This window comes from Schistocerca piceifrons, chromosome 1 (genome assembly GCF_021461385.2).
Source record: "Schistocerca piceifrons isolate TAMUIC-IGC-003096 chromosome 1, iqSchPice1.1, whole genome shotgun sequence".
Classification (NCBI taxonomy): Eukaryota; Metazoa; Arthropoda; class Insecta; order Orthoptera; family Acrididae; genus Schistocerca; species Schistocerca piceifrons.
The window spans coordinates 949,893,005-949,965,093 of NC_060138.1; positions in this window are offsets into that span (position 1 = coordinate 949,893,005).

Genomic DNA, 72,089 nt, shown 5'->3' on the forward strand with positions numbered 1-72,089 from the left:
TCAGAGAAAAAGGTACGTTGCATTAGTTATTGAACGCCCCTCGAATAAATACGCCAAGTGAAAGTGACAGTAAGCATTGTAGGAAAATGATGTACCACAAAACATCCTTGTCTTGTAACTGATAATAGAAAAAATATTGTTTAATGCAATACAAATGCCAATAGAATTCATAGCCTTCAGTAACATTCGTGTTAATATTAGGAGGGCTGTCTATAAGTTTCATAGATGTTAATATCACACTGTCACTCATAATATTCTTTTTCAGTTTCTGAAAATCGTAGCTAGTTCAAAATTGGGTCCTCCACGAACGATCGAATTCGTATCATGCCATCACAACTTCACGACTAGAAGAGGCGCGGGACCGCAACCGAACGTACTGGCCCAAATGCTTAGTAGCAGTCTTTGGTGTTTTCCGCATGTCCGTTTTGGTTGACTGTGATCGCACGTATCTCGGCTCGTCTGAGACACTGTGCAACTGCACACTGCACATACTGCCGCCATCCTAGTACTCGATGTACTCGTATCATCTGAAATTGGATGAATATTCTTGAAACACCCAGTCATTTCTTCACTGTTATAGTTCATAAAGAGATCACAGTCTTGCATTTCTCTCCCAAACTTTTTCATCTGCTCTCGCTACTACGTTACTGAAAGAAATCAGCGTCGCCCAGTCCTAGCATGATAAGTGAGACGCAACAGGGCGAAGTTTTTCTGATGGAGTCAGTACCATCAGATAATGCTTGCTGCCTCGTGAAAATCCCCCCAAAGGTACTGTTTTTTACAAGTGATAATTCTTGCTGGTCGACCCGTGCGCCAAACTTTAAGATTTTATGCAGGACGTAGTAGTTTGTAGCGGCCACCTGGGCGAAAGGGTGAGAGGGTTGCCAGAGGCGTACAAGTGCAAGATCCGTTTACAGGACGTTTCACAGTTAGCAGCGAAAACTGGCACGGAAGAAAGCGCACTAGGTAAAAGGAGGAAGGAAGAGGGCGCCAAACAACACACCGCTTGAGTGGGAAAACGTACTCGCACTCCCCCCGCTGAAGAAAAATTTACACTAGGTGAAACCATTAGACTCGTTTTACATTATTTTATTATTTTCTGTATGAGAGAATAATTGTAATATTAACACTCCATCGTAGCATATAAAGTGAACAAGGACTGAAAACAGTGATTAATTTAGCAGTATTGGTGCATGTGGCAGAATGATTTGGAAAAGCTATGGAAAATTCCTGTCGTCACTGTTGAACCTGGTAACAACCGTAGCAAGAATAATATTTCGTAAACTCCATTAATTTTGCCTAGAGGACATTGAGCGAGTTAACTAGCTACCTAGCTACCAGCCATACAGAACCTTCCAATCGCTCAGTTGCCAATTAGGAGGCGAGATATTTTTATTTAATTTGCTAAACTTTGTTGGGTGTATTAGAGTTAAAATCAGGTGAAAGATAAATAATATTGCGGGATTTCTTACCGTCTGCTAGCAGTGCTCTTTGGTAGCTATACTACTATAAAAAGACAAGTCGTTGTTAATACTATATACTACATGTTATACAGAGTGACTCACTAACTACTGCCACCTAAAATAACTCCGAAGGGATGATAGATGCTGAACAGTTTGTGGGACAAAAGTTGCAACGGGGGCCATAATGTGGCGTTGGTTTTTTGTTGCTAGGTAGGGTCGCTTCAGAGATATGAAGGTCAACTTTTTTTTAATTGAATGCTGTAGTTTGGTACTTTTTTTCTAACAGCCGCTATCGAGATGAATCCAGTGATGTGTAACAGTAAGGTTTTGAAGATCAACGAAGGTCAAGAAGGGGGCACGAACGTCCATTTACAGAAGGTGTTCGATGTGATGACCTATGGTATCAATGCAGTGGTGCAATCTTCTTATCATGGACTGAGTAGTATTCTGTATCACATAGGCACTTATCGAAGCACATGCTCTGAGAATTCTTTCTCGCATATCTTCAGGTATAGTTGAAATGTCTTTGTAAACAATGTCTTTTTACAAATCTCCACAAGAAAAAACCCAGAGGCGTCAAGTCTGGCGAACGAGCCGGCCACGACACATCTCCTCCGCGTCCAATGCAACGATTTGGGAATTGTCTCTGCAACTCATTTGTAGCCATCAGCGAAAAATGTGCAGGACACACATCGTGTGGATACCACATGCTGCTCCTTGTTCCTAAAGGTATTTCTTCCAATAACAGACCTAATGTTTCTTGTAGGATTGTGGTCTACTTCCTACCATTAGGATTTCCTTCGATGAAATAGGGGCCTATAATTCTGTCCTCTAGAACCCCACACCATACATTCACCGACCACGGTTCTTGGTGTGCAACTTGCTGTGCAGCCAACATGGATTTTCAGTTGCCCAATAATGCATGTTATGCAGATAGACATTTGAGATGGTTCGTGAATGTAGCCTCGTCATAAAATAAAAACAAATTAATAAATGTGTAATTCCTCTGAATCTGAAGTTGAGCCCATCTTCAGAATTCAATGCGACGCGTACAATCCATACCAGATAATTCTTGGTGGAGACTGATATGGTACGGATGGTATTTATGGCGATGCAGAACACGAACAGCACTACTCTGGCTCATGCCAGATTCTCTTGCGTTTTGAGGTGAACTAACACAAGGATCTCGAACCACAGTGACAAGAGTACCAATTCCCGATTCCTCGTTAGTAACTTTCCTTTGCTGGATATGTTTCGGACGTGTTAAAGATCCAGTTGTTCTCAATTTATCATAGACATATTTAAATGTACGACGTTCATGGTGAGTACGTTGAGGATATCTTTCAGCGTATAAGTTTCTGGCTCTCACTAAATTTCGTTGGCATTGTCTGTAAATGAGAAGCATATCGACTTGTTCTTCGAATAAACACATCATTCACATTCTCTTGACTCGACGATACTAGTCTTACCGTTCCTGTTGGTGTTGTATTGCGAAATGTGGAATGGTGTTTACATGTCAATGGCACGTTAGAGGGATACACCGTATTCGGCGAATATTTACTATTTGCAAATTATACGAGAGAGAATTGTCAGAGCATGTGCTTCGATAAGCACCGCAATGATAAGGACTACCACTCAATCCGTGATAAGAAGATTTGAAGCACTGTACTGATACCAATGGTCATCACTTCGAAGACCTTCTGTAAATGGACGTTCATGCCACCTTTTTGTCCTTCGTTGACCTTCAAAGACCTTTCTGTTACACATAATTGGATTCGTTGTCGATATCAGCAATCAGAAAATAAGTACCAAACTACAGCATCCCATTTAAATAGTCATAGTTCAATGAAGCAAATATTTTGGCAGAGAGTCTGGCTACAAGAAGGAGTAAATCAAATTTTATGAAGAAAATATATTAAGTTAATGTCTATTTATTTGCGGATCATTGTAATTGTGTTATTAATCACACCATTATGCCAAATTTCTCCCTTTGTTAAGGTAGAGGACATTCTTCTGTAAAGAATGTATCAGCACATCTGTAATTATTGTTGCCTAGATTGTTGACAGTCTGCAGAATGTTCACATTTTCTCTCTAGAACCCAGATGTTGTGATCCCAAAGTTTAAATTCTCTCATCTGCTGCTTGTTGTGGTTAGTATCCCGAAGCTGTCTGCAGTAGTCCCTCGGAACCAGTTTTGAAGACTTGCAGCCCAGATGAAATTATTGGTAGTTTCGGGTTTCACTTCAGTTGGTCCTGAAAACACAGTATATTATCTGTATCTCGTTTGACACGCGAAAGACTATAATTAATTTTTTCCACATCACCGAAACTAGTCTTACTCTAAGGTTCCAGAAGATTAAAGGAAAATCGTTGTCTCCAATAACAAAGGCGTATTCTTGCAGCCCGGGATTACTGCTTTCCGTTGCAGTTTTAAGAGTACTATCTAAACCTGTCGCTTTCTCGGTCGTTTCCACCTACTTGGATGTAAGTAAAGCATTACTCTGCATCGACCATAGCAAATAATATGGCACTATAGATTTTTTCTGTAATTGAAGTAGAACGAACCGGAACACGGAGATCTTCAAAAGATATGTTTCCCGTTGATGGCTCCAAAACATTCAGGTAAATTCCAACACTGGAGGAACTTTTCGATTTGTTTCCGTTTTTCAACTCTTTCAGGATCTTGCAAACAATCAAAGTAATTAATTAAACAGTAGTAATATTTTAAATAATAATAAAAACTGTTCGATGCATTATGTTTCTCTCGCCTGTCTGTGCAATATTTTAACTACAGTTTTCTGTTCCTCAGTTCCTGCTTTCTTTCTCTGTTACATGCCTTTTGATAGCATGGGCTAGAATAACGACTCCGGAGAGAACTAGTTCCCTAGTTCTCTAGTAACTTTGTTGACTCATGGCTAATTTACTGGCTAACAAGCCCACAAGCCAGAGGGTACTGACTTAAGTAGCCTTGTTTCCAATTTTTCTCTTAGATTGTTTACAATCTGCTAGGTAGCTAGTGAGTGTGATAATACTGGGCGAGTTTACTAGTATACATTAAATTCACCGGCTACTAGCTAGTAAACTCGCTCATTGTTATAGAAGCTTAACGACATCAACAATAACTGATTTTAGAAATGCTCTCAGAGAATAGGACTCTACGAAGACAAATTATACCAACCTGTTGAAAAATATTAGTAGATGCAGGTAAAAGAATACGATGTTACTAATACCATGACGGTAAAAATATATTTTTTCTATTCAGGAAGTAATATGGTAAAGGGGAAAGTTGACAGAAATGGGATACAATTAGGTAGAACAAAGATAATAGTCGGATGCCTGGTATTTGCAGATAATATGGCAATACTGCCAAATGATATAGTAACGTTCAACGAACAGTGTGAAATGTTCAGAAGATTGTGAAAAGAAGATTACAAATATCATCCGAAGAGGCAAAACTAGTATACAGAAGAAACACAACACAAAAATGCAAAACAAGAACGGAATAATTAACAGTATGGAGAGATTTAAAAACCTAGCAGAATGAATAACATTCATGTAAGGTAATCTGAAGATGGATAACATTTACATACGTGTTTCCATACTCAGTGTTGGAGACCACTGTTTAAATAAAAAACAAATAATGTGATGATGACTAAATAGATACAAGTGAAACGTGTGGACGTGGATAAGTGACATGTGTTGTAAAATATTTAATTACTTAGCCAGTGTACCCATATCACTTTCCCCTTACATTTATCCATTTTTTGACAAAAATATTTAGTTTTTTACACATTTACTTTATATTGGTCATCATGCTAAATATTGGTGCTTCCTGTGTTATGTCCTTGATAAGTAATTGCACTTTAGATTTTAGTCACCTCAGAATCACATAACTCAAGACATCCAACGCGTTTACGTTTGTAAAACACAGGTTATGGTCAAAGACCTTATGTCAAATAAATACACAGATGTCAGACAGGCAAATAACAGATATTACAAATTATAAAAATGAAACTGTTGCATGACTGTGAAACAGCACTCCCATTTATGACATACATAATGATTGCTGGCAAATTGCATAAGGTTAAATAGACATTGTCTTTAAAAAAAATTGCTTGTTATGAGGGGACCATGAATTGTTAGAGTTTTTAATTTTTAAAGCACTTCATTAAAGATGTTTAGAAATGTCATTTACAGGAATGCTCACAGAGTCCAACTGCATCAATTACGGATAAAATAAAGTTTATTTTGTTTAGGTTCTAGTGCCTCGGCGTCAAAGCAGTACCACATACACGTGAAAGTTTGGTTTTGTCATTGTTTGTACAAAGGTGCCTACAAACGTTTTCTCTCGCTGGTTGGTCAATCGTTGTTATAACGCAGTTTATCGCTCTTAATCATCTTTCTTTTCCTAAGATATAAACTGTATTCTGTGCTCCTAACGTTAATTTAATTTATACGCACAATCGTTTAATATTCTAGGAATTTTCCTGGTGTTTTCTCCTTAATATGTCCTTGTGTTGTTGGATGCTACTGTTAGAAAATCAATCTCTAATGCTTCTCATATCGTGAAACTGTTTCAGTAGTGGAACTATGCCAGAGTCGCAGAGCTCTGCACCACAAACTGAGGTTTTTTTTATTGTTTTTTTTTTAGTGTAGGTGTGGCATTTCTATTTCATCTATCCCTTTATCCACTAATACCGTAGGCAGTTGTAGAGACATACGCTAGAGTCCAGTAGACTCCTACACTACATGTTTAAATTCAGGCATACGCCGCCAAAATGACCACTGCACTTTTCTCGGCTGAGCTGATACTCTTAACGAGAACTGCAAAAAGCAACAGATAGTTGGGCGCTTCAGCATTCTTTGCATTGCACTGGCCTTTCGTTTCCGAATGACAGAAACGAGCATCGTGCGTCATCTAGCAGTCATGCAGGCTTTGGCACAAACACGCCGCTGCGGAAGGATTTCGGCAGAACAATACCGCAGCGCCGCGCCTCGGCCGTCCGAATCGGCGAACAAAGCTGGTGCTCGCTGTGCGAGGCACACGCTCCCCTTTGGGCCCGCGTCATACGCCGTTAGCTGCCGCCAGGGACAATCGGGAGGAAGCGGACCCCCGGTCGCTGTCCTTGGGCCCTCGGCGGCTTCCTGTCTTGCTGTCCGTCCTGCGAGATTTACGGGCCGCGGTTCCGCGAAGTCGCCTCCGCCCCCTCAGCGGCTGTCGCAGCTCCTTCGGGAGAGCCTGAAGTGGAGGAAACCATCGCTCAAACCTAATACAACACCGGTCTCTCCATGTCTTCAATCATATGAGGATGATTTGTCCAAAAGATACTGATTGGTCATTGTAGGCCCATTATCGCGAAATATCGGGAGTCGCTAATATCTTTAACCCTAAATGGGTGAATATCAACATTTCTCAATCAGCAGAGAATCTAGAAGTAATAACAGAAGAAAATCTAAATTGAACTAAGCACGTTACTGAAAGTGCAAGAAGGCATCTTTCCATATCCTAGAGAAACACGAAAAGCTCTTCCCTTTTGACCTGAAAATGGAACTTATGCAAACACTTATACTTCCTATTATTGATTACAGTAATGCTATCCTGAAAGGCTTTTCTCAGGAATGCTCACGACTGCTGGAACTAGTTATGAGTGCCTGTGTTCGTCATATCTGTGATGCTCTACTGTTTCATCACATTTCACCATCATATGCACAGCTATCCTGGCTGAGTGCAGACAAGAGCAGAAATTCCCTTACCCCCTGTCTTCTCCACTGCCTTGTCAAAGAACACGGTCCCTCACATCTCTCCTCAAGATGAACTCTCTTGTCCAAACAACACGACAGGAACATCTATTCTCATCAGAACAAAATCCTGTCTGTCGCTCTCCTTGATTCAGGAATTTTCTCGAGGCACTTCCCAGTAGAACGAACCCGACTCTACAACAACTACCGCATTATATCAAAGAACTAAATAACATCTCCAGTTTCAGAAGACAGGTAATGACATACCTGCTAAAGCAACAATAAAGTTCACCATTGTTGGTGTAAACGCTCGTCTCTTTGCACAACCCGTTTTCCAACCTGATCTTCCTTCTTTCCCTGTGTACCTAGCCAATGCAGTCGCCTTAAATTTCTTTACCTCAGAACTCGCTACATCAGGAAACATTTATTTTGTACACCTATAAATCTTACTATACCTGCTACTGTCGTTACTGTTATTAACTTCGTAACTGTCATTATTATTATTTTATTACTGTTGTTACTCTCGTCATTATTAGCGGCGGGCGCTGCAGTAGTACAAATACTGACTGCATAACTTTACTGATACTTAGTCAGTATAATTTACTCACACTGCCACTTCAGACATCCAAATCACTTTAATACTAGTTACCACATAACAAATCGTTATTTTGAGGTAACTATTATATAATAGACACTGCGTGTGTGAAATCCTGGTCCGATATAAGACAGGGCCTGAGAGCCCTAATCACATCAGGTTAAACAAATAAAAAAGCAATAACATCTGTGTCAAACAAGGATTAATATAGGAAAATTTCGGAGCTAGTTCGGGAATATTTTGTAAGTATTTTGATATAAGGGACCTGTGGTCTAGAGCTGCCCGTAGTTTTTAGAGTAAAAATGTAATTACCCCAGTTACCACTGTTTCTGTGAAATGCCTTCACAACGCCTCAAAGCTTGTAATAGGCAAATATCAAAACGTACAGCACAGAACGGAGTTACGTAACAATACTCAGAAGAAAAAGTATTGCTGTCACTGTGGCGACAGTCCAGTCATTGTGCCACACTCTATTGTATTCAGTGAACTTACACTGTAGGTGCCTAGCGACCAATTCCTCATCACTAAACCCATTCACTCTGAGGCATATCATTTTTAAATCTTAACAGTAGTCGTGAGTTCAGTGTATCCATGTTCAATCTGTGAATGTGAGTAAAAAACGTTGCGGGAGGCTCGGCTTCTTCCAGTCCTAGGTGCCTTCCGGCAGTAAGCCGAAGACCTGCTGTGCGATGGATGTGTTCGCTCGGTTCTGTCGTCAGTATCGGCGTACGCGAGGGTCCTCTTGACCGACGACTACAGATATGGCGACTTGTGTGTTTTTTTTATTTCCTCAGTTTTCCCGTTTTATTTCAGGTATTTGTAATGGAAAATCTAAACAGTGTTAATGGATATCGATACGACATTTTAGAGCAATAATTGTACGATAAATTATGCAGATATGAAAATGAGATTTGTGAAACTTCAGTAGTTACACCAGAAAAGAATCGAAGCATTCTCAACTGGAGAGAAATATGGGAAACTTGCTGGAAGACTGAAACTTTGTTCCAGGCTGAGATTCGAACTTGGTTCGAGTCTGGAATACAGGTATATCTGGCATGAAGTTTCATGTCAGCGCATCTCTGCTGCAGAATGAAAAACTCATTGTGGATTCAGGTAGCAAACATATACCAGTCTTAAAACAACTGAGCCACAAAATATACATCAAAACAGTAGTTACTGTCAACCACTAACTCCCATAATACAGGGTGTCCCAAAAGGAATGACCCGATTTTAAATAGAACTATTTATTAAGTAGAAGGGCTTAACACCAGCAAATTGCATATAAAATTACTCAGAAAAGACAGAAGTTTATAAAATTCCATCATAAATGTTCAATATGTCCTCCATTGGCTGCACAGATGACATCTAGCCGATAGCTGAATTTATCCCAAACTGAGCGCAAGGTGTCTTCTGTCGCTGAAGCTACAGCAGCTGATATTTTGGGTTTTAGTTCATCAACGTCACGAGGTAAGGGAGGAACGTAAACACATTGTTTAACATATCCCCACAGGAAGAAATCGCATGGTGTTGAGTCAGCGGACCTAGAAGGACTAGATGGGACATTGTTTAACATATCCCCACAGGAAGAAATCAAATGGTGTTAAGTCAGGGAACCTAGAAGGCCAAGAGTGTAAAGCCTGGTCTCGCCCTCCTGTACGCCCTATCCAACGATGGGGCACGTTGTCATTGAGGAATCTGCACATGTTGTTGTGCCAGTGCGGTTGTGCTCCATCTTGCTGTCAGATGAAACTGTCAAAGTCAAGTTGTGGGACTAACCAGTTCTGTAGCATTGCAAGATATGATTGTCCCGTTACAGTTTCTTCCGCAAAAAGTAGGGTCCATAAACATTGCTTTGCGAAGCAGCGCAAAAAAACATTAACTTTTGGTGAATCACGTTCGTGTTCAATTGTTTCATGAGGATTTTCGAGCCCCTGTATATGCACATTACGCCGGTGAACCTTACCGCTAATATGGTAAGTTCCCTCAAAACTGAATATCAACCGTGATATAAAAGTGTCGTCTTCCATGTCCTCTAGAATAGCATTTCTAAAGTTTAGCCGCTTCACTTTGTCAGATTCTCGAAGAGCTTGTACCAGTTGCAATCGGTATGGTTTGAGGACAACACACGCCACACTGTCATGCACGGTAACGCAAGTTCTCGGCTAGCACCACGCGTAGACTTGCGGGGGCTCTGGTAAAATGCTCGTCGGATTTGTTCCATAGGCATGAAGTCAAATGGCATCCAAGACATTATAAACAAGCAGAGTTCTTTTCCTTTCCATGCAATCACCGACTGTCATAAATACATGAAAATTGATTAACTATTTACTGCCAGTTTTGTTTGTTTGCTAATGACCAGTTCAGTCTAAATTTTCTGCTTCAGTAACTGTTTATTCTTATACTGCATAAAAGAGGCATAACTAAGATGCAGTTTTAGGTATTAACTTCATTCACTTACAGCGACGTAAACTTTCAATGGCTACACTAATAACTAAAGATACGGCACAAATTAAGAGTGCACAGTTTCATTTACTCCGTTTTTAGCTTATCGAGTGGCTTCTCCTGACTTAGTATGTATCTTATTGTTGTTGCACTAAAAGTAAAACCTGTTGCTTACTTGTTTAAAGGGAATTCAATTCAATCTTTCATTAATTGCTTGCCCTCTTCTAAATTTTGCTTTACATTACACTGAGGTTATCGATTCATTTATTTTCTCGTGAACTACTGTGCTATGGAAAAGCGTGACAACCTTTCATTGTCCTTCAGAAGAGTCTGTTGTACACTTTCCTCCAACGAACCGGTGTTATTCTCCTTCGGCAGCGATAGCTTCACTCACTCTAAAATTTCACTGGGAATATGCGATCACGATCAATCATATCGCAATCCAGTAGGTCAATTAGGAAGCGGGATGTTACAAGCAGTTCTTGAGGCAGTCCTAATTGATACATAAGCGTGTAATATTATCGCGCATGTCTACAATACCTGAACTCTGCATTACTATTGAGGCAGGAAAGGGTATTTTTGAGTGCGCTATTGCTCAAATTGTGGAGGAAACCTGTCAGTTTCGGTGTGCGGAAATAGGTTTAAGATTTGGAGAAGGGAAGAGTCCGGATGCTTTTGAAATGATAGTTCCCAACATTCGCCTTAATCGAAGTAAGGAAATCTAACACACACAGATTAGGAGCCTAGTCTTCCCAGTGTGGTTGTCACTCCGCCATCTCGATTGTCACGTCTTTTGGGGAAGTACGAGGAGAGATATGTCATCAACATCTCGGTTCGGGTTCTTGGTCTCTCTGTGGTGCTCACACAATCTGTCGACAACCAAGTATCCACATGAGTATAGTAGTAGTGATTCGAAATGATAGAGGCTGAACATCTTGGCTGGCTAGGTTCTGAAGTTTTACTTGAAGGTCAAGATTACTTACATTCAGACATACCCTGTTTCATCTAGCACGTACGACTAATAACATCCCAATTATTGCTAGATATATGTTTAAGATCTCATTCTTGCTGTCTCCAGTCAATAGTTCGTAATGGTAATGCTGTGTCCACCCGTACGGTGAAAGCCCTGAGGCCTAGAACGGAGTCTATTTGGCTCGTGTCCAGTCCTTTGATGATCCCATTGCATATTCTAGTTTTGGACTGTAGCTAAGGGGTACCTTGAGAGCTGTTTTTGTAAAAATGGTGGGTCCGTCACCTTCTGACCATCTCTTTTGTATGCATTATTATGAGGGCTATTCGGAGAGCAATTTCCGGTCGGTCCTAAAATGGAAACCACAGTGAAAATCTAAAATGTTTTATTTGCAACAGTTTCCTACACCTTCCAGCTACTTCTCTTCATATTCGCTGCTCCGATTCAGACATACGTCGTAGCGTCATACTAATTTTCCAATAGTCTCGTCAATGGCAGCCCCCTGTCTTTTCCGCCACTTTTCTACGCTGGTGTACAGTTCATTGTGTGTGCCAGAACTTTGTCTTCATAGCCAGCGGTTGATGTGAGTAGAGATGAACATCAAAGGCAGCCAAGTCCGGGCTCTGTGGCGGTTGTCAAACGGTTCCCATCGAAAGCACCGCAGGGACGTTCTCATTGCCCCTGCAGCGTGCAGCCGAGAATGTCATGAAGAAAGAAATGACACGCACGTTATGTGAGGTTGCATGAAGTAAGATGATACCGCTCAACGAGCATCCACACTTAGCGGGACACACTATGGTTCTAGGCATGTTCAGGTGCTCACTACGTACTCAGAATTGAAAAAAGCGACGTGACGCGATCTACAGGCTTACCAGAGACGCTGCCCAACAATACTGTGCAAAGTTTCATCGGATTTTCACTGTCAGTTCGCGATCTATCTGACCTTATTTTCCCTTGTACTTTGCACGATTACAGAACTTAACGATTTAGTGATTTCAGATTTGTTGATTAAAAGTGGTTCCTAAGTGACACTTATGTGTCCCGTGTGTGCGTGTTTGCGCATTTCACAAGACTACTGATTTGGTAGGTAGTAGACTCATTTTTATATTGTAACTGGTTTATCACTTCTTTTCCAGTCCTTGTTTTGCTCTCGATTACATTCATAATTAATCTATCTCCAAACTCTCAACCCCACTAACGTTATTCCTCAAAACAGTACATGATGGCTTTGCGTTTCCAAATTTCTGCTACTTTTTTCGTGCCTCAACTGTCCCAAACTACACAAAACGCGAAGATGAACTTTTTGAAACAGTTCCCTTAAACTACAGTGTTTTTCAGGCCCTTACAACATACGTGTGTGTGTGTGTGTGTGTGTGTGTGTGTGTGTGTGTGTGTGTGGTGTGTGTGTGTGTGTGTGTGTGTGCGTGTGTGTGAAAACTGTATCCCCATCGCCACTGAACGGTTCTTTATTACTGGCGATGTGTAGCTAAGTTTTTAAAAACAGTTACACAAAAATAGACAGTCTCGCCAACGATGACTTTGAAAATATCTTAAACAGTCCTCAAATGACCACTTTTAAACATTCTTCTGTGTATTAAAGTAACAGTATCAGGAACGATAACAAGTAACCAAAGTTTTTCTTATTGTGCATATAGAATACAGTATCAAGGTGCATTATTAAATGTATGTTATCTAGAAGTAAGTTATCTGGAAGTAGCCCTATACGTGTGAAATTTAGAACTCAAGAGTTGCTCTGGCAGCAGCAACAGCTGTCGAGACAGAGTGAGCTTGGGTGACCCGATGTGGCCACGTCGTTTCACATTGCTTCAACTCTATACCAAATTTCGGCAGTCACAGTGTGTAGTGTGTTGTGGTCTGCCAGTCTCTTGGTAACTGATGACCAAATATTTTCAATGGGTGACATAATGATCGAATATGCTTTGAATCCAAGAATCTCAGGAGAGTCAGGGAAACATGCCACCTGGCGCTCTCTGGTCACTGGGACCTTGAAAATAGGGCACAGCTACTGGTCTTAGCATGTCAGAAACGTAAATCTTCATGTCCTTGCGAACCAAGGACGATAATGTTGTGTAATCAGGGGTACCCCAAATCGTCATGGCAGGTGTTGGGCCAGTAAGAGGAAACAGCAACGTTCGTTCTACAAGGAGCCTCCACACACAGAGTCATCCATGTGATGCTTGCTGTACGACAAACAGGGAGGAGACATACCTTCTGTGTCCAGCGCTATGCTCGCCTCTCTCTGCCACCGCATGTAGGGAAGCCGCAACAATCCTCGCCGTGCTGACTGCCGTGGCACTGCAGACGTCATCGCTCTGTCCGCGTGTTTACTTGTCGTACTACGAACATGCCCGTATCCTTAAAAAATAGGTGACATGATTGCACGATCCTGCACGTCCAAGTGGACAACGTGCTTAACCTTCCAGGCTCGAGACCACTGGTTCCCAACCTGGGGGTAACTACCCCATGAGGGGCAAAATGAAATTTTCCGAGAGGTCAAAGAAAAGGACCATAAGACTAACTTACCTTTAAAAAATCATTATTGTTACCACTACTTCATAAGACTAATACTCATTGGATAAGTAGTAAAGAGTAAACCAATCAGTCGCAAATAATGTTTACTGCACATCCAGTTTTATATCCTTTGTGGCCATCCTCATTGACGAAATGTACACTGACCAGCCAGAACCTTATGACTACCTACCCAACATCCGGCAGGTCGGCCGGCCGGAGTGGCCTTGCGGTTCTGGGCGCTACAGTCTGGAGCCGAGTGACCGCTACGGTCGCAGGTTCGAATCCTGCCTCGGGCATGGATGTGTGTGATGTCCTTAGGTTAGTTAGGTTTAATTAGTTCTAAGTTCTAGGCGACTGATGACTTCAGAAGTTAAGTCGCATAGTGCTCAGAGCCATTTGAACCATTTGAACCGGTAGGTCAGCCTTTGGCACGGATAACAGCGGCGACGCGTCTTGACATGGAAGCAATGAGGTTTTAGTAGGTCGCTGGAGGGAGCTGGCATCACATCTGCACACACATGTCACCTAATTACGGTTAATTCTGGGGAGAATGGCGATGAGCTCTGACGTCACGTTCAATCACAGTCCAGATGGCTCGATCGGGTTGAGATATGGTTAGTTGGGGGGGGGGGGGGGCAGCACATCAACTGCATCACACTCTTCGTCTTGTGACATGGAGCGCTATCTTGTTGATAAATACCACTGCCGTCGGGAAATATGATCGTTATGAAGGGGTGTGCGTGATCTGCAACCAGTGTAGGATGCTCTTTGAACGTCATGATGCCATGCGCGAGCACCATTGAACTCATGGATGCCCTCGTAAATGTTCCCCAGAGCATAATGGAGACGCCGCCAGTTTGTCTCCGTCCCGCAGCACAGGTGTCAAGGAGCCGTTCAACGGGAAGACGACGGATGTGAAGAAAGTATCGAGATTCATCTGATCATGCAACGCTCTGCTACTGTGCCAACGTCCAGTACCGACGGTCACGTGAACATTTCTGTCGTAGTTGTCGATGTCGTGGTGTTAATATTGGCACATAAATGGGTGGTTGGCTGCAGAAACCCATCGTTAGGAATGTTCGGTGCACTGTGTCTTCAGACACATTTTTACTCTGTCCACCATTAAAGTCTGATGTTAGTTCCGCCACAGTTCGCCGCCTTGTCCTATTTTACCAGTCTTCCTAGCCTACGCCATCCGACATCTGTAATGATAGATGGCTGCCCCACCTCACGACGTCTGTACGTGGTTTCACCTCGGTTTTGACACTTATTGAAGACACTCATCGCAGCACTCCTCGAACACCCGACAAGTCGTGCCGAGCTTCCGGGCGATACAACCTGCCCTCGGTCAAACTCAGATAGATAGCGCGCCGTCCCCGTTCTACAGACGGACAGCTGATACTACATGCATCGTGCATGTGTCTGACTAGCAGTTAGCCGGCACGGTAGCTCAGCGTGTTCGGTTAGAGGGTTAGCAGCCCTCTGTAATAAAAAAACTAAAAAAACTGAGTTAATCGATCAACAACGAACTTAAACGGATGTCTTACGACGTCCGCCCCGAGCAGATGCAACGAACGAAAGTGAACAAAATGAGTTAAAAAAAAAAAGCTGTCATTCCGCGCCAAGTGACGCTGCTATCACCTGGACGGACTTACATCGGTAGTAGGTCGGTGTTCATAATGTGCAGCCTGATCACTGTAAGTTAAAACTTTAAAACCACTAATATACACATACAGTCCCAACTAAACTATTCGTGACAAAGTTCACACGCACCCTTTGACACGAACAATCCAGTTGGTACTATGTATAAGTAAAAGCGGTTTTAAGGTGGCTACACTGTGACCGAAAGCTGGATGTGAAATAAATATTATTTGCGAGTGATTGTCGCAGCCTTTACTACATGAAATAAACAAAGTCATTGGGCACATCTAGTTTTCCATGGTATAAAACCTGATAAAACTGATTAGATAAGTTCCCAATAATATTTTTTCAAATACTAGCATTAACGCATAAAACAATGTAGTGGAAGTTACAGGTTGTGTTAACGAAACTATGAATAATATTTTTCTGTCACAATTCACTCACTACGCACAAATTCTGTATGCTATTATTATTAGAGACAGTGGTTAGACACAAGGAACTGACGTCTTGAAGCTTCCAAATTTTTGTCAGTTCAGAAGTAACGATTCCAGCAAACAAGTAGTTTACAAACTCTAAGTGAAGTGTAAAGCACTCCGTCTTCAGGCCACGAGTGGCCTACCGGGACCATCTGACCGCAATGTCATCCTCAGTGGAGGATGCGGATAGGAAGGGCGTGGGGTCAGCACACCGCTCTCCCGGTCGTTATGATGGTATTCTTGACCGAAGCCGCTACTATTCGGTCGAGTACCTCCTCAATTGGCATCACGAGGCTGAGTGCACCCCGAAAAATAGCAACAGCGCATGGTGACCTGGATGGGCGCCCATCCAAGTGCCGACCACGCCCGACAGCGCCTAACTTCGGTGATCTCACGGGAACCGGTGTTTCCTCTGCCGTAAGGCCATTGCCCCCTAAGTGAAGTGTGGTTTTAATGGGGGTGCAGAGTTTGGTGAGGCAAGTGTCTCTAGGAAGATAAGTGGTGCAGAGACAGCATATTTTATAACAAGTGTATAGCCACAATGTGTATACTTTTCTTCTTTTTGTGACAAGGCGGTGTAGGTAGCATTTGCAATGCACTAGAATTTCTTCACCATTTTACAGGAAAAAAGTTGCTAGAAATAATCAGTACCAACTGCTTCGTTGCTTCATTAGTTCGTGGTTTAATAAAACACTTACAAAAATTAAATATAATTTATCTGTCGACATTGTAAGGCACCTCTTATTTTCGAACCGTAGTTTATTTTCCTTATTTTCCCAATTTAAATTTTATGTCGCGTCTGCATATATCAGTAGCATTCAGTGAGCTCAAGCAGTACTGCAGAACCCATTACCAGGGCGTAAAAGTTCAGTTCACACGTTAGTTGAAGAATTTCCTGGATCGTCTTGCGCTGCCAGTACACGGTGGGGCGAAACACAGTGACTAGTTGTAAGAAAGACAGATACATCAGCGCACGTTGAGAACGGAAATCACAGCCATTCCAGCCGAAGCAAGTGATTTTGTTTAGTAAATATTTACTAATAAAAGCTATTTCACCCCTACTAATATTAGGAGAACTCTACCGGTCATAAGAACTTTCTTACACCAATTTAACTACGCCGGAAAACAGTTGTTTTGATAAGTAAATGAATAATGTCTAAGCAAACGAAGTTGTACGAACAGCTACGATGTTTTACTATTGTAAGTAGGATATGTCGACTGCGTGACATATTCGCAAGTCGCCGATAGAGTGCCTTCGGGGCGAGTTCTGCCACAAGACCATGCTCTCGAAAATTGCTACTTTTTGAGTCACTAAGTGATCTGTTGTTCCATTATTATAAATTTACGATGTTTTAGCAAAAATAAAAACATCATAATGTTATTCATAGACTATATAGCTATCGGCATCGTCAGTTAGAATTACAGGGTGTAGAACTGCAATTTTCCAGAGAATTCAACGGCGCTGCTATAGCTTCTGTGAGCGACATCAACCAGGAGGGCTTCACAGAAAAACAGGTTCGAGGAAATCCTATGGGACGACTAAGTAACATAATTCACGGACGGATTGTCTCAATCTCTGCATACCTCGGATGAAAAAGCAGGCCAGGCATACTGCACGTCCCTTATATCATCTTCCACGACGTCTCTAGCTAGACTGAGACACTTCATTAGGTTTAGTAAAGTGAGGGGATCTTGCAACATCAAAAAATGCGTTCAAAGAAAATTATGTTTCATTATAAAATTTAGTTAGGCGCTGATGATGATAACGGAAGAGGGGGGTACTAGTTAATACACTCCTGGAAATGGAAAAAAGAACACATTGACACCGGTGTGTCAGACCCACCATACTTGCTCCGGACACTGCGAGAGGGCTGTACAAGCAATGATCACACGCACGGCACAGCGGACACACCAGGAACCACGGTGTTGACCGTCGAATGGCGCTAGCTGCGCAGCATTTGTGCACCGCCGCCGTCAGTGTCAGCCAGTTTGCCGTGGCATACGGAGCTCCATCGCAGTCTTTAACACTGGTGGCATGCCGCGACAGCGTGGACGTGAACCGTATGTGCAGTTGACGGACTTTGAGCGAGGGCGTATAGTGGGCATGCGGGAGGCCGGGTGAACGTACCGCCGAATTGCTCATCACGTGGGGCGTGAGGTCTCCACAGTACATCGATGTTGTCGCCAGTGGTCGGCGGCAGGTGCACGTGCCCGTCGACCTGGGACCGGACCGCAGCGACGCACGGATGCACGCCAAGACCGTTGGATCCTACGCAGTGCCGTTGGGGACCGCACCGCCACTTCCCAGCAAATTAGGGACACTGTTGCTCCTGGGGTATCGGCGAGGACCATTCGCAACCGTCTCCATGAAGCTGGGCTACGGTCCCGCACACCGTTAGGCCGTCTTCCGCTCACGCCCCAACATCGTGCAGCCCGCCTCCAGTGGTGCGGCGACAGGCGTGAATGGAGGGACGAATGGAGACGTGTCGTCTTCAGCGATGAGAGTCGCTTCTGCCTTGGTGCCAATGATGGTCGTATGCGTGTTTGGCACCGTGCAGGTGAGCGCCACAATTAGGACTGCATACGACCGAGGCACACAGGGCCAACACCCGGCATCTTGGTGTGGGGAGCGATCTCCTACACTGGCCGTACACCACTGGTGATCGTCGAGGGGAGACTGAATAGTGCACGGTACATCCAAACCGTCATCGAACCCATCGTTCTACCATTCCTAGACCGGCAAGGGAACTTGCTGTTCCAACAGGACAATGCACGTCCGCATGTATCCCGTGCCACCCAACGTGCTCTAGAAGGTGTAAGTCAACTACCCTGGCCAGCAAGATCTCCGGATCTGTCCCCCATTGAGCATGTTTGGGACTGGATGAAGCGTCGTCTCACGCGGTCTGCACGTCCAGCACGAACGCTGGTCCAACTGAGGCGCCAGGTGGAAATGGCATGGCAAGCCGTTCCACAGGACTACATCCAGCATCTCTACGATCGTCTCCATGGGAGAATAGCAGCCTGCATTGCTGCGAAAGGTGGATATACACTGTACTAGTGCCGACATTGTGCATGCTCTGTTGCCTGTGTCTATGTGCCTGTGGTTCTGTCAGTGTGATCATGTGATGTATCTGACCCCAGGAATGTGTCAATAAAGTTTCCCCTTCCTGGGACAATGAATTCACGGTGTTCTTATTTCAATTTCCAGGAGTGTATCTGACACAGCTAAGAAGTAATGGTGTCCGAAACAGGGCATGCTGCCGTAGAGATCCCGCATTGAGCCGACTATAGCCCGCCCAAACCCATCGATTCTACATTCGCATGGCGGTCATGGGATCGCGACCAATACGAGCAGCGATATGGAGAAACGAAATACTGCAGTCCTGATAGCCCACGATCCCTGCCGCTCCTTCTTAAATGAGGCATAATACCATCTTCACACAATAAACCGATACTTAGTCGTGATTTCTGAATGAGAAATACTCTGTGCAGTCTTTCCTTGTATACAGAACGTAGGTGGAGTTACTCCTACCTCCACTGCATGGTAATGCTGAAATGTTAATCATTAGCAGACAAGTATTCATAGAATCCCTGTAAAACGCAGCACTGTTGGTATATATTTGGGAGTTCATCTGGAAGAGAAAAGCAGCTTTCTAGAACGTGCAAAATCTGTTACTCATTAAGCGGCTAAAATTACGGATAAGATTTCTCGTGCTGTCACTGGTTACTGTAAATTACCCTTTCATGTAGCGCAGCGGTATCACGAAGCTATCTTCAACGCCACTGTGGACTTCTCTACCAGCGTCTGGGTGAATCACCATCGACTAGGCAGGTATCAAACAATAAAAAATCTGTAAATTTGTGGTAAGATCTTATGGGACCTGCTTATGTCATCGGTCCCTAAGCTTACACACTACTTAATCTAACTTAAACTAACTTACGCTATGCACAACACACACACCGATGCCCGAGTGAGGACTGGAACCTCCTACGGGGGAGAGCCGCACGGACCGTGACAAGAAGCCTCAGACCGCACGGCTACCCCTCGCGGCCAAACAATACTGCGACGAATCCAGTGGAGCAACTTCTGAGACTCGCCGGCGTCCCTCGCACTACACCAGTCCAGTGTTTATTGGTCTTTCTAGGGATAAGTCCGATGGATTATCCTGTAGCTTTAGAGGCCAGCGCTGTATTGATTGAGGCGTGAACAGCATGACCGTGTGTACGAGATCACAGGTACTCATATTATTGATAAAAGCCTAGAATTTAGATGGCTGGCGGATTGACTAGGACAGTGCACGGCAAGGCCGGTATACAGCATATTCCCAAGCTCTAGGAAAAGGCTCAAACCGTGCTACATGGCCCCTACTCACGGTATGGTGCTCCTATTAACAGGAGAGAGAGACTGCAGACAATTGCACTGCGATCTGCAAACAATTGTTAGTGACAAAAAACTTCTGGGCTACAGTCAGTATGATTACACATCGAATATCTAAAAGGCAACTGCTTAACTTTCAGTCTATAAGATTAAGTGGGCGCCCTCAGTATCAGAATAATGTCAACTTACCACAAGAAGTTTTTCCTCCATTATAGATAATGATATGCATATGTAAATTTAATTAACAGAAACTAGAAGAAATATTGAAAAAAGATAAAAGAAAGAAAGACTGCTATGGCCACTCACACGGTACACATACACTCAATAATTGCTAAGGCACTCACAAGCCAGTGTGGGCTACATAAAATAGTGTAGCAACACCAGGTGTAGGTGTAGGTATACAGGAAGCTGTAGTTAGACGGCAAATCTCTAGTTATTCCAAGGCTGGCACTAATGTGTGAGCTATGGCTTTACAGCTTTGGAATGATACAGAAATTTTTTACGATAACTTATAGAATCGGCAGATTTGCCATTTAGTAGCAAACAACTTCGAGTTTCATTCACACAGTGCATTAGTACCACATTCCACCACCAGAAGCGCCAGCGTAGTGCACACTTAAAATGGCTATTTCCGATAGCTGAGTGGTCAGCGTGACGGATTGCCATCTTACGGGCGCGGGTTCGATTCTCGGCTGGGTCGGAAATTTTCTCCGCTCAGGGACTGGATGCTGTGATGTCTTCATCATCATTTCATCCCCATCCGGCGCGCAGGTCGCCCAATGTGGCGTAGAATGTAATAAGACCTGCATCATCGCGGCTGGATCTGCCCCACAGGGGCCTCCCGGCCAATGACGCCAAATGCTGATTTAATTTCCAATACTGCTGCGGAACGTGCTCTCTGCGTGTTTTGGATTTATTAAACGAATTCTGCAACAACTGTTCGCCGTAAATTTCGCACCGAATACGCTAAAAAACCTTCAGGCAGACCTACAATTTACCCTTGGCACCAGAACTTTTATGAGACGGATTGTTCACTGCGATATGACAAATCACCAGGTCGCCTGCGTCTTGATGATTTAGCCGAACAGGTTTGGGAGATCTTTGCCCACAGTCCGCAAAAATAAATGCGACGTGCGTCTCGTGAGACTGACATTTCACAAAAGACTGATTAGTGCGTACTGCATAGGCGTTTACATTTGAAACCATACAAATTCACGAGGGGACAGTAAATTAGTGGTGCGGATATGGTAGCTCATAGGAAATTCTGTGGAGAAACTTTGCGTCGGATAAAGTAAAGACACGACATTCCTGAACCCAACATTCTTCAGCGCTGAATCACCATTTCATATCAGTGGCATGGTGAACACCCACAACTGCAGAATATAAGCAACGAAAAGCTACCTGTAACCCTGGAAGAGTTCATGACAGCACCAAAGTTAATGTGTTTGTGCCCTTACCAACCTGAAAGTGTATGGTCCTTTCTTCTTCATGGAGAAAACTGTCACTGGTATCTGGATACGATTGAAAACTTTTTAATTTCACAGACAGATGAAGATGACCGAGATGAGACGGTTTGCTACCAGCAAGACGGTGCACCACCACATTTCCTCACGGAAGTTCGAGGTTTCCTCGATAATCGCTTCCCACGTCGGTGGAATGGCCGTGTAGGGCAACTCGCATGGCCACATCTTTCCCCAGACTCGACACCACTGGACTGCATTCTCTCTGGTTTCATTAAAGGCCTTGTGTATGTTCCTCCCCTACCAAACAATTTAGTCGATCAAAAAAACCGAATCTACACTGCCATTGCACAAGTTATGCCCGATTTGCTGCAATGAGTGTGTGAAGAAACTGATTTTAGGTGTGATGCTTGCCACATCCGAAATGGTAGTCACATCGAAGCAAAATGCCACTTGGCACTTTAATGTGAAACTTGAGATTCTTTGCTACGAAATGACACATCTAAACCTTCCGTAAGTTAGCTAAGTAAATTTCTAAACCATTTCTAAGTTGTAAATTCCGTTTTGGCTCACCCTGTAGTAATATAAGCTGGAAGTTATTCACTTAGGAGTGGAGTTAATTCTTTTTATTTTTTGTTATTTTTGATTGATTCCTATTTTCAATAATCTATTTTATTGCTAATATTACCAGTGGTTGCTGTTAATTTAACTTACTACTATAAGCATAATATAAAAAGTTGTACCTCACCATAATTACTGAATATGTACGACCTGTTTAAAGTTTCCAAATAATAAATAAGTTTCCAATCTAAAAAATCGTGGCGATAAATTGAACTCAACTGAATATCCAAGCATATAGTACACTGGAAGACAATTTGATGCTTGTTTCATTTTGTCTTCATGATGTTGTAGTTTTAATGGCCAGCAATGTATTTTGCTCTCAGGCAGTAAGCATACTACAGATACATTTTGCCGCGAGGGACTAGCTGAGCGGTCTAAGGCGCTACAGACATGGACTCTGCGGCTGGTCCCGGCGGTGGTTCGAGTCCTCCCTCGGGCATGGGTGTGTGTGTTTGTCCTTAGGATAATTTAAGTTAAGTAGTGTGTAAGCTTAGGGACTGATGGCCTTAGCAGTTAAGTCCCATAAGATTTCACACACATCTGAACATTTTGAACAGATACATTTTTGAAACTCTGCTACGAAGAACTACATGGTTCATCCTATTGAGAGGCTCTATTCACTCAACTCCGCATCTCCGACAGTAACTACCTGTTCTACACACACACACACACACACACACACACACACACACACACACAGGCTGTCTTATGGCAGATTCCCTTCACAGTGATTTCGAGCGCACGGCAGTCCCTGGAGCGACCATTAGGGGGAATAGCTGAGTCGCTCCGCTAGCACAGAGGGCACAAGAGGTCAACGCGCTGCCGCCTGCCCGTCTGTGCCACAGGAAACACGGAGATGTTGCGCCGTTATTAATGAGTTTTGTGAGGAGCGTGTGTACCTTGGCGGCGGCGCTGAGAAATGGGGCGTCGTCCCCGGAAAGAGGCGAGCCGGGCGGCCGCTTAGAAGCGCATTTATCATTCCTTTCAGCGCGTCCCTTGTGTGCGTGTGGTCCCGCTGAATACTAAATTAAGTTTAAGTGCGTGGAGAGCTTTCTGTACTAACAGGTGGACGGCCGCTCCTCGGCGAGATACTGCTCGTGGAGATTACAGCCACAAAACGTTTCTCACGTTATGGACGTAACGTGCAGCGAAATTGAGGCTGGTTGAAAATTTAAGACTGTTGGCCTTAAATATCCCCAGCCGGTAGTTTTTGTGATCTGACCAAAGCGTTTGACTAAGCAGATTACGTTACTCGTTTAGAAAACTAATTTAATGGAAGTCTGGCTTTATGAACAATTGATTTGAAACATATTTAACAAACACAATGATTAAAATTGTGCTGAATAATTCAAACAGTGATAGATGGAGAGAAAATTTTAGAGAATGAGGAAAAATTACGAAGGAAATACCATGGGGCTCAATTCTGGATCCACAACTGTTTCTTCCATCTCACATCATCAAGCAGAACTGGTACTTTCGCAGACTAAAATGTCGTTATAAAAATATTGTTTTTTTAAACCTCGTTCGTTAGAAAGCAGAAGACTAAACTGTTAATCGCACTTTTCAAAGGCTACGGAAATGGAGTTTTGGAGACGAAGTTTCGAAGTAACAAAAAGAGACCAAATTAGAAATGAAGTGCTACGAGAGCAGGTGAAAAGTTACCAAGTATACAGTAGACAAAAATAAACGGCTTGGATGGTATGGGCATCTTAGATGGAAAGATGGTTTCTAAAATGTGGCGCTGGATATCTCCATGACACAGGAAAAGAGGAAGACCCGCCTACGTTAGAACGATGGAGTGAGGCTTGCCATACAGAGCAGAGAGTAAAAATAGGACTGGAAAGACAGGAGATGGAAACTGATGCGAGAGAAGCCGCATGGCGTACAAAACTAGCAGAAAGAAGAAGATTTTTTCAAGAACTATTAACTGCATCTTTTAGAATGGTCTCTCTCTCTCAATTCTCAGAAAATACTCACCTCTGAACAATGAAAAGAGTCTTACTAACCAGTGATGTAGTACAAGAACAAGATTCAGTAAACTGGATGGAATGCCCCATATTTTTGGGTGTTCATACTGATGAAAATTTGAACTAGAAGAATTGACTAATTTCAGTTACTTTTGCTCTTGGTATTAGTGGTCATCAAGGTAACCAACGAATCAGATTTCTAGTATACTATGCATACTTCTATTCACTAATGTTTTACAGAATAATTTTGAGGTTTAATTCATCACCTAGGAAGTATTGATTGTACAAAAAAGTAGTAAGAACGATATAGGATATTCACTAGCACTCATTTTTAGGTGCCTCTTCAAGGAGATAAGGATTTTAACTACACCTTTACAATATACAAAATCGCTAATGAATTAGTAATAAATAATCCATCAGAATCTGAAAAGAATAGTAATGTTCACACCTACAACACTACAGGATAGGACTACCTTTATTAATCATTATTTAAACTGTCAGTAGCCCAGAAAATATTCCAATATCCATGAAATATTTTTAATCATTTCCTTAATTACATAAAATGGCTGAAAGGTAGTAAAGCAAGTTTTAAATTTAACCCAAAATTATTTCTTCTGGACAGCTTCTATTCAATACTCAATTTTTATTGAAACATGTAGCCAGTAAAAAAACCTGGTTTTAAAAGCATGAGTAGAACTGAAAAATACATCCATTAATGTTAAATTTATAACAGTGTGCTAATCATGTCCACTAAAGCTAATAATGTATACATATACTGTAAATTTACACATTCCACCTAAGTTAGATAGAAAAAAAATTATTCAAATGATCTGTGGAACACGTTACTATGTTAGTAAATGATGCAAGTGCAAAACGATGAAAAACAATTTTTAGAAAAAGTCGTATTTCACAACCGCCATGAGCTACTGTTGAAATTAAATTTTACTTACTACAGGTTTCACTCATCAGATCATCTTCAGGTGTCATAAAATTATTAACAGCAGGCTATGTAGCGACGTTCTTCCTTCGTCATTGCTATGAATAGCAAACAGCATTTTACTATTAACGGGGCTGGAGCAGGATGCATAGCAACACTTGTTTCTTACCTACACGAATAGGTATTGCTACTGTCCAGTATGCAACACCATTAAAGTATCATGTAATTAATACAGTCGTACAGCATAAGTCAGGTCCTGACAAGTGCACTTTAACCTGTAATTTAGTTTGGTAGCGCCACGACCGTTTTAATAAATACTACAAAAGATTTCATTAAAATTTTGAAACACGATGGACCTGTTCTCAAAAAAATTGCTCTTGAGCAGTATGGGACTTTACTTCTGAGGTCATCAGTCCCCTAGAACTTAGAACTCCTTAAACCTAAGTAACCTAAGGACATCACATCTATGCCCGAGGCAGGATTCGAATCTGCCACCTAGCGGTCACGCGGTTCCAGACTGTAGCGCCTAGAATCGCTTAGCCACTCCGGCCGGCTGGACCTGCTCTCAATGACAAGTGCACTTTAACCTGTAACTTAGGTCAGCAGTGGTGTCCCTGTATGTTTTAATGTTATAGAACGTATCTTTATGTATTGTGATAAATAAATTACATAATTTTTGATTTCTTCCAGTGTGGTACAGAGATCAAATTAAGCAAATCGACTAGTCTGTAAGATACATCACTAGTGCAAGCAAGCTACTCGTGTTTTTTTTTTTTTTTTTGTTGATAAACGATACAGACAAATTGAGATGTAGAAAAATTTAAATTGAGGGATCATTGTGCTTTCCAAAGATGTTATAGATATCTAACGTCTCTTGTCAGATGCTCCTTTTTCTGTGTATTGGATTACCAGTTCTTTTATGTGAGGACTTAAAATGTTATAGGACGTTTAAGTTACGATGGTAGTGTCATGTGTGTTTTGTACTAGAAATCTTATATACAATATTTCGATCAATAGTGTCACTTTGGCGCAGGATCAAATTGTCGTTAGTGATGAGAGATGTGTCATTATACGTGCGTATTACGATAATCATTCTGCGTGTCTTTTGGTAAATAATTATATTTTGGTGCAAATATTGTATTTTCGACATAACAGATTTTCCCCTTTGTGTCTGGAACGATCTCTACTACTGTCTTTGACTACGTTGTGCTGTGTGGGGGTATTGTATGTTTGCATCTTGTATTTGCTGCATTACGTGGATACAGTTGTGTGTTACGAAAATATGTAGTTTAAGTGACATAACACATTATAGATCTTCTGAAAAAGCATTATTTTTAGTTTGTTTGTTATGCTAGCGTTTTGGAAAATTTGAAATCACTGTAACACGAGCGGAACGTAACAGTGGCTATGTTCAGGATGAAAAGTAAGTAGAAAGAGCTAATGCAGTCAGAGAATAATGTAAATTATTAATGTAAATTATATCATCTAGTATAGAACATGATGCATAACCTCCGCTTTCCCTAAAACATTGGTGCTTTGTGAAGTGAAGCATTACTCAACAAAACTTTTAAATACACCAGTTAATGAAAGTTCGGTGTATTGCAAAAAGTGGAACAGCTTCAGATCGAAATGTGGATATCTTTACGTATTTACAAAGAATTTAGACATGGAATTGAAACTGTAGTACTTAATTTGAGAGTTCGCAGTCAAGATTTACTTGATAGGTGAGATGTAGTAATACAATGCGACACTTGACTTTTCTAGTCGCTAACAGTTAAAGAACGGTAATTAAGATTGCCTAATTATTTGTGTGACTATCTGCTTAAAATAATATCGTAGTCAACACGCCATTTTTACAGTTATAAACTTGGATCGGTTGGTTTGTGAACATAGCTTCTTTTAGATCGAAAAATGAATTTGTCAGGCACGTTCTCTGTTCATTGTTTTTAGCCAAACGTGTTTGTTGCAATTTATACGCGGAAATAGCATGTGAACATCTAATTTGAGAGTCCACAGTCAGGTATAAGACAAAAATGTTAACAGATATATTAGATGCGAAAATAATATTGTGACAAATGGCATAAATATAGTGTGTGTGTGTGTGTGTGTGTGTGTGTGTGTGTGTGTGCGCACGTGTGTATGTGTGTTTGTGCCTGTATGCCTGTATATGTGGGTGTTTAGGTGTATTTGACTTGAAAGTACTGTATCTTACACCAGAAACGCCCGTGGTCTAGGGGTAGCTTCTTCGATTATTAATCAGAATGTCCTCGGTCTCGGGTTCGAACCACGCCACTACTTAAACATTTCGAATAATAATCATCAGCAATGGCAGCTGGAGACTCCCGGCATAAGAAGTCATCGTCATTCTGTCAAAGGCATTTTCAAAGAGGTTTCCGGGCTAGCGAACCGCCCCCCTTCCCCCCCCCCCCCCCCCACCGCCGCCCCCCTTCCCCCACAATCGGACCTCCGGGAAGGGACTGCCAAGGGGAAGGTCATGTTGAGAAAAGGACTGAATAACCAACGAAAGGATAACGTTCTACGAGTCGGGGCGTGGAATGCCAGAAGTTTGAACCTAGAAGGAAAGCTAGAAAATCTGAAAAGGGAAATGTAAAAACTCAGCTTAATTATAATGGGTCTTAGTTCAGTGAAATAGAAAGGAGGATTTCAAGTCAAACGAGTAATGATAATATCAACAGCAGCAGAAAATCGTATAACGGGAGTAGGATTTGTTATGAATAGGAGGTTAGAACTGAGAGTGAATTATGTGAAAGGGTTGTTCTCATCAGAATCGGCTGCAAACCAACACGGAAAAATAGTTTGAGTATACATGCCGACGTCGCAAGCAGTTAGAGGAAGTATACGGAGATAGTGAACAGGTAATTGAGTACCTTCGGTGAAATTAAAAACGAGGGCGGTAACATTAACAGTGCACCACTGCTAAATGCTGAGGAGAGAATGGATAGGTGGAAAGAGTACATTGAGGGTCTCTATGAGAGGAAGACTTACCTGATTACGTAATACACGAAGAAACAGGAATTGATAGGGAAGAGATAGGGGATCCAGTATTAGAATCAAAATTTAGAATTTTGGAAGACTTAAAATCAAATAAGGCAGAAGTGATAGATAACATAATGTCGGAATATCTAAAACTTTTTGGGGAAATGGCAAAAAAACGATTATTCACTTTGTGTGTAGGATGTATGAGACTGGACATATACCATCGAGTTTCGGGGGAAAGAAAATCGTTCACACTGTTCCCTAGATTGCAAGAGCCGACAAGTGCGACAGTTATGGGACAATCAGCTTAAAAGCTCATGTGTCGAAGTTACCGGCATGACTAATATACAGACGATTGGAAAAGGAAACTGAGGGACCGTTAGATGACGATCGTTTTGGCTTTAGGAAAAATAAAGGCACCAGAGAGACAGTTATGATGTTGCGACTGATAATATAAGCAAGACTGAAGAAAAATCAAGACATGTTCATAGGATTACAGAATATCGTTTGAGAATAAATCGAAGAAGGACGAAGGCAATGAGAAGTAGCAGAAATGAGAACAGAGAGAAACTTAACATCAGGATTGGTGATCACAAAGTAGATGAAATTAAGCAAGTCTCCTACCCAGGCACGAAATAACCCAGGATGGGTGGAGCAAGGAAAAGATAAAAAGCAGACGAGCACTAACAAAAAGGACATTCCTGGCCACGTGAAATTTTCTAGTATCAAATATAGGTCTTAATTTGAGGAACAAATTTCAGAGAACGTACATTTGAAGCACAGCATTGTATGGTCGTGAGACATGCACTGTGGAAAAAGTGGAATAGAAGAGAATAGAAGCATTTGAAGTAAGACGTCCAGAAGAATGATGAGGTAAGGAACGAAAAGGTTCTCCACAGAACGGCGAGGAAAGGAATATATCGAAAACACTGGCAGAAAGAAGGGTTAGGATGGTAGGACATCTGTTAAGACAGGGAATAACTTCCACGGTACTAGACAGAACCGTAGAGGGTAAAGTTGTGGCAGAAGACAAAAATTGGGACACATCCAGCAAATAATTGAGGTCAAATGTTGCAAGTGCAATTCTTATATAAAAAGATTGGCAGAGGAGGGGAATTCGTGGGGGGGGGATGCTGTAATAAACCAGTCAGAAGACTGCACATGACCTATAAAATATCGTTCATATACTTTTGATTCTGGAAGCTACATTTTGATTCAATATGAATGTTTCGTATTAGTTGCAAGTAAAGTATTAGCCTCTGATTAGGCAAAAGGATAGGAAAGAAACAAGGGGAGTAACGATGTCATACGTTCAAGATCATTAAGGATGTCATGAGGTAAAGGTCATTGATATCGAAATGTGTTTGCCCTTGGCAACCCTAAGATTGAAGATCAAATTTGGTCCAGAATGACCATTGCCTTCCTACTGAAAACATTACCTAGAAAAAGGGACAAGATGATAGGACACGTATTAATAGACCAGTGAATAACTGCCATGGTACTAGAGGAAGCAGAAGATAACATAAAATGTGGGGGACGACAGACCTTGCAATGGGCTTCTCGTGGAGGTACTGCTCTGAGATAAAGAGGTAAAAAAAAGAAAAAAAAAGAAAAGGAAAGACAGCCGCTACATGTAGACACTGTTTCCTCTAGGTTAAAGTCTGGAAACCACATGTCGGTTGCCAGCACCAAGAAACCCATCGCTGACTTGTATTGATATACTTAAGATTTATTTCCGCTATAGCCACCTGTTAATATTATCTGTAATGTGAGAAAATAAAACGCCTACAGCCGTCCTTATGATTTTATTTATTTTGTTGCAACCAGTTTCGGTGTTTCAATTTGCCATCGTCAGGCCTGTTTGCATAAACAGTAAAGATAGCATTATGAACTTATCAATCAAGCTACATAAAAACATTAAAAACCGAATGAGAAACAAGGACAAGACTTTAGAAGTGAATTTACAGCAAAGATTTGATAGTACGAACAGATACGTCCATTGTCACATACCTAAAGTATACCATAACGAATTTCCACTCAATATATTGTACAATTATGTTATTTATAAATAACTTCTATTAATAACTATTCCATAATTTTAATTGGCCTTTCGGACAGACATTATCTGCACAATCCTGAAATAACCTACTGAAAGGAAAAATAACTCTACGAAGTGCTAAATGTATAAAGGAGACAATACTTCATAAACAAGCAAAGAGAAGAAACATGACCCATGTGTCGTGACAAAGTATACAATGCTGAGTTGTACAGAGTTGAGGGGCATACTTATATCATATACATCAAATGATTGTCCAAGACTAAATAAAACCATAATAACGACTGTAGGCGTTTTATTTGCTCGCATTAGTAAACGGCCGTCGACCCAAAGACCTCGTGTCAAAAGGCTGGATATACAAAAAACATTATATCTTTCTTAACGTCGGCACCAAGGAACACCTACGAATGGGACAATGACACAGTGCCTAACCAAAAGAACAGAAAGAACATATTATGGTTCTTAGGGCATAATTTGTTGCAGAAACGATTTAGTAATCTCGCTTTAAATGCTCCATGGTAAAACAGAGACTTGTCAGCTTGTCTCTGGTTATCAATATCTGGGAGCTTTGCCTTGTGTGCACTGAGGGCCTTGTTATCTGTGCCAAAGGTAGAAGTGGCTGCTAAGGTTGCTCAGACTGGAGTTGGCCTACGAGCGAGGAAGGAAACATGTGGCGCGCTGGAGCGTGATGCTGCGTCGGAGTTGTGACTGTGGCCATGAACCATGAGGGCAACTCTGAGTTGTGCCAATTGACAATTATTGACTGCACTTTTTTTTTGTCTTCTAACATATGTGAGACTGGTTCTGAGTTATCTTCCTACCACAGTTGCGCAAGGACAGTCTGTGAGTGTTTTAGGAATTTAGTGTTGAACCTACGGCCTGCAAGGTTGGAAGGTACCACCTCATGCATGCAGAGCTCACAAGAATGCAGCAGTAAGGACAGTGATGTAATCAGGCAGTGATCTCAATGTCGGTTCCAGTACACTCCCTGTAAAGGAACGTATGTTAACAAAAACGGAAGTATTAGATTTTCATTATTAAGGGTTATTTTTACTCTAAGTATGACTTCATGGTATACCAGTGTTTGCTAAATTATGTACAGGGTGATAAAATAGTGATACTGGATGTTCAGAACTATGACGCAAAGTTCCTATTATAGTGTTCTTTAATGGTAAGATCGTTGATGACCACATCTGGGGTCGATAAAAATACAAACAAATTAATACAATTAGGGCCAGAGATAACAGTTACGCTAAAATGCACAATGAAAATATCCAAAATTGAATGGAGGTCGGTAAATAGCAATGAAAAAGAAGTACACAGTTAAAACAATTTCATTACCTAAGAGTATAGAGCACTCTGCAGTGGCTGGTCATTTCTTTTCGTTGGATCGGATATCCCACGTTTCAGCTTCAATTAAGCTCGACATCGTAAATATGTTTAACTATAGCTCATGAATGTACAAAAATTAAGAGAGATGGAGACGAGCGCAGTTTTGAGTGTCAATTGAATATATTATGCTGGTGTAATGTGAGCGTGCGTTTTTACCTTTGGTCGGCAGCGGCAGTGGCTACTGTCGGCGCGAGCTGTGAACCTGAGGAACTATTCTAAATCTCTCTCGACTGTTAAACAGCACTCTGATACATTTCCTTCGTCTAGGGTGAAGCCGAGACTCCTAGTTACTCACTAGCTAAGTTAATAGGCTTGGTACACACTATTTGGCTGGAATAGCGCGAACGTTGTTGCCCTCAAATCGCTTGCAAGCGTTAACTGTTAATGTATAATGTACAAGGAGACTTTGCAGTTTAGCTCATCCAGAGTTAAGATGAACCTGTGAACAAGTGTTCACACAATGACTCTCGCAATTGTCTCAGCACTGCGCGAGTCGCCTTGCTCAAACCCTCAACGATTTTGTGCAAGAGAAAAAGTGAATTAGACTGTCTGCAATTTGCCTATATCAAAGCCGGTGACCACTCATTTTGTTTTTGGCCAATCAGAGCGTTTCTACTTATTGTAACTCCACCCACTAGAGTCTTTGTAGCCTGTCACATGCGTCCTTTCTTTCATAGGGCAGAGTTTAATTTCTGCTATGTAATAATGAGATAAACAGCTTTTTCTTTCATGCAAGTTTTAACACAGGTGGCTACAGTGAGCCACCAGTGTTTTGAATTTGGTTTCTCCAGACGTTTATCTTCCATCTCCAGCCATGATCTTGAAGAAAGGCTGCTTTAAAAGCAGGAACAAGGAGCGGCTTTTGCTGATAGGCTACACAGTTGCTCCGACATCTCATTGTGTCTGCTAGGTGTCCTGCTGTGAAGTTTCAGCTGAACTTGGGACGGGCATGACATTGCAAAATTCTCCTTCCCTAATAACTGCGTTGTACCAAGTATGACTCCTTACGGACGCTGGGAACCCATGGGCAACGGGTGTAAACTATTGGTTTGCCACTTTCTTACTACTTTGTGTGGAAATGGCACCTCGATATGGGCTTCGCATTACACTTCACTGTTGCTGTACACCCTAAATTGATGGTACCAGATTAGCATGGTGGTCAGCTGGTTGGAGCTACAAGAATTCGATCATGTGTGTGAGCAACATCATTTTGTGGCCCACTGTGGATTGTATGGTGTAGTGTTTTATTGGTTTATGGTGTGTTAGACGTCATGTATGTATAGTTCATTAAGTTGTGTTACTCCTACCTGCTGCATCTGAGCTAGTGTTCTCGTTAAACTTTGTATTTCACTATGTGTGACCTCTTCTACAAATCAGTGGCCTGTTTTCGATTATGAAACTTCCTTATACTTTGCCCCTGTTGGTTGAATTTAGCGTTTAGTTTGACTTATCGTTTATGTAGCTGTGTATGTATCCATGTGTGTTACATGCTGCAAAGGAAACTCATGTTTTATTGAGAGATTAAATTTTTAAGCTTAGTGACATTCCAATACTGTTAAGTATTTATTGTGACGACAGCGCTGAAGTTGTCTATGGCAGCAAGAGAGGGGAAGAAAACCAATGTGCACTCCGTGTGCATACCGGGGGGAGTCATTCCAGATGTGGAAAGGGTCCTTCCGGATGCCATGAACGGTACAAGGTGCACCCATCTGCAGGTGGTCGCTCATGTCGGCACCAATGATGTGTGTCGCTATGGATCGGAGGAAATCCTCTCTGGCTTCCGGCGGCTATCTGATTTGGTGAAGACTGCCAGTCTCGCTAGCGGGATGAAAGCAGAGCTCACCATCTGCAGCATCGTCGACAGGACTGACTGAGGACCTTTGGTACAGAGCCGAGTGGAGGGTCTGAATCAGAGGCTGAGACGGTTCTGCGACCGTGTGGGCTGCAGATTCCTCGACTTGCGCCATAGGGTGGAGGGGTTTCGGGTTCCGCTGGATAGGTCAGGAGTCCACTACATGCAGCAGCCGGCTACACGGGTAGCAGGGGTTGTGTGGCGTGGACTGGGCGGCTTTTTAGGTTAGATGGCCTCGGGCAAGTACAGAAAGGGCAACAGCCTCAAAGGGTGCGGGGCAAAGTCAGGACATGCGGGGACCAAGCAGCAATCGGTATTGTAATTGTAAACTGTCGAAGCTGCATTGGTAAAGTACCGGAACTTCAAGCGCTGATAGAAAGCACCGAAGGTGAAATCGTTACAGGTACAGAAAGCTGGCTCAAGCCAGAGTTAAATTCTGCCGAAATTTTTACAAAGGCACAGATGGTGTTTAGAAAGGATAGATTGCATGCAACCGGTGGTGGCGTGTTTGTCGCTGTTAGTAGTTGTTTATCCTGTAGTGAAGTAGAAGTGGATAGTTCCCGTGAATTATTATGGGTGGAGGAACACTCAACAACCGAGCTAGGTTAATAATTGGCTCCTTTTGCCGACCTCCCGACTCAGCAGTATTAGTGGCAGAACAACTGAGAGGGAATTTGGAATACATTTCACATAAATTTTCTCAGCAGGTGGAGATTTCAATTTACCAGATATAAACTGGGACACTCAGATGATTAGGACGGGTGGTAGGGACAGAGCATCGAGTGAGATTATACTGAGTGCACTATTCGAAAATTACCTCGAGCAATTAAACAGAGAACCGACTCGTGGAGATAACATCTTGGACCTACTGATAACAAACAGACCCGAACTTTTCGACTCTGTAAGTGCAGAGCAGGGAATCAGTGATCATAAGGCCGTTGCAGCATCCCTAAATATGGAAGTTAATAGGAACATAAAAAAAGGGAGGAAGAGTAAAACTGTGAGGGACGGGAAAAACCCACCGTGGTTCAACAACAAAGTTAGGAAACTACTGCGAAATCAAAGAGAGCTTCACTGCAAGTTTAAACGCAGCCAAAACCTCTCAGATAAACAGAAGCTAAACGATGTCAAAGTTAGCGTAAGGAGGTCTATGCGTGAAACGTTCAGTGAATTCGAAATTAAAATTCTATGTACCGACTTGACAGAAAATCCTAGGAAGTTATGGTCTTACATTAAATCAGTAAGTGGCTCGAAACAGCATATCCAGACACTCCGGGATGATGATGGCATTGAAACAGAGGATGACAAGCGTAAAGCTGAAATACTAAACACTTTTTGCAAAGCTGTTCCACAGAGGAAGACCACACTGCAGTTCCTTCTCTAAATCCTCGCACAAACGAAAAAATGGCTGACATCGAAGTAAGTGTCCAGGGAATAGAAAAGCAACTGGAATCACTCAACAGAGGAAAGTCCACTGGACCTGACGGGATACCAATTCGATTATACACAGAGTACGCGAAAGAACTTGCCCCCTTCTAACAGCCGTGTACCGCAAGTCCCTAGACGAACGGAAGGTTTCAAATGATTGGAAAAGAGCACAGGTAGTTCCAGTTTTCAAGAAGGGTCGTCGAGCAGATGCGCAAAACTATAGACCTATATCTCTGACGTCGATCTGTTGTATAATTTTAGAACATGTTTTTTGCTAGAGTATCATGTCGTTTTTGGAAACCCAGAATCTACTCCGTAGGAATCAACATGTATTCCAGAAACAGCGATCATGTGAGACACAACTCGCTTTATTTGTTCATGAGACCCAGAAAATATTAGATACAGGCTCCCAGGTAGATGCTATTTTCCTTGACTTCCGGAAGGCGTTCGATACAGTTCCGCACTGTCGCCTGATATACAAAGTAAGAGCCTACGGAATATCAGACCAGCTGTGTGGCTGGATTGAAGAGTTTTTAGCAAACAGAACACAGCATGTTGTTATCAATGGAGAGACGTCTGCAGACGTTAAATAACCTCTGGCGTGCCACAGGGGAGTGTTATGGGACCATTGCTTTTCACAATATATATATAAATGACCTAGTAGATAGTGTCGGAAGTTCCATCCGGCTTTTCCCGGATGATGCTATAGTATACATAGAAATTGCAGCATTAGAAATTTGTAGCGAAATGCAGGAAGATCTGCAGCGGATAAGCACTTGGTGCAGGGAGTGGCAACTGACTCTTAACATAGACAATTGTAATGTATTGCGAATAGATAGAAAGAAGGATCCTTTATTGTATGTTTATATGATAGCGGAACAAACACTGGTAGCAGTTACTTCTGTAAAATATCTGGGAGTATGCGTGTGGAATGATTTGAAGTGGAATGATGATATAAAATTTGTTGGTGAGGCGGGTACCAGGTTGAGATTCATTGGGAAAGTCCTTATAAAATGTAGTCCATCAACAAAGGAGGTGGCTTACAAAACACTCGTTTGACCTATACTTGAGTATTGCTCATCAGTGTGGGATCCGTACCAGATCGGTTTGACGGAGGAAATAGAGAAGATCCAAAGAAGAGCTGCGCGTTTCGTCACAGGGTTATTTGGTAAGCGTGATAGCGTTACGGAGATGTTTAGCAAACTCAAGTGGCAGACACTGCAAGAGAGGCGCTCTGCATCGCGGTGTAGCTTGCTGTCCAGGTTTCGAGAGGGTGCGTATCTGGATGAGGTATCGAATATATTGCTTCCCCCTACTTATACCTCCCGAGGATATCCCGAATGTAAAATTAGAGAGATTCGAGCGCGCACGGAGGCTTTACGACAGTCGTTCTTCCTGCGAACCATATGCGACTGACATTTCAACACGAAAAGTAGTATACTTCGCATATTTTCATACGCTTATGTCATATGGTATTATTTTTTGGGGTAATTCTTCTGATTCAAAAAGGGTATTTTTGGCTCAAAAACGGGCTGTTCGAGCTATGTATGGTGTAAGTTCGAAAACCTCTTGTCGACCCCTATTCAATAGTCTGGGAATTTTGACATTGCCCTCACAGTATGTATTTTCTTTAATGTCGTTTGTTGTTAGCAATATTAGCTTATTCCCAAGAGTTAGCAGCTTTCACTCAGTTAATACTAGGCAGAAATCAAATCTGCATGTGGAATGCACTTCCTTGACTCTTGTGCAGAAAGGAGTGCAGTATTCTGCTGCATCCATTTTCAATAAGCTACCACAAGAACTCAAAAATCTTAGCAGTAGCCCAAACACTTTTAAGTCTAAACTGAAGAGTTTCCTCATGGCTCACTCCTTCTATTCTGTCGAGGAGCTCCTGGAAGAGATAAAAAATTAAGCAAATTCCAGTGTTACATTCTTGATTTTCTTTATTTAAACTAACAACTTGTTTCATTTTATGTGTTTCTACAATCGTGTTATAATTTCATGTATTGACTCGTTCCATGACCATGGAGACTTCTCCTAAATGTGGTCCCACGGAACAATAAATAAATAAATAAATAAATAAACAGAAAAGGGAGGTAATGACAGTGGCACGTAAAGTGCCCTCCGCCACACACCGTTGGGTGACTTGCGGAGTATAAATGTAGATGTAGATGGTTCTGAATGTTTGAAGCTGTAGATCTCAGACTACTACCGTTCAGTTCAGTAAGGTTTAGTGCGCCAAGGCCGCGCGGGGTTAGTCGAGCGGTCTAGGGCGCTGCAGTCACGGATCGTGCGGCTGGTCCCGGCGGAGGTTCGAATCCTCCCTCGGGCATGGGTGTGTGTGTTTGTCCTTAGGATAATTTAGCTTAAGTAGTGTGTAAACTTAGGGACTGATGACCTTAGCAGTTAAGTCCCATAAGACTTCACACACATTTGAACATTTTTTTGAAGTGCGCCAAGGCTATGTGAAGAGTTCAATGTGTACTAAGCCAACTGATGTAAATATCATGTATGTTCTTTTTGGCAGTTTTGTGTAGGACGTTTATTTTAAAGAATTTCTTGTCTGCTTGTAAATGTGTCACCATTTGATTCTGTAAAGTTTAGTGCGAAGGTTGCACTAAGGTCATTCTGAAATATTTTTTATTCCTTACTGTTTTTATATGAACATGTATTTGGAAGAATTTCGTGACTACTTGTAATTGCCTTCTCAAGCAGAAAGTGTCACTAGTTACGAAGTTGGAGTAACTATAAATTTAAATATTTGTCATGATAGTTTTTGTTTCAGTATTGATCATTTGAATTCATTTATTTTATCATTGTGCCTTAATAGTATGCAAGCCCAAGTTTTCTAGTGTTTTCTATATAATTTGCAAGGCCAAATATTCAATATGAGGTATACAGAGAGAGCGCTCAACGTTGCAGCAGTGTCGGTGCTCGGGAAATGCCTAAACGTCGCCCAATTCCAACATCAGTACCGATTTTGGACAAACCATCTACGCTCTGTCAGCCAACGAGGCCGAAAAGATAGGCCTTCAGATATGTCGCGCGCTCACCTGACCCACCCTACGATAGGGCAATATTTCAAACACGGGAAGATAAGCCATCCACGAATTGGCCATCTTGCCTGTTGGCAAAGGAAACACTACTATGCTACTCCTGCGAGCAAAGTGCAAACGGAAAATTTATAATGTAGTATACTGGTAAATAGAAGGAGATCCAATAAGTCACTTCCAGAGAAAACTGTTGAACTAGTTGCAATGGTTTCTATGCGAAAACTGTCCAGAGACTGCGACCACGAACGGGGGTCCAGGGCGATTAACAAAGAGAGAGGCCTACAAATGAGTCAAGTGTCAAATGCTGTCAATTTAGTGGGACGCCGTGAGAAGGAAGTTAGTCCAACTGCATTAAATTTGACACATGACATTGAAAGCTTTGATTCCTTTACTCCAGGATAATCACGGAAGGATAAGTTTTCGGTGAGAGCTTCAAGCAAGGCTTGCTTAGAATATCATCCGAAAATTAGCAGGGTGTCGACATTTACGTTCCTGCCTGTCATGGTTAATATTTTACTTGTGTGTTCATCTGCTTCTGTGTCTGTTGCTAACGGTTGACAACAGTGTTTAATGTTTTAATTTACCACCTCAGCTGGAGGAATTTTTATAGCGTCACCCCTAAAGTTTTTGTAGCCAAATCTTACTCATTATGTAAACTGGATATATACGATGCAATTTCTTTAAAAATTATGTTCCTTTCTCTGTTGTAGTCTGCACCATTTGTTAACCTGAGTAATTAGTGTTTCTATACCAAAGCTCCAGTTGGCTTGTTATGTTAACTCCTCAGAAATGTGCTACAGTAAAAGTTATTTAATTACTTTAATTAGTTATTAATTATGGTTCTTTTATTAAACGTTGAGACTGGTTTTTTAAGGAATTTTGTGTTATGAAATTTAATTTCTGCAGAAGGTTAAGCTAATACGAGGCCATGCTGAAAGCAAAGCCCCCAAAATTTTTGTATGAGAACTCTCAAAGCCTCGTAAATAAAACAAACTTTATTAATCTTCTACATTTTTATTCTCCATATCCACATATTTGCAGCCCACTGGCGACAGAGAACTCCAAACTGTTGTGTATAACATGGCGGTATATAACGTAACTGCGTTGCTGCGTGCGAAAGAGCGTGCTGTAATCGAGTTTCGAATCCGAAGAGTTCGTCCACTCACGGAGCACCCTCTCCTTTAGCATGACAATGCCTGACCATACGCGAGCGCAGCGGCATCTGAAACAATCTAACGTCTTGGGCTCACTGTCATCGAACATCCTTCATGCAGTCCCAAATTGGTCCCATCCAATTTTCATCTAAAACTTAAAGAGCACTTTCGATGACTTCATTTTTACAGAGATGATGCAGTGCAGGTAGAGGCGAGATTGTTGCTCTGTGAAAAGAAAAAAAAGAATCAAATGGTTAACAGTGACGAAATCAACAAACTGGTCTCTAGTTGAAAGAAATGTTTTCGTCGCCATTGTGATTATGTTGAGAAATAAAGATGTATACATGGAGAATAAAGATGTAGAACGTTAAAGACGTTTATTTTCTTAAAACCCATTGAGAGTTTTCAAATAAAGAATTCGGAGGCATTATTTTTCAGCACGCCCTCGTAAAACTATCTGTGCAAATTGTGCATTTCGTGGCCTGGAGCCTTAGAACTTAACCCATTTTCAATAGAACCATCCGATTTTTAACGCTGTACCTTCCGCTGCATGCAAATACATCCTTGAGCTAAGTTTTACTATTAGATTTCGGATCACAGTAAATACTAAAAGTGAACTCCATTGGAAGCACGACATATATCCAACCTATATTGAATCTCGTCCTCTATGATTTCAGATATTTCTGGAGTTACTGAATTCATTACTCTTGCTACACGGCGTCTCAATTTACCCAGAGGTGGTGGCAGAAGAAGAGACATAGAGTAATTCATTGACATCCACAAAAGAAAGACAGCGTGACATCAAGCGATGCTGGATACCACTGACGCAGTGTGCGATCTATACTCCTTTTAAGGCTGAGCCATCATTGAGGTATCTCATTATTAGGGCAAGAAAGATCAATAGATGAAGCAATAACTGCTCATTAGACATAATGCACACGCCAAACGATAAATATGGGGTTGCAGTTTTGATCGACTTCTCAGGTGCTTTTGATAACCTCTGCCGCGCGGTTTGAGGTGCCATTTCACGGATCGCGCGGCCCCTTCCGCCGGAGATTCGAGTCCTCCCTCGGGCATGTGTGTGTGTGTGTGTGTGTGTGTGTGTGTGTGTGTGTGTGTTTAGTTCTTAGCATAAGTTAGTTTAAGTAGTGTGTAAGTATAGGAACCGATGACCACAGTAGTTTTGTCCCTTGGAAATTCATACACATTTGAACATTTGATAACCTCTGGTGACCTGCTAAGTTGAAGGTGATGCAACCACCAACTGCCTTGGAGAGCAGCTCACTACATTATTGTGAAGATAGGAAAGCACGCTGGGAAGCAGGACGCCATAAAATAGTCAAGAATATAACGGAAGTATTGTCGCAAGGCAATATTCTGAGATATTGTTATGGAGCTACTTCTAAACAACTTGGTTGCACCAGCAAGGTAAATGGGGTGGTCGCTTATGCAGACTGATTAGTTGTTGAACCAACAAACTCACGAGTGCACCTAGAAAACAAAACTACACAATTTCTTGTAAGTATAAGTAGCCAAAATAAACTCAAAATAGCTGCAAAGGGAACACTATCTCTCTTACTCAAAGGGGCACTGATACAGAACCCAGTTATTAAACTGGATAACATTAACTTACAGAAGAAACATGATATTTAGGAATTTATATTGACGATCGGCTTACGTTCATTGTACACACTAGACTGGCAACTGAGAAACTTGCAAGGCTAAATACCACATAATGCAGACTACCTTTGAAAACACCACGAACGCATCGCACTGCTTTCTTGGAAGGCATAGTATTCACTGCAGCAAATGTATAGGCCACATGTGTATAGTGACCTGCAGAAACACAGTGAGGCGAGGACACAACATTAGTATAAGCTTTGTGTGTGGTTCTTGAGACTTGCCCCCATTGACATCACTATCCGCCACAGAGCAGCGGCATACTACCTAAAGTGATGCCGAACGACAAAAGTCGAGAAATAAAGGGAAAACGTTGTATACACGCGTCAATTAAACAGCTGGCGCCTTGACATGTGGCAACGGGAGTGGGCGATGGCCGACCAAAAGACGTCGCGTTTAGTATACGAGAACGGCTGATGCTAAAGCATGCGGATCGAAGCCACGGCATGATTCACTCTTCGACCGGCCACGGCCTGTACCCAGAACAACTGAACCGAGTGGGTCTTAGACAGAGGGCTACGTGCACATGTGGAGCATATGGGTCTCCTGAACAAATATCATTACATTGCAACACTGTCACACACGTTAGAATACAATGACATCAAAGAAATGTTACGAGAACCAGACAAATGGTGTGCTCCAAATAACATCGTTGATAAGGTTTCAAGAACATTGCATTAGGTATATAGGCAAGAAAATCCATAAGGCAGATCTCGAACAGATACACAAAAAACATGTCTACAGAATCCTTGGGAGGACACAAACTCAGATACAGCCACTCACATTGATGTAGATGCAGACACAGAAAGAATGATGCAGACACAACAACAATATGAGACACAGACTCATATCATAAGGAATATAACACCTTAAATAGGTAAATAAGTTAATTATAAGAAAAGCAGATGCAGAACGTAATTGGTTCATGTTTCTGAAATGTCCTTTAAACATGATAACTAAATAATGTACAGGAAAATGACTAACATAAGCAACGAAACAATCATTACATCTAAGTAATACGCCTCACGAGGAGGCAATGTTCGAAGAATAAGTTCCGTGGCTTCCCTCCAGTCTACGACACTGCTTAATGGAAACAGCATCATGCACACAAACATACAACGTAACAGAATATACACAAAATTGTGTAACGTACCACCTCCTGTACAAAATATCAGGTAGCAGGTCTTTAAACATGCAATAAATGAAATGAAATATTATGAAATGCTGTTCCATGTAGCAACCAGGGTGCTGATGGTGCTACCGCCTGTTGGAAAACGAAATTTTCGTCATTATCTTGAATTTGAGGGAAGGGAAGGTCTTCGACACATCCAGGTATGTGATTCCTCTAATCGCCTCTTTCAACAAATGAAATAAAGAAAAAATGAGAAGTACGTAAATTTTAATCTCAGAAAAAGATGAAGCACCTCGTGGTCAACTGTAATATGTGACTGCTGCGTCCCCCATGTTATTACGATGTTGCGGTTCGCTTAAATGGAACTCCTGAGCCATGTATGGTTTGAAATACAAACTTCGTCGCCACACGACCTACAGACATGTGAAAAATGTCTACATCTCGGCTGGCACGAAAGTATAGACATCTGTTGTCTGCGTGTAAAGTTCTGTTGAAAGGGCTCTACGTCTTGAACAAATATATGCTGGGGAGCTGTTGTTTCCCCCGTACAGAAACATCCTGTGTCTTGAAACTGCTGGTGCTATCGCCAAATGCTACGACGTACAGGAGGTGTCATGTCGTAGTCTCGACGAAAATCACGTCACACAGTTGTAACTGAATGACACCCATTGAAATTCAGAACGCAAAACACCTTTTGTTGCTGTGTTAAAACGATCTCGATTCGACACACATTGCGTAACGACCGAGCTAGCTGTGCAGGGAGCCACTACCGGCAATCACATGAACCGACAACATACAACTGGCGCTAGGACATATTTAGTTCTGACGCGAAAATTATAATTCACCCAAACTTCTTTCTGAATAGTGGACAAGATATAGTCTCATGAAACTGTATGAATCTTTTTAAAAATACCTTGCACTTTCGTTTTCGATCGTCCGCCTCTTGCCTGGTTTGATGCGGCTTGCACGAATTTCCACTCCTGAGCCAAGCTTTTCACCTCAAAGTAGTTCTCAGTGCCATCAATAGTTTGTTGAATGTTTTCCTGTGTCCGTGTTCCCCTATAGTTTTGGCTCTCAAGTACCATGGAAGTTAGTTATTCATTAATGTCCTCACTCGCATCCTATCATTTTATAACTTCTTCTTGTAATTTCTTTTTCACTGCTTGCCCTCTTCGCCGATTCTGCAGAGAACCTCCTCATTCCTTGTCAGTCCAGTTAGTATTCAACATGCTCATTAAAGCGCTTCTGTTCTCATCTTTCCTGGTTTTCTCACAATTAACTTTCACATAACGCTGCGCCCCTAACGTAGCCTCAGTGCTATGTTTTTTGATACCAGTGCGCTTATTTTGGCCAAGGACGCCCTCTTTGCCTTTGCTAGCCTACTTTTTATGTCTTCCTACCTTCTTTCGTCACGTGTTATATTCTTTAACTTCGTCTGCTTCGCGATCCTCCAGTTCTGATGTTAAGATTATCGCTCATCACATATCTGGTGTTCCTCATAATTTCGATCTTTCTTACGTTTGCTCTGTACTCATATTCTGTATCGTCTCATTAGACTATTTATTCTTTTCACTCAACACGTCTTTCTTCTTTCTCGCTTTTACTGTGGGTAGTGATGTCTGGGATTTCTAGCTTATTTTAGTTGTTCAGTGAAAGCTCCATTTTTATTGGATATACATAACTAGGTCTAGATTGGGTCTTAGCACCTATTCCACAATGCCAGGTCTTGTAAGCGATGACATCTCGGTCGGCGAATGATTCCAATCCAGGTAGAGAGGCATTCTCACATCGGACGATAGCGAGAGTAAACCATCCACTTCCAGTACTCCTTGCGGCAACGTCAAGACTGAAATTAACTCGACATCCGCGGAAAAAAAATCGATCCATTCAATATGACACTCTGTGCAGTTCCATTTCTGCCAAGTTTATTCTCCAGGCTTATTATGTGTTTGTAGACTGGCATGTGATGGCGACGTTGACGATACACACGTCGACGAGGCATGGTGCTTCAATGCTGTTGCAGATATAGCTCACAGCGGAATGATTCCGCTGGTCTGCGTTGGCCGCTTTTATACTGAGCGCTGAATGAATTGTTAAGTTTTAATTTATTGCTGCTACCAAATACCCATAGTTTTTTATTACTTCGTACTTTGACACCGAACAGTTTTCAAACAGAAGCCGTCAATAGTCGGTATGTTACGCTACAGGGACTCTGAGTTCAAGCATTGTGGTCTTTGGTTGTCGACAGCATCGTCGGTGCCAGTGGAGCATTCCGTGAAATGACAGAGTCAGGTGTTCAAATGGTTCAAAAGGCTCTGAGCACTATGGGACTTAACATCTGAGGCCATCAGTCCCGTAGAACTTAGAACTAATTAAACCTAACTTACCTAAGGACATAACACACATCCATGCCCGAGGCAGGATTCGAACCTGCGACCCTAGTGGTCGCGCGGTTCCAGACTGCAGCGCCTACAACCGCTCGGCCACCCCGGGCGGCAGTCAGCTGTTGGTTACGCTGCTGAGCGTTCTGGAAATGACTAGCACAACACAGAGATGCAAATGCAGAGGATGTTGCTTTGCGGAAATTTGACTTTGTAAAGAATCATTTGAGAAGTGTGAAGGTATTCAGGTGTGTTGTTGCTGCATCGCTTCCTCGCGCGTCATTTATCGCGAGTTTAAAGACGCAAATATTTAGCACGACTTTTTCTTTATTGGTTTGGTTCAGTTAATTTGATTGTCGACAAGAGATTTAGCAACATTGCCTGCTCATATGTTTTGCACTCAAGAGTTATAGATTCACCACTCCCTAACCATTTCATTAACAAATTTCAGGGCAGGATTGTATTTTTCAAGGTATGTATTTTTTAAAGATAGTTGTAACTATTAAGCAATCGGAGTTTCACAATACAGTTTCCGAATATTAGTCTCTTTCAAGTCTTTCAGTTCAGTTTCTTCCACTGTTCCCTCACGAAAATTTGGTTTTTAATCATCAGTAGCGGCATTGCATTTAGCGGAAGACAGCCATTCAAGAAAAGCACGATGTGCTTATTATACTAGCGTTTCTTGCATTGCACATGGGCAAGGTTAATTTTCCTTAGGTGGTTTGCTGCTGCCCTGCATGTTGACCGTCATCACTTTCCGTTGCAAGAAGATAAGTTATGAAGCCTTGTTAAGGCCAGCTTAACGTCACAGTCAGGATATAGCAAAATCATTCACAGTTAAGCGCTGCATTACAAAATTATGATTAGGTTCAGTGTAGGCAAACTTCAGTTCAGTAATCATTTCTTTGTCAGACATTCTTATTCTTAAAGTGGAGTGTTACGCGTTCGCGAGTACTCCATTTACAGTTAGGAATTTTATTTACTCAGTTTTGGTAGGTAAATTTGCAAAGCTATTTTTACAGAAGCATTTTGGACCGTTACTCTTTCAAAGTTCGGTTTGTTATTTTACGTAGAATATTTACTGTGTTAGTTTTTGTGTGTTGGCATTGCAAGACACGTACTGTGAAATTTCATTACGAAGCTTATTTAATAGTCAGTTTTACATATTCTACTTATTTTTGGTAAAAGTTGATTGCAATACAGTTACACAGTTTCGGGTGGATTTGATTACCTTTTCTGTGAAAATAGCATTTACCTAAGCATACAACTTGGATTGTTCAGGTTAACATTACAACACAGACAAACACGAAAGTTTAAGAATAGGAAACCAATTTACATACATAACAACAACGAACAAAGAGTAGCAAAGTTTCTGAAAAGTACAAACATTTTTCACTATTTTACATAGACGAACGCTTTTTCTAAGTAAACATAATCTAAGAAAGTGTCTTGATTTTCGTACATCTTGCTTTCATTAACAAGCGCAACAACCCCTTCTCTGACGACTTCCTCTTTCTTTGTATAGCCTTATGAAACGATTCATGAATCTGCATCTGTCTTGTGTTATGGATGGTGGTTACCGCTGAAACAACCAGTTTGTGGCTGTGTTGGGTTTCTCCGTGCCAGTTTAACCCGACTGTTAAAACTGCTCAAAATAACCAATTTCTGAAATAACTGAATTTCGGTTTCTTATTCCTATTATTTCCTGTAATGAACGTAATAATCCAAGAAAGACTAAAAGATTTTGATCCTCTCAGTCTTAAGATACATAGATTTAAAATATTAAGTTAAATAGCCTAATAAAATGAAACTTTATCCGTCCACTGTTCCGTGCTTTTCTTGAACAGCGGTAAGTGGTTGAATACTACGAAAAATCACCAATATCTACATCTACATCAACATACATCGCAATCCACCATACGGTGCGTGTCGGAGGGTACCTCGTACCACAACTAGCATCTTCTCTCCCTGTTCCACCCCCAAACAGAACGAGGGAAAAATGACTGCCTATATGCCTCTGTACGAGCCCTAATCTCTCTTATCTTTGTGGTCTTTCCGCGAAATATAAGTTGGAATTGTACTGGAGTCAGCCTCAAATGCTGGTTCTCTAAATTTCCTCAGTAGCCATTCACGAAAAGAACGCCTCCTTTCCTCCAGAGGCTCCCACCCGAGTTCCTGAAGCATCTCCGTAACATGCGCGTGATGATCAAACCTACCAGTAACAAATCTAGCAGCCCGCCTCTGAATTGCTTGTATGTCCTCTCTCAATCCGACCAGACAGAGACCCCAAACGCTCGAGCAGTACTCAAGAATAGGTCGTATTAGTGTTTTATAAGTGGTCTCCTTTACAGATGAACCACATCTTCCCAAAATTATACCAATGAACCGAAGACGACTATCGGCCTTCCCCACAATTGCCATTACATACATATTCTAGTATTCTAGTATTGATTCTGACTTTCTGAAACCCTGCTCAAAAACCATTTTTAATTGGAGATCATACCACTATTTTGGCATTACAGTTAACCAGTACTAAAGGGCGAAAACTGAGGTTGATGAAATTTGTTTTTGTGTTAATTTGTTCGTTTTCACGGACTACAAGCAGACACAGGCAGATTATAAAGACATGGGCAACAGATCAGCTACTTAATTTTTTTCATTTTATGCCATAAATGAATTGTTAAGTTTTAATTTATTGCTGCTACCAAATACCCATCGTTTTTTGTTATTTGATAAGGCATTGTATTTCATTGCTACGTCACTCTGTAAAAATATTTCCAGACTAGGGTTGGTGCCATGTAGCAATACAAATGCTGTCCGGCTGCGAAAGCGAGAATCTATTGTACAGACCAAGTGGGGACAAGCCTTGCACACTGCACGCGTGCCTTAAGCCACGACACTTGTCAACAGGGAGATAATAGTCTCAGCACTGCTGCGACGATTCTTATGTCATTTCTTTCAAATGTTCAAACGTGTGTTAATTCCTAAGAGACCAAACTGCGGAGGTCATCGGTCCCTAGACTTACTCAAAAAAAAAAAAAAAAATCACTCCGTCGTTAGGCCACGAGTGGCCTACCAGGACCATCCGACCGCCGTGTCATCCTCAGAGGAGGATGCTGATAAGTGGGGCGGGGGTCAGCACACTGCTCTCCCGGTCGTTATGATGGTATTCGGTCGAGTAGCTCCTCAATTGGCATCACGAGGCTGAGAGCACCCCGAAAAATGGCAACAGCGCATCGCGGCCTGGATGGTCACCCATCCTAGTGACGACCACGCCCGACAGCGCTTGACTGCGGTGATCTCGCGGAAACGTGCATATCCACTGCGGCAAGGCCGTTGCCCTCCCTAGACTCACACACTACTTAAACTAACTTATGCTAAGAACAACACACACACCCATGCCAGAAGGAGGTTCAAATGGCTCTGAGTACTATGGGACTTAACTGCTGAGGTCATCAGTCCCACAGAACTCAGAACTACTTAAACCTAACTAACCTAAGGACATACACACATCCATGCCCGGGACAGGATTCGAACCTGCGACCGTAGCGGTCATGCAGTTTTAGAGTGCAGCGCCTAGAGTCCGCAGCTCGTGGTCGTGCGGTAGCGTTCTCGCTTCCCGCGCCCGGGTTCCCGGGTTCGATTCCCGGCGGGGCCAGGGATTTTCTCTGCCTCGTGTTGACTGGGTGTTGTGTGATGTCCTTAGGTTCGCAGTCAGCCTTCGGCGGCGCAGCGGTTCGGACGGTGTTTACGTCCCTGCCGCACGTCTGTGCGAGAGGTGTTTACGTTACGTGTGTAGCGGTGTGTGGCGGTATACATAGAACGAATCTTGGAATAGTCGTTCCGCAAATCGACACTGAAATTCAGTTTTGCTAACGAATATGCTCGACCGAAGGCTTACGAGATCGAACGATTTTTGCGGGACGAGGTGAGAATCGAACCTGACGTTCTAGTTGAAATTCACTTATCTATAGTCAGCAGCGTGGTCTATGTCAAGCTCATAAATGAAGCGGCATGTGACGAACTACTACTTCGACACCGACAAGGACTTCGTTTCTGTCATTCGGACTGGAATGTTGGAGCGGTAACAGTTGCACACGCCGGCATGGGCCTCCGAACGATCCGCGTCTTTGAGCTTCCATTCGAAGTGCCAGAAGAATTGGTGACAGACGCCCTGCTTCCTTACGGAACGGTCCTACTCCACGTGGCTGAAAAATGGGCGAGTTTCAAGACGTCTGCTGTCCTCAATGGCGTCAGAAAAATACGGATCGAACTCCGAAAACACGTCCCGTCATATTTGTACATCGCCGGTTGTAGAGCGATTGTCATTTACGACGGACAACCAAGGACGTGCTCTGAATGTGGGAAGGGGGGGCACATACGTTCTGAGTGCGCTCAACGAAGGTTATTACAGCTGCCACGGGATAATCGACCCCTCACGCCGCATCCGACTGTGCTCTACATGACTTACGTCGCCGCATTACGCGATGACGTGAGCCGCGAGACAGACGCGTACCAGAACAGACAGACAGCGGCGGATCGTGGCGAGCCACAGAAAGACGACGTTGCGCTGGACCGCCTGCAGCAATCACGGGACGCCCTCTCTTCGGTTCCGCTTGCGGCCCCTTCAGATAACGCACTTGTAGACGTCGATAATACGACGGCGCACGATTCCGACGTCCCCCACGAACAACTGGAAACCATGCTGACCTCTGATTCCGAGGCCCGGCAACGTAAACAGAAATCACCAAAACGCCGGAAGAAGCGCCGCCTCACGGTGGAGAACGACCACTCTGCTCTCGCAGACAATTCTGAGAAGTTTACGGGTACAGAACAGACGACCATGGATACAGAAGAACTGCCTAGCGTGGATGCAACGGTGGCCAGCGGGACGGCGGCACGACCTACCGCTGACGATGCTCCAGACACAGCGAAGGAGCTCGATAGACGGCAACAGGCTACTGAGGAGGCTACGGCGCCTGCACCGCACGACAACGATGGAACACTAGGGAACTGGTCAGAAGAGCCAACGCCGTGGGGAACAGATGATGCCGGAGGAACTGCTCCCACGCATTCTCCCGGTATAAGACCGGCAGAGTGCACGGAATAATGGCAGACCATGTGAGGGGACGACGGGGGACGTTAGTCCGACAGCAGCCTATGTACGGCAAAATTAGCGACCCTATCTACGTTGACCGCCATGCAACAAGCTTATCGGATAGAGTCTGTTAACATCAATAGCATTGGGACGCCGTGGGGAACAGATGATGCCGTAGGAACTGCTCCCACGCATTCTCCCGGTATAAGACTGGCAGAGTGCACGGAATAATGGCAGACCATGTGAGGGGACGGCGGGGGACGTTAGTCCGACAGCAGCCTATGTACGGCAAAATTAGCGACCCTATCTACGTTGACCGCCATGCAACAAGCTTATCGGATAGAGTCTGTTAACATCAATAGCATTGGGACGCCGTGGGGAACAGATGATGCCGGAGGAACTGCTCCCACGCATTCTCCCGGTATAAGACCGGCAGAGTGCACGGAATAATGGCAGACCATGTGAGGGGACGGCGGGGGACGTTATTCCGACAGCAGCCTATGTACGGCAAAATTAGCGACCCTATCTACGTTGACCGCCATGCAACAAGCTTATCGGATAGAGTCTGTTAACATCAATAGCATTGGGACGCCGGTAAAAATCAAGATGCTCAGTGACATGATAAAGGTTGCGGATTTCGACATAGCACTATTACAAGAAGTTCGGGTACTTCCCCCCTCGGACTTTTACGGTTACGACATTTACTGTTCCCCGTGTGACGAGAGAGACGTTGGTACAGCTATACTATTAAAGGAAGGGATACGTGCAAACGAAGTAGAGTATTTGCCTTCTGCCCGTGGTACGGCCGTGACCATAGGTGGAATACCTTTGATCAACATATACGCACCGTCAGGCTCGGATAAGAGAAGGGAAAGAGCAGATTTTTACGCCCATGAGGTTACACCGTTGTTCCAGGGACGATACGATGGTTGCATACTCGGCGGAGATTTTAATTGTGTGCTCGACAGAAAGGACCAACAACTTAACTATACTACTAGCCAATAACTTAGAAAGCTGGTCAACGGGATGGAATTAGTCGATACATGGGACCTGAAGTACCGCAACCAACCAGGATATACATTTTTTACTAGCCACTCCGCGGGCCGTTTGGACCGGATCTACGTTTCAAGGGCGTTAGCAATGTCGACGGTGGGCGCAGAAATATGGCCGACAGCGTTTACAGATCACGAGGCATATATTTGTACGGTTAACCTTGATAGACAGCAGGTATGGAGACGGAGGGGTAATTGGAAGATGAACGTCTCCCACCTGCGAGATGCAGAATGCCGAAGCATGGTGGAGGACGCGTGGCATGGCTGCCTCCGTCGACGAAATTCTTTCGGTTCTGTCCTGCAGTGGTGGATCGAGTGTGCGAAGCCAGCTTTACGGAGGACCTTAATAGGTAACGGGAAGGAAGTTTCTCAATGGCAGCGCACGACCACTGTGTTTTACTTTACGGCTAGAACCCCCGACGGCCGTCCACCGAGTTAAGGCGAAGCTGGTACAACTTGCGACGCAGAGGATGGCAGGTACGATGATACGCGCGAGGTCGCAGGATTTCCTGCCTAACGAGGTTCCCTCGATGCATTATGTGATAAAGGAAATACGAAGAAGACGCAGGAATTTAATACATGAGATCGACCAAGGCGATGGCCGTCGTTTTACAACACAAAGGGGCATAGCACAGGCATTCACGGATCATTTTAGCAGATTCTATGCGAGCAACGGGGAGGGTCAGAGGGAGCTGGGGAACGTCCTGGAAGAGATCCCAGACGCGACGAGTGTGAACGGGGAAGCGGACGGGTTATCTGAAATTACGTGTGAAGAGCTGGAGGAAGTGATTACACGAGGTGCTTGCAACAAGTCCCCAGGTCCAGACGGATTCCCGTTGGAATTTTACCGTGCCTTTGTGACCATTATGACACCGATGTGGCTATGTATCTTTAATGAGCTTCTGCGGCAAGAAGTACCGGTTCACATTCAATTCACGGAAGGGCTCATGATACCGATACCGAAGCCCCGTGGTGGCAAACGGCCTTGTGATTATCGCCCTTTGACCCTCCTTAATAGTAACTACAAGATCTTCATGCGCATCCTGGGAAGTCGTATCAAAAAGTCGCTAGAGAATCGAATACATGCCGATCAGACTTGTCTTGGCGACATCAGTAATATCCACACAGCCTTGGGAGACTATCGTGACGTCGTCGCCCTCGCGGCTGCATGCCGCCTCCGGAGGGGGGGGGGGGGGGGGGCGATGGTTGCAGTAGATTTTGATCATGCTTTTGATCGCGTGGATCATGTGTACCTCGCGGCGGTGATGAACAGGATGGGTGTCTTGCCTTTATTGACCAATGCTGTGATGCGGCTGTTGCACGGCGCCAGATCAGCGATGGTGGTCAACGGAGGGAGAACTGAGTATTTTAAGATCTTAAGATCAGTGAGACAGGGTTGCCCCTCGTCGATCCTCCTTTATGTGATCGCCTTAGAACCGTGTCTCGCAGGCCTTCGCCGCCGTCTTACCGGGATCTGCCTACGGCATTTATCGTTCAAATGCAGAGCATACGCGGATGATATTGTGTTCCTCGTACGGAATGAGAGGGAGACTGAAACAGCACTGGATTGGCTACAGACGTATGGGATGGCAGCTGGAAGTGTGGTCAACTACCGAAAATCAGAATTCATGCATGTGGGGCGTGGACTAGAACCAGGAACGGAAGGACCCTTACCTGCGGTGGAAACCCTCCGCTGTTTGGGTATCACCTTTCATAAAGAGACAGCGAGAACGGCTGCGGACAACTACCGAAGACTGTTACTCAGAGTCCGCACAGCAGTACGACTAAACGCACTACGGTCGATGGATATGCTGCAGCGAGTGTTACTCGTCAACCTTTATCTCGCGCCCATGATGTGCCATCTGACACACCTTCTCCCCTTGACGCGCACGATGGCTATGAGGATTCAGGCGGCTTTTGGGTACTACGTGTACCTGGGACAACTCTTTAAGGTACAGTACAACACGCTTACCCTCCCAGTGTGAGAGGGGGCGCGTTGGTTTAGTGAACGTGCACGAGAAGGCGCGTGCCATGTATATTAATACTATGCTCGAACGGTGGCGCAACAAGAATCACTCGCTTACGGGGACGATCATCGAAGAACTCGTACCAACATCGCATCTTCCTCCAGTCAGTGTCGGCCATATATCGCCCCCTTTAACGTATGTGCGCACGTTCATCGTGGAACACAGTTACGTTCGAGAGCGTTTACCGACGACCCGACAGTCGACATCGAAGGACGTGTACCATCTGCTTCTTCGACAGATCGCCCGGAATAGGGCGGAACGCAAACATCCAACTGTTAATTGGCACGTGGTGTGGCGCACGGTCCACCACCCCCACCTACCTACATCAGTCAGATCAACATGGTACATAGTCGTCAACCGAAAATACCCTACAACTGATAAAAAGTACGCAATACATTTGGCGGATTCGCCCTTGTGTCAGCAATGCGGCGTGCTGGATACGGACGACCATCGGCTGGTCTGCGGCGAGGCATTGGCTGTCTGGAGTCTCGCAAGAAAGATAATAGCGTTCATGCGGCGCACTATCTATACAGTAGTCTGTTCTGACATAGTATTTTTCCAGAGGAAACGTATTTTCCGCGTCAACGATTGGTATGCCAATTTCCTAGTAACGGTTTTTGCGGACCCGCCATATACTTGGGGTGTGCCGGGTGCGCAAAGATGAGCGGCGGTGCTTTCGTTGTGAAACCGACCAAGTAATGTGATCGACTAAGAACACTATGCGAGTATGCGACCTACAAAAAACTCGCACTTGAACAGTTAGCAAATGGATGAATGTACTTCAAATTTTGTTTTCATATCCAAAATACTTTTCTTTAGGGTGCCGGATGTGGCCCCACTTTGATTTTGTTGTTATTTCATGCTGCATGGTAGGACGGCAGCGAAGTTCCTTCCAGGGCAGTTATCATGTGTCAGAACGTACTATGTTTATTTTGTGAATAATAAAGGTTTCTGTTTCTCCTACCTTCCTTCATATAAAAGAAAAAAAAGCGGTTCTCACAAAAAAATAAAAAAATAAATAAAAGTTGATAGAGCACTTGCGCGCGAAATATATATATATATATATATATATAAAGATATATATAAAGATATATATAAAGATGGATAGAGCGTCTGCCATGTAAGCAGGAGATCCCGCGTTCGAGTTCCGGTCGGGGCACACATTTTCATCATGTCCCCCAATGAATTACATCAACGTCTGTTTGCAACTAGGGTGTTCATTTAATTACCATTTCAGAAGTATCCTAGTTACCTTTCCAGAATAAAAAAAAATTAAAAAAAGGTTAGTTAGGTTTACTGATGACCATAGATGTTAAGTCCCATAGTGCTCAAAGCCATTTGAACCATTTTGTAGCGCCTAGAACCGCTCGGCCACTCATGCCGGCCCAGAAGGAGGACTCGAACCTCCGGCGGCAGGAGTTTCATTTGTTTGTTGCTTGTTTCCGTCGGCAGCGTTATTAAAGTAGCACTGATCTTTTTTGCCATTGTCTATAAAAACTAAAAATTTCGAATCAATGCAAATATTACAAATAAAAAGTACTCCTTTTTCAAACAAAATTATTCATTTAAAATGAAAAATTTTAGTATCGCTGCTATGGCTAATCGATACTTCGTTTCTTTTTTTTTTTTTTACTGTGTTGTTAGTAATAAATAGAAGAACATCTGCTCTAAATGAGGCCAAACAAATACCGAAAAATAGCGTATATTCAGAACTATAACACCGGTATCGGTTTTAGCTGGTCGGTTTTCCCATCGCTACCCTGGTTGTGTGTACGGCTGCAGGAGCTCGGGAAGGCACGCAGACAGCCGCGCGGCCACCTGACGCCGGAGGCGGCGAGACGCCCGCCCCCGCACCGTCTGGGCTTACAGAGCGCGCCAGACGTGCGGCGACAGACGCTGTGCAGTGTGCACCGCGTCACGCCCCAGGCGGCAGCCTCCGCACCCACCCACTTGGCTGCCTGCGCCGCGCAGCTCCGACTACTGTGCACACGGCGGGCCACCCGGCGCCTGGCTGGCTGGCTGACGGAGCTGTAAGCGCTCTCGGCAAACATCGAGCCCTTGTCGCTCTCGCAGTTATCTGCCGTTTAGGTAACCTTGTACGCTACGAAGTGGCTGACGTGCCGCCAAGGGCAGGAGGCTGAGCTGCAGTAGGGCAGTAACTGACGGACAAGCAAAACGAAAGCGTATCGCTCTGACAGCCACCTGTCCCTCAGGTATCACTGCAGCCTCACTCCTACATTAAACTATGAGCAATATATGACAGCCTTCCCTGGCTGGTTTCTCTCATGCTCCTGCGTACTTGCGCCTATAATGAACGAACTTACACCAAATTATAGTGTTCGACAGATCTTATAGCTGTCAACTTCAATGTAAGACAGGAGAGCAGAGCAGTTGCGACAGTACACGTAGCCGACACCATTGTCAGTCATTGATGAAAATCTCGCCGTGACATTGTTACAGCTACAGTCTTTCGCACTCAGGATATATTATCAACATCTTCTAGTCCGCCTCCGGTAGCTGAGTGGTCAGCGCGACAGACTGTCAATCCTAAGGGAGCGGGTTCTATTCCCGGTTGGGTCGGAGATTTTCTCTGCTCAGGGACTGGGTGTTGTGTTGTACTACTCATCATCATTTCATCCCCATCGACGCGCAAGTCGCCGAAGTGGCGTCAAATCGAAAGACTTGCCCCAGGCGAGAGGTCTACCCGACGGGAGACCCTCGTCTCACGACATTTCATTTCGACATCTTCTATACATTAGCCAGAATTATGCATAAAATCTACACTAATTGCCCTTAATGACTGATTCATTATAAATTATTCATTATAGCGGTCGTCGTTCAAAACGATAAGAGAAGGGAAAGTAGTGCTGACATTTTCTTCAAAATAATACACTCTAAGACAAAAAAGGACCCTACGGAAGGAATTATTCGAATGGGACGAAAGTCGGTAGATGTGGTGTACAGGTATAGACAATGATTACAGTTTCATAAAAAAATGGATAATTTTTTTCAAAATAAATGGTTTTATAAATTGATAAATTCAATAAAGTGTTGCTCCTTCTCTGATCCTTAAGCAAGCAGTTGATCCGCTTAGATGTTCTCCTTAGAGATATCGTGCCAGATTCTGCCCAGTGCGCGCTTCAGATCTTCGCGATCCCGAGATGGTTTGGAGGACCCTGCACATAGTCCTCCTAACGTCCTCACTGGACTTGCATTCGGGAGGACGATGGTTCGAACCCGCTTCGTCTTAAATAGCTTAAGGCAAATGCCAGAATGGTTTCTTTGAAAGGGCACAGTCGATTTCTTTCTTCATCCTTCCCTACTCCGAGCTTGTACTCCTCCATCTCTAAGGACCTTGTTTTCGACGGGATGTTAGACACTGATCTCTTCCTCCTCCTCCTCCTCCTGCCCCAAACGTTCTCAGTTGGGGAGAGAATCGGTAACCTTGCTGGCCAAGCTGGGATTTCACAAGGAGGAAGACAAGCGGTAGAAATTTTCGCCTTGTGCGGGCGAGTATTAACTTGCTGATAAGTCCTGGATGGCTTGCAACGAAGGCAACGTAACGGAGCATAGAATGTCGTCGACGTACCGCTGTTGTGTAAGGTTGCCACGCATGACCGCCAGAGGGATCCTCCTATGAAAACAAATTGCAATCCACACCATCACTCCCAGTTAGTGGACCGTGTGTCAAGTGATAGAAAGGTCGATTTCCCAGGACTGTACCGAGTGTCTAAAGACACGTCTTCGCTGGTCATCACCTATATGGAATTCTACGCCACAGACGTGTCTGGAGACAACCATGCCAGTTGTGGGACACCACCCTTTCTGACACCCGCCATACGGCCAAAAGTAGAGGTCCGCATCTGAGGTTTACACTTGCTTCAATTGCTCGGAGCTTGTAGTTCCGCGTAAGACCGTCATATGCCAGTCAGCTTGTAACCTCCCCCTCACTTATCGACCTTAATGACAGTGAAAAATTAAACCGCGTGTACCTAATGGAAATTTGGGAAAAGCAAAAAGCAATCGTCACCGAAGTTAATCTGTCTATAGTAACTATAGTAACTGAAAAAGAAAGGTTATTACACATATAACGAACACTAGAAGCGTGGCAACTGAAGGTTGACACGTGTAGTGTGAAAACTGAAAGTTTGTCAGAAGTAACAAATTTCGCTACACTCTGACTTAATTTAGCAAAATAATTAATAAAACCGGAAAATTGAAAGTTAATTTAGTGACTGAAATTAATAGTGAGCCTTGTTTCTGAAGCACATCGAAATTCAGTAAAATACGGTTAGTCTTGGGCTACCTCAACAATCATTTCAAAAGCTACTTGAATCTACGCAATTTAGAAATAAGAGATTTAATTTTGAACTTGAATTAAATGACTCTGAACAATTAACAATAGTAAAATTTAGTACGTACCAAGCTGAGCTGCAGTCACAGGTAAGCTAAAATACGGTAACAAAACTCGCACTCTTAATTTGTGCTTGTGCAATTTAAATATTGTAGCCAGCTATGAATACCTTAACTGATCTTTGAAATTATAGCAGTGAAATCGAATGATATTACTTTAATGCTGGCGTTTGAATTTCAACGACTCTCGGGTTCATTCCGGAAAAGGAAGGGACCCTGCTTGGTAATGCAATTGGGACAATGAGCAACAAAGGTTCATGTTACGTTGCTGTAATTTAGTGAGAAAAATTTAACAGTTTGAAAAGCTGAGGTATGCCATACAGTTCTAAAACTTTACGTGCTTTTAGTCTTCCTTGTTGGTTTGAAGTCGTCGATCGAGGAGGTGGCGACAATCACTCATTGTCGGCCGTCGCTGTTGCAGAAGCTGGATGTTGGCGCGCCTACTTCTCGACACGGTCTCCAGCCGAAACGGCCTCTTGATCTGTGCCAGCTAACGCTTCCCGTCCGCGACACCGTGTCAGAAACTATCATAGCAAGTCGAGCGCAATCACATGCTGCCCAACCTCGAAAGCGCGGCAACTCGCGGGACCGTCACACCACACACCTGCTCACTGCCCCCCTCCAGCCAGACTCTGCCCTGCCCGCGCTCCACGCGGCCGAGTTCACACTACCGAAGACCCTAAACACTGGTTCTCCACACGACCTATCGATGTAATCGTTCGATAGCACAGTTTTCCCTAGGCCAGACCCAGCGTAAAAATACAAATAGTATTTACAAAACAACCAATTGTACATCGACATAAATGCATAAATATATATATATACAAATATTAAAACAATTACAATATATAAAGACACAGAAATGTCATATCTTGAGGTAACAAAACAAGGAAAAAAATTATAGTACAACAGATGGAAATAGGAGGATATGCATTTTCGGCGTTACAAGCTGCTTTGGACTGAGGGGTAAAACGCAGTCGATTTTCATGCTTCTCCGTCTGCTAAAGTGTGCTATAGTTCCCCTAGCGCCGCTCAGTCACCCGCTGTAGAATCATGGCGCATGAACGCGAGGTGAAGGGGAGTACGAAAGGGAAACCTGATTCAAAATGATATATCCTGAGTGCGAAAGACTGTAGCTGTAACAATGTCACGGCGAGATTTTCATCAATGACTGACAATGGTGTCGGCTACGTGTACTGTCGCAACTGCTCTGCTCTCCTGTCTTCCATATCCGCCACCACACATCTGAAGGCGCATCCCTGCTGATTACAGCAAAGTGTAATTTCTGAAGCATTAGGAGTAAATTATTATGGGTGGAGGTTACACTCAACAACCGAGCTAGGTTAATAATTGGTTCCTTTTACCGACCTCCCGACTCAGCAGCATTAGTGGCAGAACAACGGAGAGAAAATCTGGAATACATTTCACATACATTTTCTCCGAATGTTATAGTCTTAGGTGGAGATTTCAATTTACCAGATATAGACTGGGACACTCAGATGTTTAGGACGGGTGGTAGGGACAGAGCATCGAGTGACATTATACTGAGTGCACTATCCGAAAATTACCTCGAGCAATTAAACAGACAACCGACTCGTGGAGATAACATCTTGGACCTACTGATAACAAACAGACCCGAACTTTTCGACCCTGTAAGCGCAGAACAGGGAATCAGTGATCATAAGGCCTTTGCAGCATCCCTGAATATGGAAGTAAATAGGAATATTAAAAAAGGGAGGAAGGTTTATCTGTTTAGCAAGAGTAATAGAAGGAAGATTTCAGACTACCTAACAGATCAAAACGAAAATTTCTGTTCCGACACTGACAATGTGGAGTGTTTATGGAAAAAGTTCAAGGCAATCGTAAAATGCGTTTTAGACAGGTACGCGCCGAGTAAAACTGTGAGGGACGGGAAAAACCCACAGTGGTTCAACAACAAAGTTAGGAAACTACTGCGAAAGCAAAGACAGCTTCACTGCAAGTTTAAATGCAGCCAAAACCTCTCAGATAAACAGAAGCTAAACGATGTCAAAGTTAGCGTAAGGAGGGCAATGCGTGAAGCGTTCAGTTATTCGAAAGTAAAATTCTATGTACCGACTTGACAGAAAATCCTAGGAAGTTCTGGTCTTACGTTAAATCAGTAAGTAGCTCGAAACAGCATATCCAGACACTCTGGGATGATGATGGCATTGAAACAGAGGATGACACGCGTAAAGCTGAAATACCAAACACGTTTTCCAAAGCTGTTTCACAGAGGAAGACCGCACTGCAGTTCCTTCTCTAAGTCCTCGCACAAACGAAAAAATGGCTGACATCGAAATAAGTGTCCAAGGAACAGAAAAGCAACTGACATCGCTCAACAGAGGAAAGTCCACTGGACCTGACGGGATACCAATTCGATTCTACACAGACTACGCGAAAGAACTTGCCCCCCTTCTAACAGCCGTGTACCGCAAGTCTCTAGAGGTACGGAAGGTTCCAAATGATTGGAAAAGAGCACAGGTAGTTCCAGTTTTCAAGAAGGGTCGTCAAGCAGATGCGCAAAACTATAGACCTGTATCTCTGACATCGATCTGTTGTAGAATTTTAGAACATGTTATTTGCTCGCGTATCATGTCATTTCTGGAAACCCAGAATCTACTCTGTAGCAATCAACATGGATTCTAGAGACAGCGATCGTGTGAGACACAACTCACTTTATCTGTTCATGAGACCCAATAAATATTAGATACAGACTCCCACGTAGATACCATTTTCCTTGACTTCCGGAAGGAGTTCGATACAGTTCCGCACTGTCGCCCGATAAACAAATAAAGAGCCTACGGAATATCAGACCAGCTGTGTGGCTGGATTGAAGAGTTTTTAGCAAAAAAAACACAGCATGTTGTTCTCTATGGAGAGACGTCTACGGACGTTAAAGTAACCTCTGGCGTACCACAGGGGAGTGTTATGGGACCTTTGCTTTTCACAATATATATAAATGACCTAGTAGATAGTGTCGGAAATTCCGTGCGGCTTTTCGCGGATGATGCTGTAGTATACAGAGAATTTGCAGCATTAGAAAATTGCAGCGAAGTGCAGGAAGATCTGCAGCGGATAGGCACTTGGTGCAGGGAGTGGCAACTGACCCTTGACATAGACAAATGTAATGTATTGCGAATACATAGAAAGAAGGATCCTTTATTGTATGATTATATGATAGCGGAACAAACACTGGTAACAGTTACTTCTGTAAAATATCTGGGAGTATGCGTGCGAAACGATTTGAAGTGGAATGGTCATATAAAATTAATTGTTGGTAAGGCGGGTACCAGGTTGAGATTCATTGGGAGAGTCCTTAGAAAATGTAGTCCATCAACAAAGGAGGTGGCTTACAAAACACTCGTTCGACCTATACTTGAGTATTGCTCATCAGTGTGGGATCCGTACCAGGTCGGGTTGACAGAGGGGATACAAAAGATCTAAAGAAGAGCGGCGCGTTTCGTCTCAGGGTTATTTGGTAAGCGTGATAGCGTTACGGAGATGTTTAGCAAACTCAAGTTGCAGACACTGCAAGAGAGGCGCTCTGCATCGCGGTGTAGCTTGCTGTCCAGGTTTCGAGAGGGTGCGTTTCTGGATGAGGTATCGAATATATTGCTTCCCCCTACATATACCTCCCGAGGGGATCACGAATGTAAAATTATAGAGATTCGAGCGCGCACGGAGGCTTTCCGGCAGTCGTGCTTCCCGCGAACCATACGACTGGAACAGGAAAGGGAGGTAATGACAGTGGCACGTAAAGTGCCCTCCGCCACACACCGTTGGGTGGCTTGCGGAGTATAAATGTAGATGTAGATGCAGATGTAGTTTCAGTGAAAGATACAATAGTCAAAAAACGTGCGCAGAAATGTGTGCCAGAGACCTTCGTCCATAAACATTAACATTAGGTGTAGGATTTTGAGGTTTATATTAGGAACTTGTAAACGTCAGTTCAGAATTGAGAGATGGAGACTATTCCAACATTTTGCCTCTTCCTATGGTAGTAGTACGACACACTGAAAGACAAACCAGTGAAATACGAGCGAGGGTGATGTCCAGCATTATTTAGGCTATACGAGTGAATGAATGTGGATGTAGAGCGGATATATGGACCGACAGATTTCGGAAAATGTGTAACCTATCTAGTACTGTGAACTTTGCTTATCGAGATCAGGCACTGCGAAATATGGCACTGGTGACAAATCACTTTTCTGAGAAGAAAAAAAAAGTACGGAAAATTTATTAAGAACTGCATCGAGGAAACTTATTTAATCTGGTACGAGTAAATCCCCACCGTTTTAATAGGAATTCATTTGCCACTGACGAATGGGCTAATGTATGCAATGTTTCCTTTCAGCATTACGAACGCATTACACATGTTTTGAACGTTGTTCTGAAACCTATGTTACATGACGATTACTTAATATATGGGCTTGGAGTAGTTTATTCCACGACTCATGCTGCTGAAGAAAACTGGTGACCTGAATTCGATATAGACAAGTTTGAAGCAAGAAACACAAAATAAGTGTAAGAGCTTGTTTAGAATGCTACAGTATGTACTGAGGCACTACGACAAAGTCATGGAACTGCTTCCGGGGGGAGGTTGAAACTTCCCCTTTGAATGTAAAGATTGACTGTGCTGGTAAGACTTCTACGTTAATTGATTTTCAAACACCAGAGTAAAGCTGAACATACTGAGACTGTTTTTTCTTTACTTATTCTGATCATTTCTGAAGTGACACAGAATATTTTAGCGCAACGCAATCTGATTTTTAATAATCCCTCCAAAGAATAGCCCAGACCAACAATAACCTATACCCTTCATGAATCACTTACCTCACTAAAATCTTCGTTACTCCAACTACTGCAGGCACTAACTACTAACAGCCATATAGTTAGCAAATGAAAGATTTTGATAGAGAATAAACAATGTATTTACCTTAATAGTGTTCAAAGGTTATATATATATGGGTGTAACGAACATATATATATATATATATATATATATATATATATATATATATATATATATATATATATATATGGGTGTAACGAACATGTATGTACGTGACATCCAGTTCAGCAAATTTCTTTTTCTGACCGACACACGTCCAGATCGTCCGCTCATATTAACACCTCAGAACTCTGGCAAATCAGTTAGCTGCACAGAAGCAATATATTTAAACGTTGTGCATGACCCGGCCGCGGTGGCCGAGTGGTTCTAGTCGCTACAGTCTGGAACCGCGTGACCGCTACGGTCGCAGGTTGGAATCCTGCCTCGGGCATGGATGTGTGTGATGTCCTTATGTTAGTTAGGTTTAAGTAGTTCTAAGTTCTAGGGGACTGATGACTTCAGATATTAAGTCCCATAGTGCTCAGAGCCATTTGAACCATTTGAACTGCCCTACACTACACTGGCGAAAAACTTCCAACAACAGAGTCCAACCAGCCACAGACCGCACACAGCGCAGTCAGCCATTTTAATAGAGAGCGCTACGTGGCGTTACCAACATAAAAACGTAAACAGCCTACTTACAAGGTGTCTCTGAAAAACTTTCCGATTACGGCAACGTCACTTCAAAAAAACTCATGACTTATTAATAGCCATTCAGAGATGCAACAGAAATGCTGGAAGGCGAGAAATTTCCATCAGTGCAGTTTGTTTTGTTATGGATGCACAAGCTGAAAAGTCATTGTAATATAAAACCCGAAGGTACAGAGGTTCATACTTGAAAATTACTGTAGACGTGCTGCGTGTCCAGCAAATGAAAACTGCGTTTAACTGTGAAATGCCATTTCAGTGTCGCCGGTATTCTGGCAGTACACTACAATTGTCGTATACCATCTATTACTTGTATGTACTACGAGTACTGAATCATTGCTCGTTCCGTCTCGCAGATGAGAAACTCGAAACTCAGGCATTGCACAGAATAGTAACGATTCTGTGGTCGCCCTTTCGATTATTGGAAATGAGATTTGTTTGCGACAGAGATGAGACATTAACTAGTGTGGGTCAAATGTGTGATGAAATATCAGGTTCTGATAAGCTAGAAAAAAAAAATCACTGCCGTTTGCAACGATATCTCTGACTGTCGAAGCAAACTTGATCAGAAACGAGTCGATTCATTGTAATTAAGCGAGCAGGGAATAACTTGGAGACAATTTTGTTCTTGTTAAATTCCTAATTTGTTAGGCGGTCAAGATCACATGTCTACATTTGAATCAATAAAGCAAATGGTGTTATAAAAAGCAGGAACGTGGTTTTCCATTATGAGATTGACATGAGTTGGTAAATAAAGTTTTCCTGTGAAATTCCAAACTGTTTCTAAAATTTCGGTATCCTACGGATCACATTGGTATCATGCAAACAATCCTGTTGGAAGAACATCCGCAACTGAACATTATACCAGAGGTTGAAAATGCCACTTCAGTTTTCTGTTTTTTTAATTATTACACCACCGGTTCTGCGCTCATAGGCAGCACACCGCGCCCATTACACGTCCACCGCGGCACTCGGGGGCCGCATCACAGTTACGACACCTGAAGACGGGCTTATAAGAGCTCGAAACCGATTGTATAATACTAAAAGAAATTTACAACTGAAGCTGTGTTTTCAACCTCTGGAATGATGTCGTGATTAGAGACTGCCACCCAGGAGTATGCGTCTACAAAGTAGGCAAACTGATCTGATTGTAGATAGTCCCATCAGTTGGTGGGAGTGTCAGGAGGGACACAAGACTGCAGACGCAGAGTGCTGCTATTAAAGCGGCGGCAACACCAGCACGTTGAGCGCGCCAGACCGGCCGATCTCTGCCCTCCCCTCCCAAAGGAGCCCCGTCCAATCGCAGCCCGCTTCGAGCGTTCTGACTCGGGTAAGCCATGACCAAGCACGACTCGCTCGAAAGATTACGAGCCAGCGAAACCTTCAGCTTGCATACCTCTACTATAGTTGTCATTCGCGCCACTCTCACAGCAGAGAGGTACGTCGACGATATTCTGGCCGAGTTTTGTTGCCCTTCGTGGAAAGTCATCCTGGGCTTGAAACTTCCTGGCAGATTAAAACTGTGTGCCGGACCAAGACTCGAACTCGAGACCCTTGTATTTCGTGAGCAAGTGCTCTACCATCTGAGATACCCAAGCACGACTCAAGCCCCGTCCTCACAGCTTTACTTCTGCCAGTATCTTGTCTCCTATCTTCCAAAATTCACAGAAGCTCTCCTGTGAATCTTGCAGAACTAGCACTCCTGGAAGAAAGGATATTTGGAAGGTAGGAGACGAGATACTGGCAGGAGTAAAGCTGTGAGAATGGGGCGTGATCGTGCTTGGGTAGCTCAGATGGTAGAGCACTTTCCCGCGAAAGGCAAAGGTCTCGAGTTCGAGTCTCGGTCCGGCACACAGTTTTAATCTGCCAGGAAGTTTCATATCAGCGCACACTCCGCTGCAGAGTGAAAATCTCATTCTGGAAACATCCTGGGATTATATTTCAGCAAGACAATGCCCGCCCGCACCCGGTGAATCTTCTATCGCTTGTCTTCGTTCTTGCCAAACCCTACCTTTGGCGGCCAAGATTGCCGCGTTTCTTGCTAACCGAGGACGTTTGAAGCATTATGGGCAGGGCCCTTCAAACAGTTCGGGAGCATGACGATCTAACACGCCAATTGGACAGAATTTGGTACGATAACCATCAGGAGGACATCAAAGAACTCTGTCAGTCAGTTCCAAGCTGAATAACTGCTTGCATAGGGGCAAGAGGTGGAGCAACACGTTATTGACTTACTCAATGCGCGAACCTCTTTCTCTTGAATCAATCATCCAACTTTTCTGAAATTGTTATCATGTATTTGCCTTACCTCTACATCACATCTACTAGTTTTCGTCTCATTCGGATAGTATCTTCGAGTAGCATCGCTTTCTTGTCTTAGTGTATACACACAGTGTCCCTTAAAGGTGTTTGCACTGTTTGAACTTAAATAACTCGAACCAAATTGATAATAACAATGAATGTTTAAGTCACGTGGATGATCATGACGTTACTGATGAAGTTTTAGTGTTGAAGATATACAAAATGCCCTCCATCGGGAGCAATACAGCGTCTGCAACACTGTGGAACAGGTCATCCAGCATACGTGACATCGTGGCGTAGGCGTCCTTCAGAGTTCTCCACAGGAACAACTCTAATGGCGGTATATCGGAAGATCTGGGTGGAACCTCAACACTTCCTCGCCGACCTATGGTAACGTGAAGAGGCACCGCCTTTTTTAAAAAAAAATCTGTATCTGGTAGCAGTTGGTGAACAGCTGATACAAATCGTTCCCGCAGCATGGTAAGGTTCCTTCAAAATAGAATGGCCCCACTAGTCCTCTGAGAGACATACCACACCACAGTGATAACCCTGGAAGATTAAGAGCTCGTTTTTCCGTAGCATGGGGATTATCTCATGCACAGTTATGGCTACTGATTGTTCAATTCAATTTATACGTTGCCTCATCAGACCAAGCAATACCATCAGTCAACTGCTTATTATTGCAAATACTTTCACATAATTAGAGGCGCCTCTCCGGATCATTGTCATTCATCGCGTGATGCAACCTGATAACTCAGGGCGTCCACTTTGCTTACTTTAAACTGGGCGTACAATTGGTCGTCTTACACCTGATTCACGCGCAGCTTTCCGTGTGGGCTTCCTTGGGGACCTTGTGAAAGCCTGTTTTCTTCCTGGCACAGTGTCCCTTCTTCAGATCACACATTCTTCCTGCCCTCTAAATTTGTCGTGTAATTCCGTTACTGTTATGCGTGACGGCGACGCTGTATCTGACTCCGCCGCCATTGTCTCTGGATTTATTTCATGTTTTCACATTTCTAGTAAAATTTTAAAACCCACTTTCTTTGCTCCAAGGACAAGTTTCCAGGCCATCTTGTTATTTACATGTAGTTACTGGCAGTTGAAAATAAAAAAAAACTGATGAAATGAATGGCTACACACACCAGTCATGAGAGCACCATTTCATCACATCTGGATCAGGTTATCAGTAAGACCTCCTCAGTTATTAAAGTTCAGCCCAAACCCATTTGTGGGACACCCTGTACATGCTCTGGAATTGCGTCATAGCAGTTTACCGTTCAACCGCTGCGTAACAGTCACTTCTGTTTTAAATTTCACAAAAGCATCTTGACTGTTAGTGGCACTGCATTATACTTATTCGTTTTGTACTTTCTTGCGACTCTCAGATCCATACACCGTTGTCGACGTGTACTGTGGTTGGTTGGTTCAAATGGCTCTGAGCACTATGGGACTTAACTGATGTGGTCATCAGTCCCATAGAACTTTGAACTACTTAAACCTAACTAACCTAAGGACATCACACACATCCATGCCCGAGGCAGGATTCGAACCTGCGACCGTAGCGGTCGCGCGGTTCCAGACTGAAGCGCATAGAACCGCTCGGCCACACGGCCGGCGACGTGTACTGTGCTCTGCAGAAGCGCGACTGACGTGCTACTGCGTTGTCTGCCTGGGACCATGCAGTTAAATCTTATTCCGCAGCTCGTGGTCGTGCGGTAGCGTTCTCGCTTCCCGCGCCCGGGTTCGATTCCCGGCGGGGTCAGGGATTTTCTCTGCCTCGTGATGACTGGGTGATGTGTGCTATCTTTAGGTTAGTTAGGTTTAAGTAGTTCTAAGTTCTAGGGGACTGATGACCATGGATGTTAAGTCTCATAGTGCTCAGTGCCAGTTAAATCTTACCGGCGTTCTTGCCGCATGATACCACATTTAAAATTCGAAATTTCGATGGTGAACCTCATGTTTTTCGTCAGGAGGTGTCTGTCTGGAGAAAAGTCCTTTTGCCTTATAGTGGTGTTCAAGATTGTCACAGGCTGGGTGACGTCCCTTGAAATTCAAACTTACATTGGCGGCGATGTCACCTGGAGGGCGGGTTTCGCATGCACAAATTCAGGGAGTAGCTGTGTGACTAGGGCCTCCCGTCGGGTAGACCGTTCGCCGGGTGCAAGTCTTTCAATTTGACGCCACTTCGGTGACTTGCGCGTCGAAGGGGATGAAATGATGGTGATAAGGACAACACAGCACCCAGTCCCTGGGTGGAGAAAATCTCCGACCCAGCCGGGAACAGAACCTGGGTTCTTAGGATTGACATGCTGTCGCGCTGATCACTCAGCTACCGGGGGCGGACAGGGAATGGGTAATTTGGTGGTGTGTTGCCCCCCTCCCACCCCGTCACAGGGGCACGACTGAGGGGCAGAAGGTGAACGGAGAACGCCCCATCATCACCTATCCCCTTAAGACTTATGATTTTTGGTTGTATTTCTTTGCAGACATTCCATTGTAAGTGCTCGCCTCCGGGCACCACTCAGATTATAATTTCCGTCTCTATTAAAAATGTTACTAAACTTGCGAATTCCTAGCATTTCTGTTATTACGGGATCCCAGTAGGTCGACGCATGGGATAGGACCTAGATTTTCTCAAAGTTGGTCTCGTGACGCTCCGTAAGTCTGTGTTCCGCTGTCGCTGATTTCTGAAGATTTCTGTACTTGATGTGCCGTCTATACTTAGTGCAACTCTCGGTTATGTTGGCGCATGCGAATCCCGTCTTCTAGATGACATCAACGCCAATAGAACTTCTTGAACGCCATTATAGAGGAAGCAGACTGCGCTCCCGGCACCCAGTCATCTCCTAATGAAGAAGATATTAAACTTGGAAAGTTCGAACTCTTAACTCCGGCTTGACGCGGCCTGAACGCCTAGAAGAGCTAATACGATGGCCATTCAACAAGGAATTTATGCACTTATAAGTCCTTATTTAATCTTATGATATTCTGTTAATTAAATTTAGAACAAACACACCCTATTAGTTTCATTGTTGGCGCTTCTGTTTCCCATCTATGAAACGCAGGCAAGCAGAGACATATTCAGTTTCGGCTACCGCTTTTGTGGAGCTGAGGGGCAATGAACAATATGCAGCTTTGAAATTATGCTTTCGTCTAGCTGAGGGCTATACAATATTACAGGAGGATCTATACTTCCCTAAGGCACGGCTCTAGGATGTTTTAAATTATTTAAAGGGGAGGGATAACAGTTTTCAAAGGAAAGTAGACCCAACTCTCCAGTTACTGCTCTTACTGAAGAAAATATCAACACTGATGCTGTCACTGCGGGAGAGGATCGACGCATAAACTTAAGAACACTTTCTAAAATATCGAAAACTGCATCTAGCTTGTGACAGAAAATTTTCATATGAGACCAGTTTGTGTGCGGTTGGGTTCCAAGACAGCTGACTCCCGGCCACAAGGACATTCGTATGCAAGTCGGCATGCAGTCGAAGCTGATGTTAGAGAAAGGTCTGTGTGACTACATTCAGTTTCACAGTGAGAAGAAATTCCTTCGTGGGAGGCAATTTCCATAATCGGAAATAATAGTAAAGGCTGCGGAGGCGATTCCGAAAGATTTTCCAAAAAAATCGTTCCAGCACATCTTTGTAGATTGGCAAAAACGCTGTGACAAGTGCATCGTATCCAAAGGAGACTATCGTAAGAAGAACCATCAAAACTATGAGGAGGAGTAAAGATATGTTGCAAAAAAGTTATTATTACTCTTTATTGAATAGCTCTCTTACAAGCATGCCTCAGCGACAAACTTCAATGTCATATGTGAGTTTGTCTGCATACCTAAGTTCTGTAAAGACTTCCATCCACATCGTCAGCAACTCTAGATACACTCGCTAGCCCGTCATTATTTAAATCCACGCTTCAATGTTGTGAGGCATAAGAAGGATTTTGTAAGTGTCATAGTCTGGTAATTTTTGATTTTCTTGTCGATATACTGTGTTATAAGACACTGTTTCTTATCGTTCAACGTTCGCAGTTCATTGACAATACACATGGTGGTTATTTGGTCGCTCGATTGGTTCCCTAGTTGCATTATATGCGGCTAAAAGATAATTTAGTCACGTGTTCCTGTATGACTACCCTGAAGTTGAATCTGTACAGGTAAACTGGATATGGGCCGTGTCCCGTTTGGTAATACACTAAGGTGGAAAAAGTCATGGGATACCTCCTAATATTTTGCCGGACCTCCTTTTGCCCGGTGTAGTGCAGCAGCTCGACGTGGCGTGGACTCAACAAGTCGTTGGAAGACCCCTGCAGAAATAGTATTTCTGCCTATATAGCTGTCCATAACTGCGACAGTGTTGCCGGTGCAAGATTGTGTGCACCAACTGATCTCCCTATTATCGTCCCATACATGTTTGATGGGATTCATGTCGGCCGATCTGGGTGGCCAGATCATTCGCTGGAATTGTCCAGCTCCAGCTCCTTCAGAGCGACCCCGGACAATTCTGGACGCTGAAATGGCGCATTATCATCCATAAAAATTCCACCATTGTCTGGGAACATGAAGCCCATGAATGGCAGAAAATGGTCCCAAAGTAGCCAGACATAACTGTTTCCAGTCAGTCAGGACTCATCTGACCAGGCCACGGTTTACCACTCGTCTAGCACCCACCCCCTTTGGCCACGAGCCCAGGAGATCCACTGCAGGCGGTGTGGTGCTATTTGTAAAGGCACTCGCGTCGGTTGCCTGCTGCCACTGCCCATTAGCGCCAAATTTCGCAGCACTGTCCTAACGAATACGTTTGTCGTATGCCCCACGTTGATTTCCGCGGTTACTTCACGCAGTGTTGCTTGCGTGTTAGCAGTGACAACTCTACTGAAACGCCGTTGCTCTCGGTCGTTAAGTGACAGCCGTAGGCCATTGCGTTGCCCATGGTGAGAAGTTATGCGTGAAACTGGATTTCTCGGCACATTCTTGACACTGCTGATATTGGAACATTGAATTCCGTAACGATTCCGAAATGGAATCTCCCATCCTTTTAGGTACAAATATCATTCCGCGTCCAAAGACTGTTAATTCCCGTCCGCAAACGCACCGGAGAGGATCGTGGACTCTTTAGCCCGATGTACTGTTGCTCCCGAGTTCTGTCATGTTCTCAGATTCCTATTCAGGAATTGGGCCTTGACTGCTATCCTTTATTCTAAGACGTTTTGGGCGTTTGTGAGAGCCCCTTTGCGTAACTAGTATGACGCTTCGTCTTAGATCCTCAACACAAGCAGCAGTAATTTGTAGTTAGATGTGGAAGCACGAGAAATAAACTAAACTAAACTCCTCCCGAACAGGCCATGAAGGCCCAACGGTACCGACCGGCCTCCATGTCATCCGCATCCTACAGGCGTCTCTGGATGCAGATATGGAGGGACATGTGGTCAGCACACCGCTCTCCCGGCCGTATGTCAGTTTGTGAGATCGGAGCCGCTACTTCTCAATCAAGTAGCTCCTCAGTTTGCCTCACAAGGGCTGAGTGCACCCCGCTGGCCAACAGCGTTCGGCAGACCGGATGGTCACCCATCCAAGTGCTAGCTCAGCCCGACAGCGTTTAACTTCGGTGATCTGAAGGGAACCGCTGTTACCACTGCGGCAAGGCCGTTGGCAAAGCATGAGAAATGTGGTCCATATTATTTACTGCTCTCTACACGATTCAGTTTGTTGTGCGAAGTCAGGCAGCAACAGCAGCCAACCGAGACACAAGCAGCAAAAGGAAAGTGACTAGCTTTGCGACATTTTACGAGTACATAAACAGGAGCGAATTATAGATTTGGTGACATTTTACATGTTTCTAACCAAGAGCAAATTGTTTAGACTCATCTGTGTGCTTCGGTACTTTAGTTTTTGAATCTCTACGTGTTAATGAAATTTACTAGGTACAGTTCTTGTGTCTACAGTAGCGTTTCATAACGCAAGTCGATAGTCGTTTGTTTGTGAATTGTAGTTTTCCGCCTTCTTTAGTATGGGTAGGGACTGTGATTACTGTATGCGGATGCGAACTGAATTGCTGACACTTCGCTCTCTGTTCCAGGCTGTGTTGGCTTCGGTTACACAGCTTAAGGCTGCAGCAAATGAGCATCACTATCGAGGACCAGTCGTGCAGACCCAACGGATGTCCAGCACGACCCACTGGCCCACCGATCGGTCTGCACCAGTGGCCAGTACAGTTACTGCTTGCACTTACATTAACCTTTCCCCCATTGGTCGAGTGGGAGGTCGCCTTGGGATGTGCCATGCTCCAAAATACTTCCTGAGGGGACAAGGCATTCTTAGTCCGACAGGCTCCAGGTGCTGAATGTGGTTGATAGTGTCCCTCAGCCAAATGCAGTCGCTTGTCCTGTTTCAGAGGGAACCTCTTAGCCTGAAAGATCTGGGTAGAGGGACGGATTATTGGTAACTGGTAGCTCCAATGCTGGGAGCGTTGCGGGGGTCCTTAGGGACGTGGCTTCCAAGGAGGGAAAGAAAGTCAGTGTACACTCTATGTGCAGACCGGGTGGAGAACGTGAAGCGGGTCCTTCCGGATGCCATGAAGAGCACAGGGCGCAGTTAACTGCAGGTGGTGGCTCATGTCGGTACCAATGATGTGTGTGGCTTTGGATCTGAAGAGAATCTCTCTGATTTCGAGCGGCTGTCAGAAGTCGTAAAGGCTGCCATCTTGCTTGCGAGATGAAAGCAGAGCTCACCATTTGCAGCAAATCTTTTGACTAAAACAAGAATTATCCCAAGCCATGGCTCCTATCCCCCCCCATGAACCATGGACCTTGCCGTTGGTGGGGAGGCTTGCGTGCCTCAGCGATACAGATAGCCGTGCCGTAGGTGCAACCACAACGGAGGGGTATCTGTTGAGAGGCCAGACAAACGTGTGGTTCCTGAAGAGGGGCAGCAGCCTTTTCAGTAGCTGCAAGGGCAACAGTCTGGATGATTGACTGATCTGGCCTTGTAACAATAACCAAAACGGCCTTGCTGTGCTGGTACTGCGAACGGCTGAAAGCAAGGGGAAACTACAGCCGTAATTTTTCCCGAGGGCATGCAGCTTTACTGTATGATTACATGATGATGGCGTCCTCTTGGGTAAAATATTCCGGAGGTAAAATAGTCCCCCATTCGGATCTCCGGGCGGGGACTACTCAAGAGGATGTCGTTATCAGGAGAAAGAAAACTGGCGTTCTACGGATCGGAGCGTGGAATGTCAGATCCCTTAATCGGGCAGGTAGGTTAGAAAATTTAAAAAGGGAAATGGATA